Genomic DNA, 72089 nt, shown 5'->3' on the forward strand with positions numbered 1-72089 from the left:
TTGCTGAAGGCCTCTTGTTTGGGTTGAACAGGAAATCATGACTTACTTCTCACTGCTTACTTTGTTCTCTTGTTGACAATATGAGGGTGAATGAGTTCTATCTGTTGAAGCTGAAGTTCAAACTCTAAAAAAGACATTATGTTCTGACTCTGAGTCAAACCTGTCACCCATTCTAGCCCAACAGTCTATCTTTAACATGAAAATGTTCTGGAGTAAAGGCCTAAATGTCCCTTATGATTATACCAAGAATAGTGAGGAATTAAATATTAACCTTTCAGTTGATGTTTGATAATCACAAAATATTAATTTATTATATCCATCAGTAACTGGTGATCTATATAGGACTCAGTATTACTCAGAGGTTAAAGTTATGGGTTTTGGAGCCAAATCACATGAATCTAAATGCTTGCTCTGCCACTCAGTAGCTTTGCACCTTGAGTAGCTTACTTAAATAGCCTCAGTTGTTTACTATGTAAAAAATCCTACTTCACAGGATTAAATGAGATAAGCATATAAGGTATTTGCAATAATTTCTAACACATGCCAAAGATAAAATAAAAGTTAATTTTTAAGTTATGTACCAAAGAATATACTAGTTAGGGTTCAAAAGTTGCTTCAAACATGATATCTACTCTCAAGTATTAAACATTTAAAGAAAAACGATAAACTTACTTGAATCATTATATGTACCATCAGCACGATTGGCAGTCTTAGATTTTTGCCTGAACCCCACCTTTCTCAGTGTCACTGCACCTTTTCCTTCTCCTTCTTCAAGGAATTGTAATTTATGTGGATTTTGTTGGTAGACACAACTTAAACTTCCCATTTAGCTACTGGTCCTGTCTCCAAGTTTCTCCTCTTAGTCACAAACTGTCTTTAATCTCTATTCCTTTCTCCCATGAACAGTCATTCAAACCCCCTCCCTCCGATAGTCTAGACCAGAGCAATTTATAGTTTGTTTTCAGCCTACAGACCAGTTTAGCAATGGAAATCTTTTCAGTTAATAAACTATTTTCTCTTGTTTCACAAGTTTGGCATATAAGAGCCACAGACTTATTTATTTTGTCTAGAGATGATGGTGGAGGGGAACGGGATTCATGGAATACAGTACATTTGTGCTGTAAAGGACTAATTCAGAAGGCTTGGGTTGTTGGACCCTGTACATTCCAAAGGAAAAACTGGTTGCTGAATAGCTTCAGGAAGATAGCCTCTACATGCTTGAATGTCCTGCCTGTTAAGGGTGTCTTTGTTTACCTGGGGCTTTGGGCCATGTGATACCAATCTGACCTTGGGAGAGGCTGGCAACTGAGTAAATAGATCAGCCGCATGGTTACTCATATGTCTATGTCCAGTGACTGACCCACTGAACACCAAGACTTGGTAAATTTCTCTGGTTGGCAATACTCCATGTATGCTGTCACACAACATTGTTGAGAAAATTGAGTGCTGTCCATATGACTCTACTAGAAGAGAACAAGTAGAAACAAATGCCTGGTGTCTCTTCGAATCTGTACAATATGTTTTTTTCCTTTGCTGATTTTAATCTGTACCTTTTCATTGTCATGAACTATAACCATGTCTTAACTACTTTTCTGAGCTCTGTGACTATCTCGTCAATCTCTGAACCTGAGGGTGGTCTTGGGGAACATCAATGGCATTTTATTTGGACATTCAGTTGGACTTTGAAGAATGAATGCAATTTTTAAAATGTGGAAATGAGTGGGCAGAGGTTGGAAACAGAAAGTAATAGGGATAGAGGTTATTGAGATGGAGGAAACAAGAAGAATCTAGAAGAATGTAGAATAGAAGGATCAATGAACAGTTCTGCAAAACATTGCATTAAATATTGCTTTTTACCATTACCTCAAGAAGTTTAGACAATAGTAAAAAAATATAGCATTCAATGAAATTAGCTAAATCAAAAATAATACAAGGCAATGAATTAACACCAAGCAGTCTGGGCTACATGAGCTGAGGGGAAGGCACATTGATCCATTGATCAGTGTGAAGCAGTATAATCTAAATTTCATGAATATCTTGAATGGCCTTGAAGTATACAGATGAACTACAGCAGATTAATTCTGAGAACACTATTCTCAACCAGTATTTTAATGTATAATACAAATGAAATATATTGTTAATTTAAGTGGATGAAGTGTCCCCCAAAAAAGATCTTTAGTCACTGTTATCTCTGATAAAATCATTTGAATTTAAATATATCAATTTGTCTACTGCACAGCAAAAGAAACCATCGACAAAATAAAGAGGCAATCAACCAAATGAGGGACCATTTTTGCAAATAATGCCTCCAATAAAGGGCTAATACCCAAAATATAAAGGAACTCATACAACTCAACAACAACAAAAAACAAACAAACAATTCAATTAAAAACTTGGCAGAGGACCTAAAGAGACATTTCTCCAAAGAGGACATACAAATGGCCAATAGACATACGAAAAAAAATGCTCAACATCATTAATCATCAGAGAAATGCAAATAAAAACCACAATGAGGTAGCACCTCACACCACTTAGAAAGGTTATCATTAACAAGACAAATAGCAACAAGTGTTGGAGAGGCTGTGGAGAAAAAGGAACCCTCAGATACTGTTGGTGGGAATGCAAATTGGTGCAGCCACTATGGAAGGCAGTGTTGAGGTTCCTCTAAAAATTAAGAAAGGAATTACCATGTGACCCAGCAATCCTTCTCCTGGGTATCTACCAAAAAATTCTGAAAACATTTATTCATAAAAACATATATGCTCCAATGTTCATTGCAGCTTTATTTAGGGTGGCCAAGACATGGAAACAACCAAAGTATCCTTTGATAGATGAATGGATAAAGAAGTTGTGGTATATATACACAATGGAATACTATTTGGCCATAAGAACATCTTTTCTTATGTTACTAAATGTTACTAAATAGTACCATTTGCAACAACATGGATGGATCTTGATATTGTAATGCTAAGCGAAATATGTCAGACAGACAAACTAGAGAAACATATGATTTCACTGATATGTGGTATATAAAACTGAAAACAACAAAAGAACAAGATAAGCAAATGAAGAAACAAAAACTCATAGACACAGACAATAGTTTAGTGGTTACCAGAGGGTAAGTGGGGAGGGGGTAGTAAGTATGAGTAAAGGGCATCAAATACATGGTGATGGAAAGAGAACTGACTCTGGGTGGTGAACACATTATGTGATATATATAGATGATGTGTTACAGAATTGTACACCTGAAATCAATTTAAATTTAGTAACAATTGTCACCCCAACAAACTTTAATTAAAAAATGCATTTGTGTGTGCATATATATATATGTAAATTTGTGAAATACAGCTTGTCCTTGTTATCCACAAATTCTGTATTTGTAAAATTGTACTCACTGAAATTTTTATGTAACCCTAAAATCAATACTCATGATACTTTCATGGTTGTTTACAAGCGTATGCCAAGTGGTGAAACATTTAAATCACCCAATGTGCACATTCCCAGGTAAGATAGAGCAAGTCAATACTCTGACTTCCTTTTTTGGCTCTCATTCTATAAACAAGTATCCTTTTCAGCGTCTAGATAATGCCATGTGTTTCACATTTTGTTCTTTTGAGAGGTGACTTCACTGTTTAACATCATCTCCAAATGCAGTGCTGAAGTACTGTCTAATGTTCCCAAGTGCAAGGCTGTGATATTGGTTATGGAGAAAATATGTGAGCTTCATTCAGGTATAAGTGATGTGTGTTGTTGGTAACGAGTTCAATGTTAGTGAATCAATGATATATATCAAATAAGGTGTGTTTAAATAGTAACATAGATAAAGCATGTTTATATATTGATGATTTCACAAAAATGTGATTAGATGATGGCAGGAACCTAACCCTGTATTTCTCCTAGAAACAATGGTGCAGTATTCACTAATTCACTGTTTCCAGTGACTTTATAGAACACAATTACTGTGTATAACCAGAATTGACTGTAGTTAAAAATATTATCTTTTGCAAAAAGAGGTTAAAATAATCACAAGGGGCTAGGTTGCACCTAAACTCATGTTATTAACTATCTTTTACATTCTATATAACTATATAACAGGGATATCAAAAAAAAACAACAACAACACAACAACTGTTACCTGTAAAGTAAAAATTTTACTTTACAATTGACTTAAATTGACTTTGCTTTAAAATGGTACTTAAAGAAAATTTTACGTAGCTTGCAAGCAACAAGAAAGTCAAAATAATTTCTTTGTCCATGAAGCATTTGTCTGAAGTCTACTGGCTAGTTATGGAAAATAAATAAAAATGAATAGATTACACACACTATTTCTAAAATCCAGGCTAACCATTCGCTAGAACTTCCTATCATGATTAGGAACTATTAAAGTACTATGGGAATAGGAATTTTTTAATCATCCTTTTTTTTCCCATTAATGTGAATTATTCTATGTTAGAAGCATATATTTTGGTTTTTTATGGATATTTTTCATCATTTTATACCACAGAATTCAAAGGCAATCATAAAGCACAAATTTAAACACCTGAAGCAGTCATAAAGGTAATCGACAGGAGAACAGAGGACAGCCTCCCAGTGCATCAGTGGAGACTGGCAACGTGAAGTGCACTTACACAAACTAAAGGAAGCGGTATAGCCTGGTGGTCAAGAGGATGAAATCTGCAGTCAGATTTACTCAGTTTAATCCCAGCATTCACTAGCTATATGGCCTTGGGTGACTCATTAATGTGTTCTGTGTTTTAATTTCCCAATCGGTCAAGCGGGGCTATTAATAATGTGCATTTTACATAATTGTAAACATTACATTCTGTGTAAAGTACTCAGAATTGTGGCTGACTCATAGTAAATACTCAACATGTATAAGCAATCTTTACGATCATTCAGCTCCAGCTGACTCTATCTGAATGGGAATGTAAACTTGGTGTGGGAGATCATTAGTTTTCTTAAAAGAATCAAGTAATTTAACTTACAGAGAAAATTTCCCAAAATTTAAAACATTTTGTAATTAAATACAATATATCAATTAGCCAAAAGACTGATAATTAGCAAATAATCTTCATAGACAAGAAGAGGCCTCCTGGTAACTTTATTTAAAGATCTAAAAGTTAATCCATACAATAGATTCAGGGAGATGTTTAATTATATCAATTTTATTTTTTTATTTAATTTAAATAAGAAAATAAATAGGAATTATTAGGTAAATCCATTATCTGAAAAGGCCAAAATATTTTCTTCCTTGTGAACCAATTCTAAAGGCATTCTAGTTCATCAAAGTCACCCAGAAGAATAGCAATAACAACAGTTCTGTACTTCTAGAAATAGAATAACTAGAAAACAAAACAAACCTTTGAAGAAGCAAAGCAAAATTTATTAATCTCATTATTAATCTCATTGCATTACCTTGATAGAGTCTTAGAAGTTTCCCTGAAGGGAACATTAGGGAAGGATATTTTAAAAACTTCAGAACCTGAGCTTGGTGATTTTACAAAAGGTGTTTCAAGACAGAGAATTAGTTAGGATCGCATAATGTATAGCATAATAGCTTTGGATTAGTTGACACAGTGAGCAAGTGTCTTGAAGCAATTCTTGATAAGCAACCAATTAGTCCTGATAAGTCCAAGCTATCTCACTTGGTTCAGTCTTATCTTTTAGGAGCAAGTATTTCCTCGGTCAAATAGCTAAGCTGATTTTGCTTATTCTCAATAATATTTAATTCATATATATGAACATATGCTCAGTCCAAGTCTTGCCCAACAAAGATACAGGAAATTATGTTGACTTCAGTTTTCAAGTTGTACAGTTAGTAAAGGTAAACTTTTATTTTTAGCTTATGTTTGTCTTCCTATACATTCTCTTAAGATTAGGCACTATATTCAGGACTAAACTATTATTTCCATTTACTGAATCTTAGGACATTTTTTGTTAGTGCATTGTTGAATGATTTTTATGGTAAATTATTTATTGAAATAGTGTATTGAACCATCCCCTGAGTGTGAGCAAACAAACCTGGATATAAAGAAAAGACACATTATGGAATAAATATTTCGCCAGGAAGCATGCACTCGGCATTTATAAAATAAAAATTAAAATAAAGTAGGTCATAAAATATGATGAATTACTAAATGCTAGTGAGCAGAAGAAGAAGAATCACTGGCCCCACTTGATATCCTAGTGCTTACCAGATGTTGTTTCCATGTTTATTTGTTTTTTATTCTGGCTGAGGAAGTGGAATTGAACTAAGTAAATGAATATTCACTTCCCCAGTCTTTCTTTTTGGCAAGTGTAAGCCTAGTATTCTGTGATTTCAACCAAGCTATTCATGCTTTGGTGTGTAATGCTCACAGCAAAATATCCTCATACACTCACTGCTTTATAAAAAAGCTTTTGGAGATGCTATTTGGTAAACACTTAATGTTTATGTACAGAATAGTAATTGATGGTCTTATTGTGCCCACAAGCCTATGACTCACTTCACAGTTCTCAGCTGACTTTATAAATAACAAGAACATCTTTTGAGTGTTTTATTGTTGGCTTTAAAACTAAATTTAGAACACTGGAATATTTTCTTCATATGCATGTATTTATTCCCCCAAATGTGAAGATTAGACTGCTGTATAGATACATAAAGATTGCCATTTGAGCATTTTAATATTCGTACTAAAAGAGTAAGAGGAGTTTCTAATGTAAATTTTAGATATCACATTTCTGCGACTTGAAAAGAGGAACTATGAAGGAAATTACCTTTTAAACATTTTAAAATATGTTTGTGGTTGCAAATGATGAAAACTTAATTCCAAAGTGAGGATCATTTACTCATATCACTGGGAAGGATGGTGATATGGCTTGACTTCAGGGACGAGTGAAAACATGAGCTTGATTCTGCCAGGGCTCTCATTCCACTCTCAGCTTTGCACTTATCTTCGTATTAGTTTCCCTTTATTGCACTACTGAGCAGTTTCATCTACATAGTGAGAAATACAGTCCTCAAGAGCTCCTGAGCTTTATACCTCACAGCTTCCACTACCATAAACTTTCTTCTTTATTTCCAGGTAGAAAAAAAAAGAAGACTCAGATGGACTGGCTTTGATCAAGAGCTCTCCCCAGGACCAATTACCTGAAGCCAGAGGTAGGAAAACATAATATATTTGCAGATCCCAGTACGGCAACATGGATATGAGTGGGTGGAGGGCAATTGTGGGTGAAGGGAAAGATGCTGGGTCAACAATACCAGAGACATTGTTTTCATCTCATCTGAAAAACATAATAAGCATTTTTCTCGGAAGCTTATTCTAGTTATATAGTATTGATCGCAATAACAGGAAAGTTGACACAAACTGGATTAAACAATATAGAGATAAAGAGAGCTACAACATATATGAAAAATTCAGAAGTACCTATGGTGTGTTCCAACAATTCAGTAATGTCCCTAACAGCTCAGTGACCCTATGCCCCTCTGCTCTGCCTCTGCAGGGTCAACTTCAGCCACAGGAGGGCTGGCTTGTGATCACAAGATGATTACCAGAAACTCTTGGACACAGATATCTTTGTACTAGTATTTCTACTAAAAGTCCTACGACTCACTCTCACTGGAACAGCGTAGATGAGTATCAACCCTGAAAATGTCACACTTGGCCAGAACACTGGAGTCCTCTTATTGGCATGTCCTCTGCTTTGGACTTTGCAATAGAGCCACATGGATAACTGCCATAAGTTGGTGGCTACTGGGAATCAGGAAGTGGAGGATGCTTGCTAGGAATGTAACCTGGACTACCCGTATTCCTATTTTTTAATTATTTTCTTTCTATTTTATGTTACTTCAATGGAAGATAAAATTTAACCAAAGTCATCATTGTGAGGGTTTAAATATATAACTCGCTCTTTCTTCCTTCCCAGGAAGCTAAACAGTAATGAAATGCAATGGTAATAAAATTGACCAAATGCTTGATATTTCAATAAAAACTCGTAAGGTTGAATTAGAAATCACAGTTTCAATTTGAGACTAAATTATTACTATTCTCTCTTTCCCGTTCTAAACTTCTGGGAAGACATACTTGGGTATGTCTGATAGAGAATGAGAGAAATATGACCAGGTCCCTAGAAAGCATACAGCTCTGTTTATCCCTTTCGCTAGAGGTAGGAAAAGAACCAGCCTGCCTTTGGTGGCTGCAGGAAGTACAAAAGGAGGCAGAAAGAACAAGTTCTCTGAAGGAGTAGTGACTTGCAGCCCAGTGACCTATCCTTTTATGCTGATCAGGAACCAACCAAACAGATTATTTTGTCTCCCTTGAGAAAGACTTCAAAAAGAAATGAGGAGAGGAACAAACTCTCATCGCTCCCCTGAATAAGGGAAAAGGGCAGGCAATTCCTATGTTCAAGATTTCAGCGAGGAAAGAGGTAATAGTTCCATAAATTATAACTTTATCCCCACTTCTTTAAGTAATGAACTTCACATTTGGTGGGAGACCACAATTATATACATATGGATATATATACAATTATATACATATGGATATATATATACATATATACATATATATGTATATATTATATACACATGTGTATATAATTGTGGTCTCCCACCAAATGTGATATATATATATATATATATATATATATATATATATATATATATACACATATATATATTTCTTTTATCCTCTAAGTGATGCATGTATGCATATACTATGAACTTGGATCTATTCGGTAATTTAGAACATGGAAAATGGGAGAGGGAGAGAAAAAACATATCAACGAGCTCATTGAAATAGGACTTGTGCTGGAGTTAGAGTAGGAGAACAGAAAACAGGCAGAAACAAAGTTGTGAATCAGTTTATTTACTGTATTGATTATGTGATGATGAACATGTGTACATTTTCATTATGAACAGTTACTCCTAAGGCTTGGGAGTTTATTGATCCATCTGAGAGGGAAAACTTTAGTTAAGAGACTTTATGTTACTTTCTTTGTTTCTGCCTTTCTTAAAAGTAATCCATCATTAAGATCCATTTATATGTGCAATGGGATTATGGTGCTTGGTCAAGAATGAACAGAATAAAACCTTGATCCAAGTCCTGTAAATACAACTCAACTCCTTTTCACCCATTCTGCCATTGTTCAAGATTGTTTGATAAAGTGGTTGATTTACAAAGAGGCACCACTCATTATCAGGGGCAAGGAATCAAGTCTCTCTCTGGACAGTAAGTAGTCATTGCATATGTTGGGACTAATCCCTGGAGATTTTGTAAAAATAGATTTTTTCATTCTCTCTCCTAATGGAATTTCTTGATCTTACAATGTACTGTACTATTTCATCTTAGTGATCCCTAATGGAAATGAGAAAGCAAGAATCCTCTGTCTTAAGTCCCCAGGACACTGTGTGGCTTTCTTAGATTTTGTCACTTGCCTAGATTAAGAGCTAGGGTAAAAATATTACAAAGACTACAGGATACGTGGTTTCTTTAAGTGTAGCAAAGTTAGTCAAGCATGGAGGGTCAGCCAGCTGGTGATTTGAGCTGCATTATGTCAAGCTTAAAACAGAAGTTCTATTGTTGATGTCAGAACAATTATTGCTGAGACTAGTTCTCACAAAACATTGCCAGACCTCTGTTTTGCCTCCTCACCTCACCATGCTGCTTTCTGGGTTCCAAGTAAAACTCGTCTGACAATATTTCTCTTCCCCTTAGGATTTGGTCAGAAGGTACCACACTGGCCTGTCCAATCAGTCTCTACCTTTATTCTTAGAGGTAAACGTCACAAGATCTGTCATAGAAGCTTGAAGTTTTATAGCCCAGATGATTTATCCTCAGAAAACTGGTGCACATGAATGAACTAAGGCATCAACTATTTCAATGTAGAGTCCACCACATCTAAAACTAGTTGATATTAACAACTTAGTGAGCAACTTATAATTGACCTCTGAAGGAAAGGAATATCAGCGATCTCTATGTTCATATTTTCCAAGTGAAAAGGAAAATAAGAATTGGGGATTTGATTTCTAACACTCTTCCACATCTTGTCATTTCAGTTAAAAAATTTAAAGGATTTCCTGTATAAGGTTTCTATAATTTTATTTATTTTGTTTCATAGATAGATTTGTTAGTCAATTACCATATAGTAATGATTCTAATTATCATGGGTATTCTGAGAATATAAATCTCATTATTTGATCATCACAATAAATCTCCGTACCTTTCTATTAAGAAGAGTGTGTCAGTTCAGCTCCATATAGCTATATTTGGATATTATTAAATATTAAAACTCATATAAAAGTTTAATTTTAAAATAGAATTGCAAATTAACTCAGGCAGAAAAGTTAATATCTGCTAACTTCCCTCTGATCACTTCTCAAGTTCATTAATGGATGATGGCATTGAATAGATATATGTTTGCATAATAGCATTGTGCTCTTTTTATCTCTCACTGGCTATGCTAAAATGGCTGTGTTAAACCAAAATATCTTCAGATGTGGAGTTTCTTTGTGGAACTTGGTATCTAACTAATCAGAAGGTTTGACAGTCTTTTATATTGGCGCTCCCAATAAATCATATCTCTTAGCATTCATGACCTGTTTATCCCCTCCCCTTTAAGCCAGGCTGGGCCTGTGACTTGTTTGAACTTGTAGGATACAGAGACAGCAACAATGTTCAGGTTCTGGGCATAAGATAAAAGAAGGCTTGGAAGCTTCCACATTTTCACTTGGATACCCTACTGGAGATACAATTTATAGAGGGACTCCATGGGGAAGGGAGGCCCTGAGATTATAATGGAAAGAGGAAGAAGTTTAGCATCCAAGAGACCAGCAGAGCTCAGTCTCTAATCCATCTATCGGCTGAATGCAGCTTCATAAAACAAACAAACAAACAAACAAAAAACCACAAACCACTGGTAAGGAGAGGTGAAGAAATAAAGTACAAACAAAATGGTTGTTAGTTGAAAGTCAATGCTGTTTTAAGGGTAGCAGGAAGAATTGTGACTCAACAATAAATAATTAGAACAAACAGAAATGGTAAAAACTGAAAATCCCCCACTCCCACCACTATCCCTATTCCCATCCATGTGGTGTATGGAATTACACCTTTGAGGTTTAGTGTGGGCAACTAGAGAGTCTGGTGCTCATCTACTTAGGGTATAAAATGATAAGACAATGTAATTGGACAAAACAGGATCAGGATTCTCACTGAGTAAAGTGTGAGGATTACATAAGAAATGAGTTTCTCTTAATAAAATCCCCTCTAACAGGCCCCCTCTACATTTCATGAAGTAGCTACTATGTTGGCTTGGGAAGGGCATGCATTATTGGCAGACAGCATATTATAAATGTTTAGTTCTTAAAATCTTTGTGAGAGTCAGTTTCTCTCTTTTTCTCCCCCTGACCAACTTCCCATTTCTCTCTCTGAGTTAATTTTGAAAGGAACATCCTTAAAGATTCTCCTAAAATTCTGTCTCCCAGTTGTCTTTATTTTAATTGCTTTACCTCAGGTCCATACAGGGACAGTGATTTTTTTTTTTTTGGTGTGTGTGTGTGTGTGTGTGTGTGTGTGTAAAATTAGACATAATTTTCAAATTTGTAAATGACTTTAGCATATTACATGTTTTTTGTCCAAAATAATTCAGGCTAATTTCACTATTTTAATTCAAAATGAGTAAATTTTGCTGAGAATATTGAAGGCTCTTGCTATATTAATTTTAATAAACATTATTTATACATACATCAAAAACACTTTGGTTCTCATTAAACAGTATAAAACTAACTTTTTATAAGACTAATGAATAAGATTAATGTCGTGCATGTGATGAGAGCTCATTATTTTAAAAATAACACAGCAAATACTTCAGTTTTTTAAAGTATCAAATGAGAAATAAAACAATAATTCAGGGTTTTCTAAAGTTCAGTATATAAAAATCACCTGGAATAACTCTTGAAAGTGCATAGCACTAGGCTGTATGTACCTCTAGTGTCTGATAAGTAATATGTATCATTATAGAATCTTATCTGAACGCGTTTCAAAGATTTTACTAGTAACTTAGTAAGTTAATTAGTAAGGATAATTAAAATATCATATGAATAAATATTATTTACTGTCAGATTAGAATTCTCGTGGTACTAGCTCAGTAAGAATTCTGGTTGCTATAAAACGTTGTCAGACCTTTACTCATGAGTATATTTGCAACCCCTATACTTTTTGGCTTCAGGGCCTTGTTTTCATTGTACCATGAAAGTTCACTTGAGTTCATTTTAGTTTCAATTGCTATTTTCCTATTTAGAAAAATACAAATAACTGTCATATTATATTTATTTAACACATTTCCATTGTTGTGGGTTCCTGTTTATTACTACAGTGTATAGAGACACATAGTTTCAGCAACAGAATTTTTAAGTTACACGTTGCAACTATATCATCTCTCTACTATTAAAGTAGATATAGACAAAAATGTTTACAAATTCTTAAACAGTGAAATCTCATTAGTGATGTACTACCTATAAATCTGTGATGTCTTGAAAAGTTATACTATAACCTCAAAGCCACAGTATTAAAATCATTTGGGTTTTTTTTTGTTTTTCTTTTTGCTTTACATGGGGCCATTTAGTAATATAAGAGCATATAAGAGCATGTATTAAGTTTATATCCCTTAATAAGTACTTATTAAATAATTAATGTTGGTGCAAAACTGTTACTATTAGTGTTTATATTGTTATGAAATTATTTTATCATAGTATATTGAAGATGTTTAAAGCAGCAATTTTCTGGAAGGAAATAGCGCCCTCAATTTAGGCAGTTGTCATAGAATTCACTAAAAGCCTATTTAGAGAAACCAGATAAAGAGCAGGCCTAGTTCTAGCAATAGTGAAAGCATTTACAATAATTTGAGAAATGGACTAGAGGCAGTTATCAGAATCCAAAGAGGGCACCTCTATGGAAATGGCCTCCTACCAGGAGCAGAGGCTTGGTAGAGAAATAGCAAATCAGCAGGGAGAGACGAAGGAATAAATACCCCAACCTTACTCTCTGACAAGAGTCCATACTCTAAAATTGCTTCTCCGTATGCTAACCCAAGCCAGAAGGCAATGGGGCCCACTCTGCAGTCCAAAGTCAGCATCCTAGGGAATAGAGAATTATAAAGAAAGGTGGAGGTTAGATCTGGAAAAACAAATGAAAATATCCAGCGTACTTGGGTACCTTAAATATTTTGGAGAATCACAGTCCTAATAAATTGCATGTTCATATAACAAATGAAATATTACGCCATTAATGTGTTCATATGTTATATTGGATGTACATCGCAGGGTTGATTGCACTGGAAATTTTAAACATTCATCTCTCTAAAAGCTGGGTATTGGTCCCATAGCTGCTTGGATATCTTCTCACTAAAGAAGTCTACTAAACCTTACTAGTATTTTTAAGCAGTTTCTCTCATTTTTCAAGGCTACTTTATATTGATTTTATATCTTGAAGGAATTAATAACTCTATATAACTAGTAGTTAAATGAAAATTTACCAAGGGGCAGCATTAATCCTTTTTTGATTCAAATATGAAAGAATGACATTTACAAAATCACATCTGTATAAACTTTCCGTAGGTATTCATTTACTCATGATACTAATAAAGCATGGATTTGATATAAAACTGAAAAAACAAAAAACAAAATAATGAGTGTGGTTGGCATACTCTGCCAATTTATTTTACAAAATAATAAATTTTCCTATAGCTATGGGACCACAGTGCATAGGTTATATTTTGTGATCTATATTTGAGCAATATAAATATTGGTCCTGATCATAGTGACAACTGAACTTAAATCAAGTATGTCATAACTGATTTTATAAATAGTTTTAGAAGAGAAAGGTAATAAAAAATAGGAATTTCAAATTTTAGGTAGGTGGATTAAAAAATGTATACAATTAACAGGAGTCTCAGCATTAGTCAATAAACTCAGGTAAAACTACCTCAAATCATAATGGGTTGATAAACCATTTTATAGTCAAGTGAATACTGGAATAAGAGTAAAAAATGAAACTCAAATTTTATTTCTTTGTATAGTCAAGTGATCTGGCCAGGTAACAGTAGATTCCTTTTTTTTCTTTTTTATGTCTCCTTAAAAATTGGATTTCATGATAATATTTCTTCAGCTTTAAAAGTTAAAAATATTAACATTATTATCCCCAATTAAATTCATGTTTCAATGTTGAAAAATAAACATATGCATTTTAAAAAATCCCAAATAGCATGTCTCCTTCTCAATCAATTATGGAAGAAATCATAAATTTAAATAGATTTTAGTGAAACTTGAATTCAGCTTACAGACTTGGTGTACTTTCTTTCCTTTTGGTCCTGTTTTCTATTCCTTGGATTATTTATGGTCTGCCTGTTTACTGTTTTTTTTTTTTTTTCAATATTACATATTCACTGTTAACAACCCTTCCAGCTCAATGCAGTGACAATATTTTCTCCTTGAAACCCATGGTTCTCTCTGACCAGAAACATCAACATCACCTAGGAATGTGTTAGAAATGTAATTCTCAATGAACAATTGAATTAGAAATTCTGGAAACAGCATTCATGCTAGGTTTTTTTTGTTTTTGTTTTTGTTTTTCTTCGTTTGTTTTACTCTTTTAGATATAATTTTCCCCCTCTTGTCCACTTAACAAATTCTTACCCATTTTTTTTTTTTTTTAATAATTTGGTTCAGATACGATCTATTTATTCTGGTAGCTTCTTTGTCTGGAGGAGAATTTTTGTCCTAATGATCTTTTTATCTCCAGTGCCAAGCACATTTCCCCAAGCACAGGACAATTAATCAATAATCAGTAGGACTAAAACTTATGCTTTTGCATTACCTGCAAAGACACAAAAATATGGAAGAATGTAATACATTTGGGTAACTATATATTGTTTTAATCCCCAAAAGCACGTTGTCAATTAGGAAGGTAAACAGGAGGTAGGTCATAAAAAAATGGTAAGCCATGTTAAAGAGTTTGGACTTGGCAGGAAAGCTCTAAGTAAATTTTAGGTAGAGCAGCGTGATGATTGGTTATGTTAGGATCACATCACAGTGGTCCTGAGGTTGGGAAGAAATAATGGCACTTCAGCACTATGATGGTGTCTGTATGTAAATACAGAGGAAAGGAATTTCCTAGGCAAATAAAAGAGTCCCTGGTGAAGGGTATGTTCTAATACTTCAATTTAGGAGAGGAAAATTTACCAAAGGAAGGCAGAAATGGTGAGAGATAATATATTTTTGAGAACATTGAGAATCAATCCAGGAAAACCAGCGTCAGTTAACAAGTCTAAAGAATTAGAAAAGACAGAAATATCAAGACCTCCAATATCAACAGAAACTACAGATCAACAGTAAGGAAGAAGCTGGGACATGACAGTGGTTTGTGAGTAAACTGAGGAGGTTCTAGATGATTTTATTTTTATTGCAGTCACCTCACAATATATGTGAATGGGCCTGGCTGGCTTACTACAGGCACAGTAAATATATAAAAACAGGGTAAATATTTGAACACAGGCTCTGAATTAGAAAAAACAAACAAACAAACAAAAAAACTAAGGTATGCATGGAGAAGAGTAATACTTCAAAAGTAGATGCATTCATGATGAACTATAAATGACAGAAACACATGGAAAACATTCCAAGCTATGCTAAAAAAAAAAAAAAAAAACTCAGAAGATAACACAAAGTACATTCCTTTCAATACGACATATCAGAACAAAAAGGCCAAAATAGCAATTGCCTATTTAATCGCCTCATTTATAAGAGAATGTTAAAATGCAAGCAGTTCTGTAACATTGGTTACATGTTTAATAAAGCATTTAAAGAGATTTGATGATGAAATGTTAACTCAGTTAAATGTGACAACAGAACTGATAGAGAATAATACCAACATATTTATTTTTCATTTTTATTTAACAATAGAATGAAAAAAAAAACTTTTTTGACACTGTATATATCACTAATCAGACCAGTGAGCCAATGTGTAATAGATGATGATGCTTTGCATTTCATAGTCTTTCAAATGATTTTTCCATGGCAGCATCATTACCTTCAATTTATCGATTAGAGGGATCAGAGTGAACAGAAAGATTTTGTGACTGGGTCTGAATAGCGACTGCCTTGGTGTTTGTGAAGCATAAATTCCTTGCAAGTCTATAGCTTATCTTCAAGCTTATTGAGGTTCATTTTCTTGCTCCTGGTAGGTTTCCCATTATTTACATACTGGAAGGGGCCATGAAACTTCCCTAGATCCCTCAGCATCTACATTGGAGTGACTATTGTAAATAAAGTAGAATTTTTTCTTCCCTCTGTACTTTTACTAATCAGTATGAACACCTGTTATTGCTCATATTACTTTGAAATGACCTTTCATTTTAAATTTCTGGTCTTAGAAGTTGGATATAAATCTAGAAAAATAAAAATTTGGAATGATGATGACGGTAATAATTTATATTTATAATGAGTTAGAAGCTTTAAAAATGATTACCTTATTTGGATATTACAGCCACTTTTATGTGTAAGTATGATTTAGGGTTAATATAAGGAGACTCCATTTCAAAAAGATTAAGTAACTCATCTAAGATCAAACAATAAGTGGCAGAGCCAATATTTGAACTAAAGTCAAGTGCTAAAAATCCTCTCCCACTATATCAAAAATTGACTACATAATGTAGTGATTCACTTTACCAAATTTATTTGTCAAATCTTTCACTCAGTGTAATAACTTATGACTTCATTTATTATAGTGTCCATGTCTTATCCAATTGATCTCCTAGTGTTTGGTTGGAATAATCACTTTTTCTTTTCTTGGATATGCTTCACACTATGAGGAATACCTCACTTTATTTAAACTTGATTTTCAAAAAAGAAGAAGGAGGAGGAGGAGAAGGAAGAGGAGGAGGGGGAGGGAGAAGAGGGGGAGAAAAAGAAGAGATTTTCAGAGAAAAGAATCGAGCAAAGAAAAGTGAAATGAGACATCGAGCAGAAGTGAAGAAACATTTCTTCTAAAGCTTTGAGGAGTTAAGTGGAGATTAATGAATTATGGAAAATCAGTCTTCATATATCTAAGGCACCTATTAAAATTTCCAGGGAGCATAAAGGGTATATGTTAAAGGCTATCATCACAGTATTATTATGATGTTGTCATGGCATCTCCATGGAATACCACGATGCACTCTCATCAACCCTTTAAAAATGTATACGTTCTAGTATGTTCCTTAGTATCATTATCTTTGTGTCTATAAAATGCTATACTTTGGCCAATCCTCTGATTTGGATTTTCTGTACCCTGTCTTACTCTCTCTTCCTGAAACATTTTGGTTTTAATTTTTTCCTACTACAATTTTTTTTCCTATTTTTTGATTTCCCTAATTAAAACTTTTTTCTTTCTTTCCTTTCTTTCTCTTATCTATCTATCTATCTATCTATCTATCTATCTATCTATTTATCTATCTATCTGCATCATCTATCTATCTTGCTCTGTCCCACTCTCTCGTTGTTATGAACACAGAGAGGCTATTACAGCTCAGAATGTGATCATTTTTGATAAATAGAATCATAGCAGAATGTATAGATAACATATTCAGTTCAAGAATAAAATAATGTCTTTGCTCAATTGTGTTGAGTTTTGTGTCATGGCATGTGATTAATTTTGGATTTAAATAATACTGAAAGTCAGAGAGAGCTTCTTATCAAGAGGAAGTAGGGTTTTAAGTGGTTGAGAAAACTTGCCCTACTGAATGTCATGATTAAGAGAAACAAGAGAGGGTTTCCCTGTGCAGTCTGAGAACCAGAGAGATGAGTGATATTTCAGCACCGTAGTCTCCTCAGGGTGTCTATCACATTTATTTAATTTTCCTTAAAGTCTTTCTACTGATGGAAAATCAAAACAACTCTAGTGACATTGGATGATGAAAACTGAATTTTCATTTTTCCATCAGATGTTTCAACATTTGTTCTACAATATAAACTTGAAAAGAAGTACAATGAACAAATCATCTTGATTTCCCTCAATAGATTGTAACAGAGTCCTAAGTGATTTATGTTCTCATAGTATTCCCCTCAAGGAAAGGAAACAACTTTTGAAAAGCATCACACATTCGTTTTAATTGCTAAGTGGAATCTTTAAGTATTTTATTATTTTTTTTTTAATTTGAACTGAAGAGATAGCAGTTTGAGATAAAAAATATTGTACCATTATAATTAATGGTGGTTTATTGAATACACACACACACTCACATGCTGTTTTGTCCATTTGAGAATAAATATCTTAAATTTGATCACGTTATCCATATCTCTTATATAGTCAAATTTCATTATATCCAATATCCCACAAGACACAAACATGCTTTGGCCATAGGTCACAAGTCTGAGGATATATCTTTGAATAGGAACAACACATGTGGAGACTTATAGCTAAACTTTCATGACCTTAAAATTTAGTAAGTCTAAGCTTTTATAGAGGAGGCCCTAAAGATCTACTTATGCAAAGCTCATACGAAGCAATTTTTCTTTATAGAAGACAAAATACGTTAGGTAGATCAAATGTTAATGAGTCCACGTAATAAAGAAGCAACAATTTAAAATACAATAGCACGGGCTACATTGATTGTCTTACTACTAAGGAACTTGTACAGAGAGGCCAAAGGAGAAGAAATTATAATCTGAGATGATCTGTATAATTCAAATCTCTAAAATACTTCAAGCATATGGTAGCACATTTTATAACTTAGACATCAGAGTGGAACCTGAAAGATTTTTCTCATTTTAGGAAGGGGGCTTCTGGAGTACACTGACAAGAAAGGACAAGGAGTCATGGGGAAAAAGGACAGTACTGAGCGAGAGGCCAGTCTGACCTAACACAGTGTCCCTGCCATGTCACATGGGTACCCACAGAGGGAACATCAGGAACAGAAGAACACAATAGCAGTCTGAGAGTCAGACTCCTACATCATACGCATGGATGGAGGAGTGGTAGAACATGTCACAGATTAAGAGTAATAAGTAATGACCTCATTGATGTACACATGGAACTGAGGAGACCCCAAGCAGTGTCAGGGGCAGGAAGAGAGAATGAGAATAGACTCACAGTGGTCCTAAACTATAGTGGCCATTCAAGAATTTTACTCTGAAGAGGAGCATAGAAAGTGGGCAGTAGCTGGACTGGCATTCAAGCTACTTTTTCTTATATTTTTTTAAGACGGGAATTTTTTTTTCTTTTTTTTTTTAAGGTGGGAAAATTTTTAACAAATTATGTTAATGGGGAGATTAGTAAAGAGAGGACATACAATGAGGAAGGAGAGAGGCCGAAAAATTGCAAAGTAGCATACAAATTCAGGATTAGCTTTGGGATTAGGCATGATTCATTGATCATAACAGGAAAGAAGACTGAGCATAAGACTCAGGTATGAGAGGACCCTGGGACCCTCTGAAATAAAGTGGGAAGACTCTCATTCATTCAAGGAAGAAAGTGCTAGGCACTGTACTAAGAGTTAGGCATATAGTAGTGAAAAAGTTTGATAAAACCAGCATAGACTGAGAAAAAGATTTCACAGAATATCATGCTGTTTAATCGAAACACTAGTTGTGAAGCTTTTACTAGGAGCTTACATTGTTAAGAAATGAGGCAAATAAGAAAAAGTTTTTAAAAAGTTGTAGATAATTCATAGATAAAGCAGGAGTTTGTCATACTAAATTTTGCCTATATTTTTGTATTATTAAGATTTACTAGTCATCATACCTTAAAAGAGAAACATATTACAGAAACCTTTTTTGTAGGTGTGTAAATGCAAATATCAGGACCCTTTCAGGCAACCAGGCTAACTAAACATGTGGTGGGGACCAGGGTGACAGGGAGAATAAGTGGCCAACTTATGACTAAGAGATGCAATAAAAATTAAATTTAAAAAGTATACATATATATAGTCACGGGATGTGAAGTACAGCATAAGGAAGATAGTCAATGGTATTGTAACAGCTATGTAAGATGTCAGATTGGTGGTAGCTTGGGGGATGCGGTTATCAGTTTGGGAGGGGTGTAAATGTCTAGCTATTATGTTGCTTTGTACACCTAAAACTAATTTAAAAACAAAAGATAAAGTGTGTCCTGTAAAAAAAAAAAAAATGGAAGTAGCACTACCTGCAACTAGACATGTAAGTTTGAAAGGACATCGTGTCTGATACTCTGATCCATACTTCCTTCAACAACATTAACCTCAGGCTCCTGAGTTCTTGAACTTATTTTAAAATGTTTATTCATATTTCTTTCAAAACCTGGATTTAAAAAAAAAAAAAAAAGAAAAAAAAAAAAACTAGGAGAAAAGTTGGAACATTCTAGTTTTTTTATTCCTTATACTAAGAATACTTTCCAGAATATTTAACTATAGTAAGTAGTGTTTTAAAAGTTAAGTGAAGAATAAACTCAAATCTATAAGCTCAATAAAATAGTACTTTTCAGAGCACAAAGCAGAAATACTTTTTTTTTTTTTTAGCAATACTTTTGTTAGATTTTTTTTGTTCTTTCATACCATCTTCTCTCCTGCCATCACAGTGTCACAATAAAGTCAACTAATCAGTCAGGAGAACACATTTGTCTTCCTGTCTCATGTTGGCATAAAGGTGTGCTTCAGATTGGAATCTCTCCAAGAAATGGTCTGAACAGTTCCATTTTCCCCACCACCTGGCATACTGTGTTTCCCCCAAAATAAGACCTAGCTGGACAACCAGCTCTGATGTGTCTTTTGGAGCAAAAATTAATATGACACCGTCTTATTTTACTATAAGACTGGGTAATACAATATAATGTAATATAATATAATACAATACAATACAATACAATACAATATAATATAATATAATATAAACGTGTCTTATATTAATTTTTGCTCCAAAAGACACATTAGAGCTGATTGTCAGGCTAGGTCTTATTTTCGGGGAGACATGGTAATTGATTGAAATGAGAGCCACTTTAAATCCCCTCTCCCTTGCAAAGTACAGAAAGCATAGATTTATTCATAGATCACCGAAGGTATGACAAAGTTTCTTTTGTGCCACCTCATTTGAGCCTTTAAAAAAACCTCTTTAAAACTTCATTTCCATGGGTTTCCTTTCCATAATCATTTGGCTTTTGCTGTAGTAGTACTAATAGTGGTCGAAACAGGTTCCCTTCTAACTTTATCTGATTTTGATCCAAATAAAATAATGTGAGGTTTGCAACCCGTGTTTTGGGTTACCTCGATATGCAGATGCCTTCACTGAACAACTTTACAACAGTCTGCGGTACAAGAACCTTGACCAAGAGAAGAGTTAGATATTCATTAAAGAATATGGAAGGACCATCGCACCTTGACTTTGCTGTACAAATTCACTAGGCAATCATTAAGGATTTACTCTTAAGTTTAATTGTATGCCTTATATATATTTCTTCACACTAGCCTATGTGCCTTGCAAGGTAACAAATTGCATTTTAATATTTAGTCACAGTATCACATGGAAAAGGAGCACAGTACTTAATTGCCTTTCATTTTTGTCTAATTTGAACACTCAAGTAGTTTGAAAACTCCACATCTCGCATCAGAGTCATTTAGAAGAACACATGGTGAGACATGGAGCACAGCACCAGGGCAGCAGCAGGAATTTCTTCTTAGCGGAAATACTCAGAGAAGAACAGATAGCAGTCCTGGGTTGTATTATGGCTCCTCGTGTTACAGTTCAACAGTTAGTGAGAGACTGAGTTGAATGGGATGTGGAGTCAACTTGATTCTAGGAACTCATGTTCCAAATAAGAACTAGGGTTTATTTTTAACAATCTCATGGGAATAACTACTAAGGGATGATTCTAAGGGATTATTCTCTATTACAAGTGTCACTCAGAAAATACTAAGGTATAGTTTCCAACTAGGAATTTGTAGTTCCTTAACAATGCTGCCATTCCAGATGAAATTTACCAATCAGGGGTCATTTTAAAATAGCCTATGTCAGCTGGAAACAAAAGATGGTATTGCACTTTTATCAGATTTCCAGGAAAACAGAGTTATAAAGTTACTAAAAGGTTAAATTTATCAATAAGAAAATAGAAAGGAACTATTAACATTTCTCCCAGAATAAGAGGACTGATGTGTGTTAAGTCATGAATATTTCATTCAAACCTTACAAAAGCTTTTCAGGGTAGTTGTTAACATTCACATTTTGTAGATCAAGAACCTGACATAGAGAATATTAACTGGGAAATTAACTTGGTCTTCTGGACCCCAAATCTGTAGTATACCCATAATACTATATTTGAATAATTTTGCAATTTGGTTCAATAGACTTTTAGCATATGGCCTACTAAGAATTTCATTTCTAGGGTCTTTATTGCAGTGCTGAAGTAGGTTAAGAAATATTTATATAATCTTCACCTTGTGAAAAATAATGTCACAATAATATTAATCATATTAATGATGCTAGGCAATCAATTTGACACTGTGAGAATGCCTTCTCATCACCATGCCCACACTGTCTGACTTAATAACCTTCCCAAGGTTGTATTCTTGGTTCCTGGCTATATATTCTTACTCACTGTAAAAAGTTATTTGTGTCTGTCATCTTGTAATTAGTTGTTTCAGAAAGACCGCTAGCCATGGTTTTAGCAAGAGACTCACTGGTGACATATAAAAGTCACTAGTTTGCAAAAAAATCCCTTCTACTCATTGGTGACATGTACAAAGTCATGACATGAGCAACAAAAATCCCTTCTACTCTCCCCTGCTAAAACATATTGAACTCATCCATGAAGCATGGTGCAACTTAATTGTCCTTCAAAGGGTCAGCCGTGTAGAAAGAAAGCTGGAGAATTGCTATTGCTACCAGGTGTGACTGCTATTGCAAAGAAGTATCAAACAAGAGGAAGGAGTCTCTCATCACAGCTTAATAGAGGGCTATGCTGGTCTGGAAGTAGCTTTTTAAGAGATTGAAAGTAAAAATAATAAAAATGTCTCTCTCCATGCCATGAACCTTAGACTCCAAAATGGTATGGCTCACAGCATTGTAGGCCTGGGGTCCTCATATCACATGTGTTTACTGCAGATACTCAAGCACAACAGAAACAACCTCAGTTTGACCATATAATGCAGTGGAACGGGCCTGACAGTCCAATTATGTAGACCCTGGTGCTGAGCTCTGACTCTTCTTACTTGGAAGTCAAAGATGGTGTTAATATCCTTTCCTGGATACTAATTCAGTGGATCCCATTATGTATCCAGAGATCCAGAGCCTTTTCTTTTTTTCTTTTTTTTTAAGTACAGTGTGTTGCTTGATTCAACACAGTATTATTCGGGGCCCCATATCAGTAGATCATTGAAAGCTTTGGATAGGGAATCTCTACATAGTGCTATTCGTGAGCATTAACATAGGGTTCAAAAGTCTTTACATCGTATAATAACTTCTCTAAGTCCATCAACTTGACTCTTCTTCATTTCTCCTTATCTTTGATGTTCTAATCTTTCTTGATCCATTGACCAAACTGCCAAAGTAATAACCATTCCCATTGAATCAGACTATATTCCTACCTTAGACTATTCTTCTGCCCACATAAAGTAGATGACCTAGTGTCCATTGGGAGGATTTTTTCACAACCTTCCATTCTTTAGGACCATTCCTGTATTTGACTGTAGTGTGGCAGTCATCCTTTATTAGCTTGACCCCATACTGAGTAACTGTCTATTAAGCAAGCTTTGCTTTTTCCTCCCCATTAGTTAGTCACAAGGTAACCCATATGGACATAGGTCTGAGCTGAGAAAGAAGCCACAAGGTGACAGTAGTAGTCAACAAGGAGGTTACCTACTCACGTAGCTTATTTGTATCCTCTGAGCCTGCTTGTGCCTGATCTTGAATGTATCACTTCTACCTTATGATAGGCTTCTGCTGGGCCACCCCTACTTTTGGCTTGTTGGTTCTGACAGAAACTGAATTATGAAGGAGCAGTTCTGATTACATGGCCAGACTCTCTGTCAGATGACACATCTTGATGTGAGACTCTCTGTCTCTACCAGGTTTAGAGCATATCAGAGCTATTTATTGTCTACAAATATGTGCTACAAATGTCAAAAACTGAGTCCATTAGCCTAGTGTTCTAAGCAGTGCATTTCATATTGGGGTGCCATGACCTCCATAAAAGGTATTTTCCAAAAGCATATAGACCTCTAATGCCTGTTGAGCTATACTGTTCAACTGACAGGGCTTCTTGAATGGCCACCTGGACCTCAGAGTGTGTTCATATTTTGAATCCCACTCAAATCTGATAGATTTTTTTTATGTGTGCTTAGTCTGCTCAGGCTGCTCTAAGAACATTCCACAGACTGGGTGGCTAAAACAACAAACATTCATTTCTCATAGTTCTAGAGCCTAGGAAGTACAAGATCAAGGTGCTAACCAATTTAGTTCCTGGTGAGAGCACACTTCCTGGCTTGCAGATGGCCACCATCTCATGTCTCTTCCTGTTCTCCTAAGGGCACTAATCCCGTCATGAATCCTACTCTCAAGACTTCATCTAAACCTAATGATCCCTCAAAAGCCCCATATCCAAATACCATCACATTGGGGATTAGGGCTTCAACATATGAATTTGGAGGGGAGGGGAGACACACAATCCATAGTAATGTCACTTGGAAACGTGGCACATCATCATTTACCAGTTGAAATATCCTGTTGTCTCTAGAACCAGCAGACAACTAGTAGGTATTGTAATATTTTCTTAGTGATATGACATATAAGATGCAATGATTTTCCCTTTATTTTAGAGAGTATGTCCTAGCAGCCCTCAGATACTTGGATTCCCCCTCTTAAAAAAATGTACTGATATAGTAAGGTTTTGAATCTTTTTTTGTTTGTTTTTAATCTCCATATTCTTGAGTGCAGGTGTCTTACCAAGACCTCTAATGCACTTGCCAATTCTTAGTCATCTACTTCAACTAACAAGATGTCACTGACAGAATGACTAATGTGATATTTGATGGATTGTATAGATTTTTCCGGGTCCTTCCAGACTACATTATGAGAGAAGGCAGGAGAGTAACCTAGCCCAGTATCAACAGCATACATATGCACTGTTTTCTGATTCATGATATTGTGAAGCGCGTCTGGTTCCTCTTCTTCAGAAGGATGGGAAATAGAACATTTGTCAGATTCAATGATAAATTACTGTCTAACTGAGGTCATGATTTAATCCCAACTTTATGTTTCATCCCCTTTTGGTTCAACACTCTCAAGTACCTATTTCCATACATAATTATCCTACCTTCTACCATATTAACCACACTACGTAGCTCTTTTATAATACAGTCCCTATGGCTTTCAAACTTCACTTTAAATTTGTGATTATCTTCATCTTTTCACTGTTGTTCACTAATTACCCCAACAATGTCATCTGATTGCTTAGTTCTTATCATTTATATTTCTCAAGTTGGACAAGACACCTACCAATACATTCCCTGCCTCAACTATCTTACCTTAGTTTGATATAAATCAGTTTTAACAATTGTGCAACTGTAGCATTGCAAGTGTTTTCTTTGTTTCCCCTTACCAGCAATGATGTGCTCATTATCAGAGCACATCATGGTGCTCATGGGGGATTCATGCCCAGTGTTTCACATCAGACTTTACTTCCTTAGAGCACTCCTAGTACCAGTAGTTTTATGTTGATTCCTTAGGAAACAGACTCTAAGATGGAGATGTTTGTGTTGGGTCAACACTTGTGGAAAGGAAGTATAATTGGGCACAGGGAGATACTCAACGGGGTTGCAGTGTGACAAATGGCCTCAATCAATCCCACAGGGAGCCCTGCACTCAAGATGGCCCTTCATAATCTTCTTGCTCTGAGAAAGAGAGTCATTCCTTTATACAACGGAATGGACTAATAATTGAATATGGGATAAAAAGGGAGTGACCTGGGGTAAACAGCTCTTCCTGGCTGGTGACAGTTCCTGAAGAGGAACTTGGATGATCGTTGTTAGTTTCCCATATACTCTGAAGCTAGGGGAATAAGTATCTAAAAATGTGTGGCATGACATTCCGCAGGCTCCTGTACAACGGTTTTAAAGCATTCCATGAAAATGAGAAAATGATAAGTCTTCACTATTTATATCATTTTTTTTCATCAAACATGTATATAAATCAGAGACAGAAAGTAACTGAATCACCAGAATCATGAGTCACAAGATTAGTGAGCAATGGATGCTTTCTGCTGAATGGAATACTGCCAGAATCGTTGAGTCATTAGAGCTACTGTCAGACTAGAGCTCTTGAGATATGTTTGTATCTTAAATGACATTTCTATTCTTCTACAGATCTAATTGTGCAGTTGCTGGAATGGTTTCCTGCCCACTTATGTCTCAAAGGATCTGCATTACACATCTCATGTATAATAGTATTTATATGAGTTTCCTGTTTGCAACTAAGGTAACTTGGTTTTTACAAGACATATATACACTGTTTAAGGAGAAATAGGAACACTTTGCAAAAACTAATTTCAGGAATGTTTATTCTTCTTTAATAATTCTCCTTAATTGTATTTTCAGTTGCTTGCGAATGTTATTATGACCAATTTAATGTAATAGATGTATGATGTATAAACTGATCTTAACCCTTATTAAGGAGTTCATTTTTTGTGGTTCAATTTCCATGCTAAATTAAATAAATTTTATCATTCGTAACTTGTATAACTTGTAAGGAAGTAGAATTAGGTCAATTCAATTTCTATCAAGGCCATACGTTGTTTTAAATTATGTATTTGAACACAAAATCAAAAAGGTTTTAGTAAATTTGCATGAGTAATATCATAAGGTTTACCATTCTCTATAAAATCCATATTTCAGCATCTTCTAGACATCAATGAATTATAATCTATTCTGGAAGGCTATATTCTTTTCATTTTCCCCCAGATTTTTGGCACTGAGAAATTTGAGAACACTAATTGGGCTTACTTTGGTAAATCACATATTAAAAGTAATCTTTTTCTAATGAGTAAGTATATGAGAAGTATTATGAAGAATTCTATTCCATTTAATTTAAATGCTTTAGCTTATGTAATTGACATAATCCTGCACTCCACATTTATAGCTAGGATAAAAAGACTCTATTCAGGGACTTTTTTTTTTCAGCAGAATGGATTGCACGTAAACATAAATTTCATTTTATGAAGGTTAGGAATTTTTATTCCCCCACATGTATAAAATTGAAAAGGGGAATGAAATGAACTGATGCGACACTGAACAAGAATAACTGCTCAAATCTTAATCAGTTAAAGAGGGGACATAGTTTCATAAAAGAGCACGGTTATAGTAAATTCAGAAGTAACCTGAATGTGATAAATAAAAATAAAGAAGACAAAATTATGTCATCATTATATTTATGCGAAAGAAAAGTTAACTGACTCTAAATTAATACAGTAAATCAGCTGCTATGTAAATTCTGTGAAGCTCTATTTAGCAACATTGTCCTGTTCTGCACATACCTTTCTGCAGTCTGATATTCCTACAAGCAATTACTTTTCAAGTTTTTCTTATTATTATTAAAAATGATATTGTATTGGTGCTAGAAATGGAGTGCATTATGTGTAATTACCTAAGGAACAGGTGCTATCTTGCTATATGTACTTCGATGAGAGACATCAGAGATAAGGCTTAGCAATATTTGGAAATAGTAAAGTTAAAAAAAATCAAAATAAAATACTTAGTTTACATCTGAATTAAGGATAGGTTCAGCAGGATAGATTCTAAAATTTTTAAAAGCCTTCTATTTTTGCAGTTGTAATTGAACACAGAACTTTGAAAAGCATATTTTATATTTGTAGGTCATATAAATTGTTACTATTTGATTCATTTACCTGTGAAATGAAATAAAATATATTTTTGCCACATTTGTGTGCCAAAGAAAAGAAAGAGGGATCCTAGTGAAACTATTCCATTGTTAGTGTCAACAGTTAGATTTAGATCCTTTGGATTACAATTTCATTTACATAGAATTTAATGTCAGAGTTATGAATGACACACTGCAGGCTTTCAGTTTATGGATACTTACCATTTTTGCATTCTGGTCTAACTTCTTAAAGCTGTAGAAACAGTTTTGTTCAGCAACCCTTTTATTTCTAATGTTTGTTTTCACAAATATTCATCTATAACAGTGTAGAAACTGCCACAAAGGAAGAGTGAGAACAGCAGCACATCTCTAATGTTTTACTGTCCTTACTTGTGATATTGTTAGTTAATATGACAGGTAGTAGAGAAAAGTGTATTTTGAAATATTTGACATGTGAAGTCTAGGGATTGGACAAATGAGTTATCTTGTCTTAAAGTGAGAGCAATCAACTTAAAAGAAAAAACAAAATAGTTTTTTGTTTGTTTGTTTGTTTAAATGCCAAGCAACTAAAAGGCAGCTTCACATTTTCCTTCCTATAGCTAGAAAATTTACCTGTACAATATTTTAGAATCTAAAATGCATACCTTCAAAGCATTTATATTGATAAAGACATCAAGTTATTTTTAAAATGTTTAATTTGCAAACATAATGCACAGAAAGTATCTGAATATACCAAATAAAAAAACTATCCAAAACTCCTGTAAATTTATTCACCGACAATTCAGTTCTACTTTGGGGAGCAATTTATATGGCAGAGATATTAATGTATGCTCTTCCACTTATGAGAAATAAAATTGAAGTCAACAGTGGGTGCTTTATAAGTTCCATCTTCAAGGTAGTGATACAAATGGTACAAGATTTAATCATTGTTTCTGTAACTGAAGTCTTTCCCCTCTACTGAGCTTACTCGTTTTGATATGAAAATACCTCTGTACCTACTATTTGCTAGGAATCCTGGAAAGCCGTACAGAGTAACAAATAGATCCTATTAATAGAGTTCACTGAAAGTATACATCTTGAATTGGTCACATTTTCTCATTTTATTTTGTAACTTAACACTGCCATAACTATAAGGGTGTAAGTAGTTCAAGTGTCTTTCTGAGGCACACTGTTATACTATTAAAACATTAAGCCCCTGAATTTCTTCTTTAATATCACATGTCTTTTCCATGTCAGGATCAGATCTCTGAATAAATATGTTGGATTGAGTAGGTTCTTTTACCTCCATTTCCACCAAATCCCACTAGTGACAGCAACTGACATTTCAAAAGACATAGTCTCTCAAGAAAAAAACCAAGAGATAAAAATAGTTTGGAGACTGGAAAAGAGATGAATGATGAGTGGTGGTTAACCTAGCAGTCCTGAATCCTATGTTAGCCATTGATAAAGCTGAATGATTAGGCTATCACATCTCCAAAAGGCTCGGAAATTAGTGGTGGTATCTAGGATGAACTGATGAGCAAAATTGGAGCTAAAACAGAATATTTACTTTAAGTCATTTTTAAGAGGCTAAACCCCCATATAACTTCTTTACTTTGAGAATCTGGATGACTGTTCCTCTTTCACTCTGACAGAATATTGGAAATGTATTTTGTAGAAAGCACAAAGCAGAATGAGGGACAGATGTTACTGTAAAGCAGAAGCACTGTAATGAATACAAGGGCATTGATTGAAATTTACTTTGTGAATAATAAGCCCCGACCTTCTTCTCCCACTTGGTTCCTGGAAAAATGGCAGCCCAGTAAGAGAATACTGTACTTGGATTTGGGGTGCAAGTTGAATATCACCATCCAAAAGGAAAAAGACTTAAATGTACTAAGATCAGATTTTCCCAATGAACAAAAAATTCAGTGAATCCCGCAGTCAAAAAATTCATCCATGGACATAGAACCTCCAATCAGCATTTAATTAACCCTTCCTTAACTAAAAGCAGACCAAAAAAAATAAAAAGATAAAGATCACCACAGGCTTGATTAAACCACAGGACTAACATCAAAAAATTAAAAAAAAAATAAATAAAAGAAAGTTGAGGAAAGACAAGAAACTTTAAAATATATATTTCAATAATATCTTTTGAGAAAATAATATCCACTAAGTAGGAATGAGCTGCTACTGAAAAAGTCAAGAACCACATAACTTCACTCATATGTGGGATATAAAACTGAAAGCAACAAATGAACAAAACAAACAAAGAAACAAAAACTCATAGACACAGATAAAAGTTTACTGGTTACCAGAGGGTAAGGAGATGGGATGGTAGAAGAGGGCAAAGGGGGTCAAATATATGGTGACGGGAGGAGATTTGACTTTGGATGGTGAGCACAAAATGCAGTATATATAAATGATGTATGATAGAAATATAGACTTGAAACCTATATAATTTTACTATCCAATGTCACCCCTATAAATTTAATACAAAAGGAAAAAGAACGTTCAAAACACATGGTCTTTAAAATAAAAAATTTTTGTGTACAAATTGATAATCAAATGAAAACCTCAATAAGAGTATTGGTGGGTGACACTGAATAGGGATTGAGGAAAGAACAGAGACGTGGAGGGAATAAGTAACCAAAACTTGAATTAACAACAACAACAAAAATCAAGAACTGAAATCATTCAGACGCCATGGAGGAAATGTTGACTGCCCAACTGCCGATACCCTGGCCTGTCATCTAAATGTTGGAAGGACTACTCTCTTTACTAATGAAATTTTCAGACATCATAGAATTGGTGAAGACTGTTTCTGTCAGAGCAACAAATGCTATGCCATCTTGCATCAAATCAGAAGGCTAGTCCTTGCCTGTCTCTTATCAACATTAGAGGAAGTGGGTAACAGGAACTCTCCAGCCTAGCCTACCTTGGAAGAAGCCAATTATAACAGGATGGGTAGGCTGCTCTCTTAGTCTGTGTGGAGCCTTCCACAAAAGGTTTGATAGGAATATACCATTTATACTTGTTATTCTGGAGTAATTATTAATAATACCACCATTTTTCCTTGGGAAAGAAAAAAAAAATAGGTGGCCATCTTACCTGTAGACCTGCCTGTTTAACCTAGGAGTCTCTGAGTGGGGAAAATGTTAGGAGTGACAGAACGGTGGTTCAAGGACCTATTCCTAGAAATAAAATCTCCCTTTACACCTTTCTTTTTTCCCTCTTTCTCTCTTGACTTGCTTATTTGGCTCCTAAATATGTGTCGAGGTTTGGGTGAACACAAACATGGGATTATTATTGACTGGTTGTTGATGGCCTATTATGTTTACCTTGCATTATGCGATATTTATTGAGCCACGTGCCAGCCAGTATAAGGACCAGGTCCTGCAGCATGCTGTGTGTCTAAGCCACCAGCAGCAGGGAGAGATGGAGACAATAAACACATCCCTGCCCTACAGCTGAGGAGGCATTTTTATAGAGTGGGTTTGAGGAAGAAAGTTGTAAGTTGTTTTCAAAGAATTTACATTGGCTATAGATGAGGGGGGCAGGAACAGTTGGGGGCATGCAGTTCTAGGATTGATGCATAGTCTGTAAAGAAGAAGTGTTTCCTAATTCTGATTTGTGGTGGGCAGCGGTCCAGAAAGTTCATGCATAAGCAGGATGTGGTGGCACTTGGTGGCTGGCTATTCTCTTTAGATAATCCCAGATATAGCAACCTGGAAGTTAACTCAATATATCACCATTATTCAGGAACATAGGCAGTCTTTTGTTGGCTTTGGTCCAGGGCTCTATTAACTGATTAACCTATCTTGTCTCATCTTCCCACCCTCCAGCATTTTGTAATTTAATTTTGGACATCTCAGAAATTTTTTTCTTGCCATTAAGCATTAATGTGGCTGTAGATATCAGGTACCGAAGTCAAACTGACACCAGAAAGGAATGCTGATTAAAACAAACTAAATTAAAATATATGGCATAAGCTTTGTGACCAGGTGGTAAGCAAAAAGGGGGAGAAAAGTGTTCTAACAGGTTGGAACATGGCTAGTGACATTATGTAGTGGTGAAATGTTTGTTAAAACTCTCACTTGTGTTAAAGAAAACAATCATACCGGACCAGATGAGCAAACAGACGTCCATTTGATTCTGATATTATTACCAGCAATAGGGGAGAGAGCACAAAGGAAGTGTAGATACTCAGCTCTACTGAAAGGAAAACAGAAGAGTTATTAAAAGCTGGGGTGAAGGATCATGCACCACCTGTGATTGCTAATTGGCTTTACCCGAAAGAAAAACCAACTCTTCCATTTCCCCAAGAACAGGTAGTATTTTCAAAGTTGGAGCAAGGCATCCACTGAAGTTGGGCTTCTACCCCCAACAAAGACTACAGGCCTAGGGGTTCTGTCTTCCTGGAGGATTCAAAGGTATGCCTCCCAGGTCCTAAAGAAAGACATTGTTGGAGGCCTAGCAAGATATAAAAAGATTTATATCTCAAAGGAGAATTGAAAGAATTTACAAATTACACCTTTGAAAAAATGATAGATAAGGGAAATCAGGGGACTAGAGTCAAGGAGAAGGCAGTCTAAAATTTAGAGAAGTGGAGGGGAGCTCTAAGGCCTTATTGGTTACCTTTGGCAACATGAAAGACAGAAAAGCTAACAAACTTTAAGGTAGAAATGCTGAAATAGATTTCTAGATAGAATGCTTAATGTATAAGCTTGTTTTTATTCGATCTTTAAAAGTTTACATAGAACATGATAGCTGAAGAAAAAGAAAAGGCCAGTTTGCAAGCAGAATTTAGAGGGAATAAAGAGATCTTGGGATTCATTAGATTAAAAATTAAAACTGTTTCTCATATCCAGTCTTTCAAAATGGTAGAATGTTTCAAATGCAGATATGGCCTCAGCTAACAATAGATCAAGAGTGTGGATGTGACACTTTTTGCTCAGATCTTTGAAAGAATTACAATGGTGCCAAGTAGACATTTCAGTTGTACAAAAGTGTTTCTGGGAATATTAGGGGTGTTTTCTATAGCAGACTACAAGGCCAAAGTTAGCAGTGATCAAGTCTAGAAAGAGTCCTGAAAAGGACTGTTACTATAACTTTTGGCACATGGACCAGAACAGGATAAAATGTATTAAAAAGCCCAAGAGTTTTTGAGACAGTTGTTCTAGAAGAAGCATTACCAGTTGGTACAAAGACTGAGATGGCTTAAAATTTGTAAAAGCTTCTTGCCTCTCATCTTTTTTATGGGCAGAAAGCAGACTGAGAAAGTTATACAAAAGGCATACTTTGTAATGAACTTCTAAGTCACTATACATTAGTGACTTAGTAGCCATCTTGGTTATCAGATCAACTGGCATGTTATTACAGTGCTTGCCTTCAAGTATCTCTTATTTTACAAAAATTATGGAATATGATCCTCGAAAGGAATGCAGTTGTAAACTCACCCATGTGATCACCAAAGAATGACAACCTCTGTAACAACACTTTGATGAGTTAAAAAGAAAGAGACTACTCTTAGTTACAATGTTCTTCCAAATGGTTTTGGAAAAAAAACAAAACAAAAACAAAACAAAAAAAACCCCACCTTTAACTATAAAGAATGTCTAACCATTGGCATTATTTGCTCCTGATATCCAACCATTGACATTGTCGTGGCCCCATGATCCAAAATCACCCAAAACTAATGATCCTCATTCTGACATATCATGAGGTCAATAGTAGCCTAATGCTGTGTCACAATGCCTATGTCATTCACCTCATTTCATCTCATCATGTGGGCATCTTATCATCTCACATCATCCCAAGAAGGAGGATGAGTGTAGTACAATAAAATATTTTGAAAGAGAGAGCACATTTACATAACTTTTATGACAATATATTGTTATAATTATTCTATTGTATTATTAGTTGTTGTTAATCTCTTACTGTAGCTAATTATAAATTAAATTTTTCGTAGGTATGTATGCATAGAAAAAAAGCAGAGAATATATAGGGTTTGGTATTATCTGAGGTTTGACAAGAAACTGGCAGTCTTGGAACCCCATGAGAAAAGGGGGACTACAATCATTCTTTCATTAGTGTAGTGATTATGCTGGAACCTGTACAACATGTGTGCAATACACAAATCAGGGTGTGTAGTATTTTCAGTACAATTAATTCGGTGATTCCCTTATCTCCATCTTTCGTACTGAGACACTCCTTACCGAGGCTGCCAGGACTTTGGGCTTCTGGTAACTCAAAGCTGAGTCTCTCTAATGAAATTCTTTTTAGCCAAAAGGATTTATTTCTACCAAGCTTATATCCCCTCGTATGTAGCAACTCACATCCAATGACTGGATGATAGGGTACATCAATTCAGCACATATCATCTGACAGGATAAGTATGACATATTGTTTGAAAGATGCTCCCCTGTAAAGTGACTTTGCTACAAATCTCATCACCAAGATGTGGCATCTCTTTTACATCTCACTGAATAAGGGATGGCTTTGTCACAGTGTTTGACTAAGAATATGGCAGAAGTGATATCCTTGTACTTCCAAGAGCCACACATCTAGAGGTCTTGTAACTTATGCTTTCACCCCCTTGGAACACCATACAAAGACTACCATGTTATAAAGAAGCCTGGTATGAAATATCTTCTGGAGAGAGAGCAAGGGACCAAGCGACCCTAGCTTTTCCAATGTATCTATCAGCTAAAAGTAGTTGCATGAATGTGCTCAGACAAAAGCAGCAGAGGAAGCATTCAGGCAACCCATAGAATCAAGAGAAACATTATATCATTTTTATTTATGCAACTATATTTTAAGGTCATTTATTAGATGGCAATAGATAACATAAATGTGTGTTAATAGTACTAAAATATGTGGCTTTGGGACAGGGCAGTGGGAGGAGATTAGAAAGGTGATAAGGAAAAAAACCTATTATTGGAGGCTAAAAAAAGCAATTATATGAAGCTGGAGAAAGGGTAATCCATGTTTACATAAGGTTAGAACAAATAGCAAGATAATTGTCTGCAAGTAACTTGGTAGTTTGAAAATGTGCCTAAAAAATTACAGATCTGACTAAGATTTCTACAGGAAACTTTGAAATAGCTAGGCTTTGTTTGTTTTGGTTTAATTTATTCAGCTCCATATTTATTTAAAAAAAAAGATTCACTTTATAACAACAACAACAAAAATAGAACATACAAAGGAGACAGACTTGTTGGATTGGAAAATAAAATTCTTATCTGCTATTTTTCAGTCACCAAATCATACTTAAACTAAATTAAATGTTGAAAAATCAGGGACAAAGAGGTCTGGGGAAGAGACATGTAGATGGACATGTGATGTGAGAAAATCATTGTTTTCCATGAGTGTTATGGAAAAGGCACTGACAAACAAGTGTGCAGAAGGAATGATTCATGCAAATGACATCTGCCAACACCCAGTGCTGGAACAATGGGTTTCTGAATGGAACAGCCACGGTGGCAGGGATGGAAGCTATGTATAAACTCCACAGCATGGGCTTCTACTCACCACAGCTCCTCCAGTTAATACTTAGGCCAGCTACTGTCACCTAAGCTGTGCCTCTAATATGACAATATCTATTGTGGGAATCAATTATCCACATGGCGGAAAAAGCAACAAGTCCACCTTTATTAGTACTGAGCTTTTCTGTCTAGGGATTTGCTTTTCCTGATTGCAGATCTCAATAAATATCACTATCTGAAGAGACTCAGAGGATTCGCTTCAATAGTCCTAGATTCTACATAATACTGTATCAAACCAGGGTACCCATATTCCCAGCAAAGTATACAGAAAATATGGCTCATAATCATAAAATCCATTTGTCTTATAACATACTGCATGAATCAGAAGCTACTAGCCTGATAGAGCAATGGAACGGCTTTTAAATATCCAGTTGGAATAGCAGATTGCAGATGATACCCTAGAAGGATAAAGTGCCACTCTCCAGCACATCATATACCCTAGAACAATGGCTATCACATGGTGTTCATATCAGCACACAGAATACCTAGCTGAGTCTAGTAATGAAGGGTAGAAGTAGGAGTGGGATGTCTACCATCACTCCCGGTGTTGTACTTAGTGCAATTGTACTTCTTCTACTCAAGACTCAGTGTCTAGATGTCCAGAAGGGACATCATTATAACAAGGGTACAGCAAGTGTCCCATGAAGCTGTAGGCACTTCCATTTAATTACTTTGTGCTCCTTGTGCCAAGAGACCAGCAAGAATATAAGGAAGAGATAAGGCTGTTGATAAATAGTGGGGACATTTGGCTATGTACAGAAGGGTAACTTTTGACAGTACCCTCACTAATTTTGAAGATTAAAAGTTAATGGAGATCAGGAATTTAGGCTCCTTAGGGGTTATGGGATAAGCCATTATACAAGCAGCAGAACTAGCTGAGGATGAAGGGCATCTAGAATGAGTATTAGAGAAAGAAGATGATAAATACCAGTTGCAGCTTCTGGGGCTTTATTTTGACTTACTTTTCACTTATAAGATTTTCCAAGATAAAGACCAATCAGAATTATAGCAAAGCTTTTCCCCATTTGGATGAATTTATTAAATAAAGGAAGTTGATCAAAGCTGAACAAATGGTAGACTAAAGCAGATGCTGTTCCGGGTCATCCATTTCCCCTGCAGAAGGGAGGCATTATTTGTGGGCAACAGCTGTTGTTCCTCACAGTTTAGCCCCTCTCAAAAATTGCTCTGAGAGGAAAGGAGTTACCTTGTTCAAGGTTACCACATACTCTCCATGGTAGTCAACATTCAATGATGATCAATGTGATAGCAGAATGCCTAGATCCCCGTGCCTCAATCCAGGGCATCTCAGAAAGCCATTCAAGTTCAGAACTTCCCCTGAGATCAGCCAAGACATCTACTCCAAATGAATCACAGTAGTTCAACATGCCTTCTGCTCAGTCCTGGTTTCATTGTTCTTTCATCAACTTTTGGTTAAAGATCCATCCCAATAAATTTCCGCATGCAAATCTCTGTTGCAGATCTGTTTCTAGGGAACCCAATTGTTCCTGGAGGGTTTTATACTCCACATTATTCAAGTTTTAACTTCAACAGAGAGGACCTCTTTCTTTGCTTGGGAGTGGTGATAATATAATCTGAACTATGGAGCTGTAAAGAAGTGGCCTGGCACATTATCCCCTTTGTGGGTGAAGCTTCATCTTTCATGCTTTATTTTCTCTTACTAAACTTTTCCTTTCAGTACCCTTATTCAGTGCATCTGCGAGAAAATATGGTCTATTATACAGTCCCTTTGACTGTGGAAATGGGATAAGTCACCTTATCACTGTCTCTAAGTTAGAGATTCACTGTCAAGGGGTCACTTCTGTACCAAGGTCACTGGCTAGAGAACACGTTTTGTAGTTGCTCTTTGGAACAATGTGGGTGATGTGGATAACTGATGAATAGGGAGCCCCAGAAACAATGCATACAAGAGACTGGTCTCACGAGTGTAGCTAAGTAGAGTTATGAACGTTTCTCTTTGAATGAGCAGATGGTAGACTATGGTCAATACAAAAATGTGTGTGTGTGTATATGTACACACACATACACACACACATATATGCAAGCATATAGATGGCATGTACAACTTGTCAAGAGAAATGACTGCCCTTTTTGATGAATCAGGCAAACTGAAAAATAATAATTAATTGGGCTACAGTAATGCACTTATTTCAATTGTACTTGAGAAATAATAAAAAATGTACAGTGACTAAAAATTCACATAAATATTTGAAGAAAATTTGAAAATAAGCTCCTGGGTAAAAACAAACAAACAAACAAACAAACAAACAAACAAAGAAACAAAAACCATTTGTTTTAAATGGCAGACTATAAATGTCATATTTTCCATGAACAAATGCTGTTACTGTTCACCATTTCTTGAATAGCTTAAACTGAAATGGCAACTTCCTATGAGCATCTTAAGGCAGCCAGTGATTCTGTGATTGATAGATATTGCGTGCTATGTGAAAGGAATGAGGTGCGTTTTGAAAGTTTGACAGTGATGGAGACATCTTTAACATATCCCTCAGCTTGACTAAAATTTTACCTAGGCTTCTTTCTCTCAGCTCAGACCTTCCTTTTCTTAGAGAATTTATTTACTTTAGAAAAACTTGGTCAATTCTTTCTCTGCCACTTGAAGTATATATATTTTTTTAAAGTAAAAGTTTATTGGAGTGACAATTATTAGTAAAGTTACATAGGTTTCAGGTGTACAATTCTGTAATACATCATCTAGATATCACATTGTGTGTTCATCACCGATAATCTTATTAAAAGCTTTTTGCCAGTTTTATAACCTAGGAATGTGTCAAGGACCTGAGAGTTATCCTTTTGAAACTTACTCATCAAGGAAGATAGAGCCCTATCTTTCAAGCTCTACGGAAGAGGAGAAGTCTAACTTTGGTGGTCAACTTGCACTAAGTTGTAAAAGTATCTGCTGTCATGAAGATAGGAGAAAGTTTATTTTCCTTAAGGTAAGGCCAATGAGCACACACAGATGATCTATGATCTCCCCACTTCCGTGTTAGAAAACCCTTTGGCACTTGTTTCAGCAAAGTTGAACTGAAACTGAGTTCTTGCCTCACTTCCCTATTGTAAGAGCCTTGAATAAAATCTTTGCTGGTTTAAATTTATCTAGTGCATTTTTGTTTTGTTTTGTTTTGTTTTTACTTTGACAACAGCATCAGATCATACCTGAAAATAGTATGTTGAAATACTGCAATATCAATTCTTATATAAATCAGAAAATTGGCACATGTGTGTTTTACATCAGCTAGTGGCTTAACAATACCTAATTGTACAACATTTCTTGCCTTTACGACTGATTACTTGGTAGCAGATTTGAGACATACCTGAAATTAGAGCTTCATTCAAAGAATCAAAAAGGCTCTCCAAGAGAACATGTATCTCAATAATCACACAGGATCAGTGTTTGAAAATGCAAACAGTGCCAAACACAGTGACTCTCCAAATTGTGGTGAGTACAGATTGTGAACTTCTTGATTAAAATGTCACTAAACATCTAGTGAGATTATTACACATTCCCAACTATTTGCCTAGTTTAAATTGTTATCCATGCTTGTGGTATTAATTATCTTTTACAATCAGAGTGTGCAAGCGGTCAAACTGAGATGTTTCACGACACCATGGGCTGGATCGTAGAATGGTGTATTTCCTTTGTTTTACATTGGTCAGAGAAGTTATTGATAAACTCTAAACATTGTGGATTTTTCATTATGACTCTCTGTATATTGATGCATTTAACTGAATTAGAAAAAAAAAAGCTGAATATTCTTTATATCTGTAGCCTGAAATTTCTTGATAGTTTTGATATGTAAAATGTTCGGAAAGAGATCATGTTGTTGCCCTTAAACTTTAGGAATTCACAGGTCCCTGGAGAGTAAAATCAAGTTGTAGGTGCCCTTCCCCACCATACTACATGCCCACAAAATACGAAGAGATTGAAATTTCTCCTACAACCTCACTTTCAAGCCAGGAAAAGACGCCTCATACAAGCCCCTTGTGAATTGGTATGGATTGTGAGATTGAGCAAAATGAGATAACTTTTTAGATTATAGTAAATCTCAGAATTAGGACTGAGAACCTGGCTCCTGACTCCTAAAATGTGCACTTTCTCATACCTCACCATCAGCAATTAGATTAAATATCAACTTTCTTACTTTAAAGTTCTCACAGAGCCCCAGGATTGATAAGATTTAATTTAAATTGACAGGGTCAGAGCCTTGGAATGAAACTATTTTCAGCATTTGTTTCTCTTGTCCAGAGCCCTAATTGTCCATGGGTTCTCCTCAAATGATGTTTCCTATATTTTCTTGATCATTTTGGTTTTCTACTCTGATCACTACAGTTCCATTTTCCTGGATCTATGTGAGATTTGAGTTAGGTGTCCAATAATGCAAAGAAGATGGATACAAGTTAAAACTATTTTCAACAATCAGCATTATATATTTTGAAATGAAAGATTTAGAAGAAAAAGTAATAAAAAATAATTTAGAGTTTAAGAAGATTCAAGCTGAGGCAGGAGGAGGTGGGAAAGCCTTCTTGGTATTACTTAGATTGCAATATTTGAAAACTATTCTTGCTCTCTTTAAAATATGACTTTTGGAAGTAGCTTTAAATGAATAGCATAGCAGATTTGGTTAGCCTCTCCTCTACTCTTCCAAGAGACAAGTTCTGCTTTGATTTTTTAAGAAGCTGTTGCAAAGCACTAGCCTTTTACTTTCCATGTTTAATTTCAATCCTTCAAATGTTTTATTAATTTGTGGTCATTAGATGTGATCAATAAGAGAATGTAACAGCAAAGAAAAAAAAAGACATATTCTTTATTAATGTCTATTTTCTGTTCTCCCCTTTGAAATGAGTCCAATATGCTAAGGAAGACCATGCATGCACAGCTCCAAGACTTTGATCTGACATTTTTGCAATCAATGTTGAATTAATAAAACAGGTGGGTGAGAACCAGAAGAACAAATGTTCCAACTACATGAATTTGGTCCTTATACTTTTTGACTTAGGATTATAAGCTACTATATTTGAATTGGATTTCAATTTTTTTAAATATTAATAATAGAATTAAAACAACCAAACACTACAATTATGTATTAGAAATTATATCTTCTGAGGAATTCAAGTATATCATACAAGGAAAATTTCATTTATTTCAGCAATTGAAAACAATAGCTACATTTGAAATAAAATGGAATCTTTGATTAACAGCATTTGCCTAAAGTATTATGTAGGGTAAAACTAATGATGCATGTCCACTTGGATATTGTAAATGAAAAAGTAGCACAGCTCCTGAATTCATTTGCATTTTAGAGCCTAATATACATAGAAGTAAGACCTAGGCAAGATGTATAAGCAGGTAGGCCAGTCTTTGATGCTTTTGTGAGTACAGATATTTAATTAGGACTTCTCTAAAATTAACTGTTTATCCAGAGAGGTGCAGGGTCATAGTCTACATTTTGTATCACATAGTCAAGATAACAAATGAAGAAAACTGAATTAGAACTCTAAATTAAGGAGGCTAAACTTGTTTTTTGTTAGGTCAGTGGCCATAAAAACAACATATTTTAAACACTAAATATTCCAGTTACTATGGCTAATAACAAAACACTCCAACTGTTAATATCCTAAAACACCAATAATGTAATTTGCTCATGAATCTGTAGTTTGAGAAGTACTTGGCATGCACAGTTTGCCTGTGTTCTGCAGAAAGTCAGATGGAGTGGCACAAAAGCAGAGGATGAAGTCATCTGAAAGCGTACTTACCACATGTCTGAGAGTTGATGTTGGGATGGTCCAAACAGCTAGGGACTGGAAAAACAGGGGCTTTTTGGACAGCTCCATCTTTATGTGGTATCTCCATCATGGGAGATTCAGGGAACATGACTTCTTACATGTTGGTTGAGGAATCCCAGTGGGCCTATTCTGAGTGAGAGAAAGAGAGAGAGAAGTGAGGTAGCATTAGTTTTGCTGTACTATGTTGGTCAACACAGTTACACAGGTTTGTCTGAGGGTAAAAAACTTAGCTATCCAGGTTTTAACGAAGGAATGCTAATGTCATATTAAAAGAAGACCATTTAGGATGGGATGCATATTGGTACAGCAGTCTTCGAAAAATACAATCTCTCCATAAATGATTAAGCCCACTTGTTTCAGCTTTAAGAAACTCATTTTTACAACTAGGTTTAACATGACAATGTCTGGTTTGGGGGGTTTATGGGAATTAAAAGAAAGAAATGATTACTGATCCTTTAGCAAATACCACGTGCTACAATGAATATATTACGTGGATCATCTGATGCCATCTTCCCACTTTATGAAATAGTTACTAACATTTTTGCTTTTCACATTGGAAAACGATTTAATAAGATAGATAATTTTCCACAGGTATATGGTCGATTCACGCATTGAATTCATATTTGACTGCTGAATAATTACTCTTAATAGCTCTGCTACACCATCCTGGTCCCATTTCAGAGAGACAGATTTCAGAAATAGGTTGATTTACACATGATCACTCAGCTCTGTGGCTGTTGACCTCAGATGAGTGTCTAAAATTCCAGAATCACTGTCCACTCCAGGCTGTTTTTAATAAGTAAAGCAGAAGTAAGAAACCCTGACAGTTCCCTTGCAAGAACTTTTTGGAAGGTGACATAATATTTAAATGGATCAGAGTAGGGCCAGAGTTTACTCTGGATAATAAGCTGGGCAGGCTGCCAGATCCTCAATGATCAATTCTCTTGATGGAAATGCTTACAAAATTGCTCTTATTACAGACACATAGAAACTGTGCCAATATGTGCTAATGCATCCCTGTTACCTCCAGGTGGTGCCCTCAGCCTTCAAGAAAGACCTCAGCTGACACCCCACTGCCCCACCCCCCCACCCCCAGTGCCCCCAACCAGTAAATAAAAACTCAGTGCTGGCTGTACACAAAAACCTTGGCCACTTTCATCCTTTTGACCTTCTTTCTGTCTCACTTCAGCTCTATGCGCCTTTTTGGTCCTTCTATAAAAACTGGATTTCAATAAAACAAAACAAAACCTTTTATTGCAAATGATTATTTCAAAACTCATGTTACATATACTCATGGATGAATATAACATATACATATACTCATGGATGTATATAACATATGAGTTTTCAAATAATCATTTGCAATATAAGATGTAACTCATTTTAAAAAATAAAACACAAATTCTGAGTGCTACATTGATTTGCTAAATATTATATAAGGACAGAGAAGATTTGAACTTGAAATTTTTGAACTAAAAAAAAATGTTTTTATATTTTTGGGGTACGCCAATGTTCATTGCAGCTTTGTTTACGGTGGCCAAGACATGGAAACAACCAAAATGTCCTTCGATAGATGAATGGATAAAGAAGTTGTGGTACATATACACAATGGAATACTATTCGGCGTTAAGGAAAGATGATATAGGAGCATTTGTGACAACATGGATGGATCTCGAGAGAATAATGCTAAGTGAAATAAGTCAGACAGAAAAAGCAGAGAACCCTATGATTTCACTGATATGTGGTATATAAACCAAAAAGAACAAGACAAACAAATGAGAAACAAAAACTCATAGATACAGACAATAATTTAGTGGTTACCAGAGGGTAAGGGGGTGGGGAGTGGGTGATGAGGGTAAAGGGGATCAAATATATGGTGATGGAAGGAGAACTGACTCTGGGTGGTGAACACACAATGGGATTTATAGACGATGTAATACAGAATTGTACACCTGAAATCTATGTAAATTTACTAACAATTGTCACCCCAATATAATTAATTAAAAAAAATGTTTTTACTCTCCAAGTTCACTCCTTTTGTGTAAAACAAATATGTCTTGATTTCCCTGGAATAGATCTGATTCATACCTGTTGTCCTGGTGTCATTATTATTATTGTGCTCTTCATCTCTCTAAGGTGTTTCAGTTTGAATGATAAAGTCATCTTCCCTTGGAGCCTCTGATAAACCAGACTCTAGCCTTTAAGTCTCCCCACCCTATTTCCCACAACAGTATTAATTTGAAACTTTTCTGATTGAGTGGAATTATTTTCTTACTGTAAAGAAATTCAGACATCACTGTGTAGGTGCACATGCATGCATATTTTCCTTCTTTAAGGATTTGTTAATACAGAGGGTGCCAAAAAAAAAGGATACACATTTTAAGAAAGGAAAACTGTATTAAAATTGTAATACTATACACTGATAACAAAAGACAAATGCAAGTCACATTTGACTTCTGCAATTGCAAGAGGTGCTCAAAGTGGTTACCATCAGAATCCAGACACCTCTGATTACGGTGGAACTACTGCTTGAGCAACATTGACTAATGTGTCCACTTGTATACATTTTTTGACACCCCCGGTATTTCCATGATCTTACAATCCAAAAAGGTGGAGACAGACGTACCCTGAGCCCCTCCTAGACCCAGTTTAACCCGTAAACAATCTCTATGTGATCTTGATCTTAAACTTAAAGCAACTGACCCATCTGTTTTAGGTAGAATTTTTATTATTGCAAATCACAAAATTTTGGCTCAGCTTCACTTAAACCAACAAAGGAATTTAACTTATTACATAACTGAGAAGCTCAAAAGAAGTGGTTTGGAGGGGCATCTTAGAAACTAGAGCCTCCAGCAAACTCATTAACACTTTCTCCGTGTCTCTCTCTCTCTCTCTCTCTCTCTCTCTCTCTCTCTCTCTCTCTCTCTCTCTCTCTCTCTCTCTCTCACACACACACACACACACACACATATACGCACACTCTCTGTCTCTCTCTCTCTCCTTCCTCCCCCTTTCTATCTCTAGCTCACTCTACTAGTTGCCTGCTCTTTCTTCAGGATGGCCTTCATTTTTCTAAAGAAGTGTCATTTACTATGGTGACACACTGGTCTCAAGCAACTCCAGGCTTATGTTATACCAGTAAAACTCTCTCTATCAATAATATTACTAGCAAAATGTCTGGAATGATTCTTATTGAGATGATTCGGGTCATGATCATTTCTGAACTAATCACTCTGGTTAGGAGTAGAAAACATTCTAATTTGCTAGGCTTTTCATCATGTCATCCATGGATCTATAAATTGACATTATTTCTAACCCAAAGACCAGAGAGTGGGAGAATGACGTTTCCCTAAAGGAAATAAGGATGGTGAAGGGGAAATGGGTGCTGGAAAATTGAACCTTCAGCTATGCATTATTCTGCTTCTTTACTCAAATTAAAAATAAATATATCTACATGTGTTAAGTGGGGTGGAGTTTGTATAATTAAAAGTGTTATTTTTCCACAAACAAAACAAATTAACATCCATCATAGTCAGTTATAGTTTAGAAAATTAATTAGGTATTTCTACGCATCCTCAGATTAATGGCTATGCCTTTTCTGTCCCACTTGTTCTAAATATCGAGTACACGTTTTTCCAACTTTGGATACACTCGGCATTCTCTTTTGGATGTGATTGTGTCATCACTCTCTGCCTCTAAGCATGGAGACTATGGTTAAGAAATACTACTTCTCTCCTACGTTTTAGGGGATATATCTAGACCAGGCCTGTTTATATAGAACACTGGTAATAAGAGGTCTTCTCCTCATCCTGGTTTCACACAGTACTGTGCTCTACCCAATTCTTGTACAGTGCATTACCCATCATAGGTGAATAACAATCATTATAAGCCTGTTTAATGGTACATATCTACTCTTAGATTTTAGCATGTTCTCTTAATAAAACAAGTTATTGAAAAGAGTATGCATTATCCTAAGAGCAGTGTTTTATGTGACAGGAAAAAAAAAATGGCACTTGGAATTCAGATGTATCTTTTCTGCTAAAGAAATTAAGGAAGAACTCAAATCAGCTTGCTTTATTATGATACAAAAAAAAAAAAAAAATGAGAGCCTCTATCGTGCCAGACCCATAGTATCTATAGTTAATTATAAAGAGTCCTTAGTCTCTGGAGCATAGTCTGCTTACTGAGGTAAATGGACAGAGAGAAGTAATTTATTCATGGCAGATGTTGTTAATCAGGGGTGAACATTAGAATCACATTGGGGACTTTATCAAAATATACATGCCTAGGTGTGCTACCCAAAGATTGGGAAGGTCTGGAGTGAGACCTGAATAGTACAGATTTATACATTTCTTCTCAAGTGATTTTTGGAAGGCATGCCTGGTAAAATCTGGATCTTATATTCAAAGGGTTTCCAGCCAGGATGGCTTCAAGATCCTGTGAGCCCTGTCCAACCCCACATCTTTGAGCAAGTAGTGAGGTGTCCTACTCAAACATGCCCTCCTTGAGTAATGCTTGAACAGAGGTTAGGATGCATCAGAAAACATTTTATTCCATTTTATTTCCATTGTTTGCAGGTTGGTGCAAGCTGTCAGAGTTTCCACAGGATGTATAGAATATTGGCTTTGTGGGGGATAAAATAGAGGAAACTGCAGATAAATAACAGTGGCACTTAACTCTTCTCTATTTTGCTATGTTGAGAGTTAATTTCTGGAAGTAATTTTTGTTACAATTTTAAATTTGAATCTAATATATTTCCCAAATGTTACTGTTATGTTTGTTTACATGTTAGGCAGGAGACTACTGTGAAAAGTCATTAAAATATTACTAATGTCCAGGGAAGTTACAAACACCCGCAATAGGAAATCAGATCTTCTCCTTCTCCTATTTCTCTTTTTTTTAAAGGAAAATTCTAACTCAGACAAATGAGAATTTATTGATTCATATAACTCAGAACAACCAATATTAAGGGAAACAATGTGTTCTTTCTGTTTCCATAACTCTAACTCCTTATCTCTATATGAAGTGGGAGGAGAGGCTAAAATGGCCACAGTGAACTTCAAGTTTGCATTATTATAGTTTAGCAATCGCGGAGAAGAAAAATCTCTTCCTTTCCCAATTCAGTATACATAAACCTGAACAATGGGTTCCAATCAGCCCTACTTGTATCATAAGCCCAGGCTTTGGGAGCGTTCACCATGGTCAATTGGTATGATACTGTGATTAGAAACTCTACCAGAATTATTCGTAATGTAATGTTCCCCTAAAGGAGTATGTGTGTGTGTGTGCGTGTGTGTGTGTGTGTGTGTGTAAGAGTTCATACTAGAGTTGCTCCAGACAGAAGGAGAAAACAGACTCTGAGCATAGTATATCAACCGATGCCCACTGCACTTACTCTGAGTACTAATTACCCAAACAAATAATGTGCCTTTGCAGTGGGCTTAGTCCCAGAAGTTAGGATTCCTCAGCAAAAGCTTTGTTCTCTGGGGCTGTATATTTGAAAGCCTCCAGAATTCACAGAAAAACATTGGCTTAATTTTAATTTTAAGAAGTTTATGGATAATAAATCAAAATACAGAAACCTAACACTCCATTTAGTAGTGGTAAGAGTATATCCAAGGGGTTTGTTTTTATTAGTTTTCCATTTGTCACTAACATAGCCCCAAATGTTGTTAGTGTTATCACTGTTTGTTTTTGATCTGAAATATATGGTGTAATGTTGTTATCACACTGCCCAGCTGTATCACAATAGTCCATTACCAGAATGGAAAGCCCTAGTAATGTAAGATTCCTTCTTTTATTTTTTCTCTTCCTTCTTTTGCTTCATTTTTGACATCTGCCCTTTTCAATATATACAAAAAAATTAATGTTTCTCAAATAGTTAGTAGAACACAGTGTCCGTCACATTTTTCTACTAAGGAACATGACACATAAAAATGAATTGCACCTTTATATTGTCTTATTTTAAAATCACTGAAATCAGGATGAGTTTCACGCTTGATAGCAAAAGAGATCTGCTAGCTTACTTGTTATTTTTTCTAAAAAAACATTATGATATAATGATTCAAATTTTATAATTGGCATCATTGTATTAACAGAGTAATATGGAATTAATTCTCAGTGGATGAAAGTAGCCGAATAAATACATCTTACTTCAGAATAGGATTAGATTGCCTAAATTTAATTCCTGGTTTGGCTTCACATGACATATTTCCTTTGGGGCAAACTATTTTGACCCTTTGTGCCTCAGTTTTGTCATTTGTAAAATAATGACACTCTAATTAATCATGTTACAGAATTGTTGTGAGAATTAAACTAATAATGAATAGCATTAGTGGAGTGCCTAGAATAGTGTCTGGCATGTATAAGTATTATATATGTTGTTCTTATTGTAACTATTATCATTCTCATTCTTGTAGGCTATTGTTAAAATTCTTTCAATCTGCAAAGAACCCATTTATAAGGTAACAAAAGAAATAAATTCTCAATTTCAGAATGGAGATAGTTGTACTATTTAACCCATCTGGATTAAAAATATATGACCCAGTGGGGACTGATCAAGCACCGTACAAAATAGCATATATTTAATTTTTAATTTAAAAAGAATAAAAATCAAAAGTAACTAAGAACCTGATATTAGGAAAAGTGACACTAGCTAACTGAAGATGTGCTACCTTCAGTAGTAAGAAGCTTAATCAGGAAATAAATATAAATTAAAATTTTAAGAGGCCTACAAAATGACACCTCTGCTTATGATTAACCACCAATGTATTGGTACAAAATATTGGTACAGAATATTTTTCTCCTGCATATTAGAGTCAGCTGAAATAATTGTGCACCTGGGAATGTGCTGAAACCACAACAGCAGTATAACTTGATTGCTTCACTGAAACTTGATTGGATTTTCCACTGTTGAGCCCTACTTGATACAAAGAGTTGAAATCATGCAGCTACTAAACAGTAATCTCTCCATAATATGCCATGATACAAATACAAGGGGATTTTTTTTTCAGAGAGAGAGAGAGAGAGAGAGAGAGAGAGAGAGAGAGAGAGAGAGAGAGAGAGAGAGAGAGAGAGAGAGAGAGAGAGAGAGAGAGAGAGAGAGAGAGACAGAGAGAGCGCGCGAAGGAGAGGAGGAGTCATTTTATGAAAGCTAGAAATAAACTTGAGGAAATTATTTAAATATAATACCATTAAAATCACTTTGACTTTATGTAAGACCATTCTCTTAGAAAGTGAACACATTTGTGTCTAAACACCTTAGAGACATCCATTCATTATGTGGAATAGTTTAACTGCTTTGCTGTTTTCATTGATAATTATTGATATTTTTTTCTGCTCTACTCAATGTAGGGTTGTTATTTCAAAACATTCCTTTGATGATATACGATTGATGGTTGGTTGGCATAATTATAGTGCATAATAACATACTTTTAATTAACAGGTGAAAATTAATGAACATTTCTGTAATTCAAGAACTATCAAATACATTGCAATCATATACACATACCGGGGGTGCCAAAAATATGTATATACATATTAAGAAATGTTATCTATGCTCAAGCAGTAGTTCACCATAATCAGAAGTATCTGGACACTGATGGTAACCACTTTGAGCACCTCTTGTAATTGCAGAAGTCAAATATGACTTTGTATTCATCTTGTGTTGTCAGTATATATTGAGTATTACAATTAATGTAGTTTTTTTCCTTCTTAAAATGTGTGTACATTTTTTGGCACCCTGTGTGTGCACATGTATGTGTGTGTGTTTCTACATAATATATACCCACAGAAAAATTGAAAGTGTTTTTGTATGTCATAATACCAACCAATTTTGTATAGTATAAACTTAGCATCAACAAAGGGAAGCATCTACCATATGTAATACTGAAACACAGCCCAGACAGCCTTTAAAAAATAGCAAAGCAGGGAGAATCAAATCTTGTCAAGACAGGATTCCACAAATAGGTTAGTTTATCTAATTTTGCCTTATTTGGACATTAGACTCCACAGTTACTCTCATCTACACAACAGTACTTGAAATAATCTTTATTTGGGGTTTGAAGAATATGTGAAAATAATTTATGGAAAGCATGGTGACAATAACACATCATAAAAAACATGACCTATTTTATACTGACCCATCAATGGTATGTGGTAAATTTTGGCATCAGTCTTCAGTTCCTCCTTACCAAATTGTCATGATAATCCTTAATCTGTATGACTGGGGAAATGGTTCTGATCTGAACTGGATTCACCAGTTCCCTCTTGTGCACTCTGCATTGTTGTACTCAATACTACCTTATCTTACAGAGCTGTTTTTTTTTTTTGTCTAGGTTTTGATTAAAAGCCAAATGTAACTTTTGCATTGCAGAATTTGGCTGGGTATTTGCAGACATTGATAATTTGTCATATTTTAGAAGATAACTATAAAGGTTCCAGTACAGTGCCTCTTAAAATTGAATCCCAAGAAAGAATTCCCTTCTGTTCAATGGAAATTTCAAAATACTGGGAGCTTGCTTCCTTACTGAGCTCAAGAATGTCTGCATGAGGCTTTTGCTCTTTGTCCTTGAGCCATCTCTCTGTTTATTGGCATCTGAGTCTTATTTACTCTGATCAGCATTCTCCAAACACAGGAGCCATGAAAGTCCTGTTTAAAACTTTATTTTGGTGAGACATGTCACATTTTGTTTGAAGAAAATACTAGAAGTGTCTGCTGATAAATATCATCACTCAATGCACTCGTCAATATGGTAGATGATACATGTATTATAGTCTATAAAATAAAGGGAATACTATTATCATTGGATCAATTTCCCTCAAATCTTGACTTTCAAGGTCATTGTAGAACATCAGTTAAGATAACCAAATAAGGAATTTATAATTTTTATAATTTTATCCACATCAAGAAGTTTAGTGGAAAATTAACAACTTTGGTGACGTCAGATTCTTAAGTTGACCAATACAAATTAAAAACTAGAAAAGTTATTTAACTTGCAGGTAGTATTAGGGGACCAGCAGCCCATCTGAAATCGTATAAACACATGTAAAACTGTGATTGTATTTGCATGTGAGGTAGAACTTAGGGTATCCATAACTTTATAACTATTTTTAAAAAGGTCTGTTATCAAGGAATGTTTCAGAACAATTCTGATAGTTCTATGTAGTCAATATAGTAGAGAAAGATGAACACAGCAATAGTCGCTCTGAAACTATAGTCTATGAGTTGAGTAATGAAGCCAAGAAAATAATTTATGCACATGATAAAGAAATTCATATGCTTATATGTGAACAAGTAAAATATCCAGCATCTGCTAAATATGCCATTCACTTTTAAAATCCCAACTTATCAAACACTGAATTTTAACCAGGTCAATTAAAAATGAACTTTTAGGTCCAATAGCAGAAAAGTAATTTTTGCACTTTCTTGGTTCCCCTAAATCCCTTTAAGTTCTGGTAGCAATATTTAGGTTTGGAGAAGTTAACCATTCTAGGCTTCAGTTTCCACTTCTATAAAACTGAGAGAATAATGAATAACTACATAACATACTTAGGAGGATTATATGAATACATTCATATAAAGCTGTGCTTATGATAGTACTTAGATCTTGCTAAAAATCACTATAAATGTTAGCTGTTATTATGAATGAACAGATTATGCTTTCCTCTGAACCTCTTCAGAAAATAGAAAAACTATTTTATAATATAATTTATATTGCATTGTGGTATCTGACTGGGTCTCTGTAAACCTTAATAATTTTTCTGAAATAAAAATATTTCAGAATATAGGTAGCATTTTAAACTTTCTGATCTAATCCAGAATTCCAATAACAACTTAAAGAGAGTCTCTGACAACACCAGGAAATACCCTATGAGGAGCACAAAAAGGCACGTTTCACTCTTCAAGAAATATTTGCAAACCACATATCCAACATAGGACTAATATCTAGAGTATTAAAAAAGAAAAAAATGAAACTCTCAACAGTAAAAAAAGAAAAAAAGAAGAAGAAAGCTATTTCAATTAGAAAATGAGCAAAAGACATGAACATAGCTTCTACTTAGAAGAATATACAGATGGTAAATAGCACATTAAATGATGTTTAGCATCATTAGCCATCAGAGAAACGAAAATTAAAACCACAAGAGGATATCACTGCACACTTATCAGAATGACTAATATAAAAAATTATCACAACACCAAATTCTGGTAAGGATGCAGAGAAACTGAATCACTTATACATTGCGAGTGGGAATATAAAATGGTACAGTCACCCAGGAAAAAAATTAAGTTGTTTCTTATAAAGCAAAACTTGCAACTACCATATGACCTAGCAACTGCTCTCTTGGGCATTTATTTCTGAGAAATAAACAATGTGTGTTCTCATAAAAACCTGTACACAAATGTCTATAGCAGTTTTATTCATAATAGCCTAAAACATTAAAACAGCACAGATGTTCTTCAAATAATGAATGGTTAAATAATACGTGGCACATTCATACCATGAAATACTTCTCAGCAATAAAAGGAAGAAACTACTAATACACTTAACAACTTGGATAAAACTTCAGAGAATTAGGCTGAATGAAAAAACAAAAAGTTAATTCCAAAAGGTTACATCATATATGATTGTAGTTATATAACAGTTTTAAAATGACTCTTTCAGGGGTTGAATTGTGTCCCCTCAAAAATTCATATGTTGAAGCCCGAACACCTAGTTCCTCAAAATGTGACTGTATTTGGAGATAGGACTGTTAAAGAGGTAATTAAGTTAAAATGAAGCCATTAGGGCAGGTCCTAATCAAATATATTGGCATCCTTGTAAGAGGAAATTCAGAAACTCAAAGAGACACCAGGGATGCATGCACTCAGGAAAAAAAAAAAAGATCATGTGAGAACAGAACCACCCAAGAGGCCTCAGAAAAAAATCAAACCTGCCAACTCCTTGATCTGGGACATCTAACCTCCATGTGCTTCAAAACCTCCTTCTGGGGATGGGATTATACCCTATTTTGGCTGTCTGGTGGTGGATACACTAACTAATGTATACATATAATAAAAGCTTATAGAGGTAAACACACACAGACACACAAATGATTACCAGTGAAACTGGGGAAATCGAAAAACAATCAGTAAATTGTATCAAGGTCAATATTTTGGTTGTGATATTATTCTACAGTTTAGCAAAACATTATGAGAAAACTAAGCAAAGGATCCACAGGATTTCTGTATTATTTCTCATAAATGCACATGAATTTATAATCATGCCAATAAAAGTGTGCATTAAAAGTGGGAATTTTTAAATAGGGACCCCACATCTTCCTTGCTAAAATTATTTATAATTACTTTATAATTTGTGTTATTATTGAAATTTTTACCATTGACTTTGACATCTAATTATTCAAAAACAGACAAAGACAAAATGGTCTTTATTTGAGGAAAATAAAAACAATTCACCATCATTGCAGAACTATCAATGCCGTTTATTCTACCTATAGAATATGGAAGAAAAAGCAACTTTCATTATTTTAGTGGGAATCTCAGCCAACAAATTCTAATATGTATGTGAGCTGTAACTTGCCTGGTAATATTGATTTATTCTTTTCTTGTTTGTTTAAAATAATTGCGAGTTATATTTTGAGATGTGCATTCCACTTCCCTGGTAGGAATTTAATCTGAGTCACTCTAACTCTTACAAGTTTTTTGGGGGTGGAAAGTGGGGTATTTGAGGAGTCTATGTGTCATAGTGTCTGCAGGAGAGTAGTATTAGCTGGTCTTTGTTTTCAATTAGCAATAATTGCGCCTCGGATAAACCTCATTGGCTACGATACTGCCACTGCACAAAACTAGCTGGTCTTTGTTATCTGTATTATTTGAATGTGTGTTTTACCATTTTGCACTCAGGGTTTCATCAAAACAACTTACTGGTAAATTGTGCATTTTTACCTACAGCCAGGTCTCTGACGTTTCTAGTTTCTCTTAGTAAATGCCTTTCCACTCTCAAGGGTACAGAAAATATTTGGTTTCTTCCTTGCCTCTTATATCACTCTGGGTCTAAACGAAACGTATACAGCTTTTTAAGACTGTTTTTCCTCAGGGTTATTCACAGGTAAGAGATTTCTTTCTACTATATCTTCACTGGAATGAGTGCAAGTCTCAAATCTACCTGCAGAAACACTTCACATGATGTTATCTATATGAGTTTTCTATTGCTTTGTAAAAATTAAATGGCCTCAAAACTTAGTGGATTACTGCTATAAACATACATCCCATTGGATCAGTAATCCAGGCTTAGCCATTTCTCTGTCTCAGGGTCTCTCACAAGACTGAAAGCAAGATGTCCTCCAAGGCTGAAGTTATCTTAAGCCATCTCACATGGCATGTTGGCAGAGCTCAGGTCCTCACTTGTTACTGGCCAGAGACCCATTCCTTTTCTTCTGGGTTCCTCCCTGGGACCACTCATAACATGGCAGCTTGCTTCCTTCAAAGTGAGAGCTCCAAGAAAGAGGAAGGAGATAGCTGGCAAGATGGAAATGATAGTCTCATCAATTATATCCTAGTAATATTGTCATATTTTATTTAATAGAAGGAAGTTATAGGTCCAGCACACACTCAAGAAGATAGGACTGCTCAAGGGCCTGACCCCCAGTGTTACAGATCTTTGGCGGTCATCTCCGAGACTGCCTCCAACTCTAACCTACTGCTCTGCAGTCTGTGCAAAGGGGAAATCTGCACTTCTGCTGCTTCTTCAGGAAAGACATAGATTTCCTCTGCTCTGGAATAATAAAAACATCAATGTGCTGCTGCCCTTCAGTTTCCTCTGCCTCCTCAAACACAGAAACAAATTGTCCCAAGGAGAAGGAGAAGTCAGGGTATGGAGATACAATTCTGTGTTTCCTCCCAAGTTTATCATTTCCTTTATTCCTATGAGTTTTTATTTAACATGGAAGTGAGGTAGCTTGCCTCTTCACCTATTTTTTCCAAATCTGTTTATAACCTGAATCTTTTAAAGCTTGGATTTTTGAAACCCATATTCTGCTGTGTCCTCGTTTCTTTGAGAAAATGAGAATAGAACATTCTAGAACCTGCTTAAAATAGGCAAATATCATGGAGTAATGTCAACAGTGAATAGGAAAACAAGCATACCCAATGCATCAATTTTTCATCTCATCATATTATGTTTTAAAATAATAATATGAGCTTCCAAAACAGGATTGTTAAGACTTAAAGAATCTAAATAACTTATTTCAATAGAATAAATCAAGGAGAAAACTTACTAAAATATGGTAAAGTCTTTTCACAGAAAATCCTACATAAACTGTATTTAATAATGACTTATTAGACCATTCTCCTTCAAAGCAGAAAGGAGGCTTTGTCACTGTCCTCACTGTCACTCAGAATTGTTTAAAAGGTTCTAGCTAATGCAATAGCAGTAAAATATAAATAATGGGGACAGAAAAATCAAATGTATCTTTACTTTCAGGTGACATGACTGTATTTGGAAAACTGAAGAGATTAGAATACCCAAGAATTTGGTAAAAAGACAATGACAATATTTGGAAATAGCATAGATGTACACATTTAAAGACCACTTTATTATATAGTTATGTATGATTTAAGATAACTATTCTTCCCTAGAGGCCATTCCAAAGTTGATAGCTTGAATATATTTGCATATAAATGTACTCGTAGTTCATTATATTGTGAAACCCTTTAGTGCAGCAACAGAATTCTTTGTAAAGTAAAACAGAAACCAACAAACAAAAATGACTTTTTTGTTTGTTTTTTTGTATACAAATAACTGTATTCAGACCTTTGATAAATTCCTGAACACTCCTAACTCTGTTTTCCTTGTGAATCATATTTGTTTTCTTCTTCTCTTATTCTATTTCTGACCTGTCTACATTTATCCACCTTTTAAATACAGGGATTTTCTAAGTTTCTTGCCTTGTCTTTTTTTTATTTCTGTATTCATCATTGCTGCCATGAAGATCACTTGCAATCTTATTCAGTCTCATACACTCCCACTTCAGAGCTTCCGTTCATGTTAATAGTATTCACATCCTCAACAAGACCTCTCCCGAGAATTCCAACTTTACCCAGATTTGTCCTCAATGTTCTGTATAATATGAAACTCAAAGTATACATGTGTAACACTGAACAAACATCCTCATTCCTCTGGGAACAATTAAAACAAAACTTAATTTATTGTCATGACTTCACTATTTCAGATAAAATCATCATCCTTCTCCCAGTCACACAAGTTTGCATGATTGAAATCATTCTTTAACTTATCTCTATTTCTTTTTCTTTCTTCTGCCTCTTGGATACTGCCATAAATACTCTTTATCTTGCCATTCTCACTGTCATTTTCATATTTCAGATCCTCTTTAACTTTCACATAGACTATTAAGTGTTTTCTTGGCAAGGTTTCTATCACCAGTCATGGCCTCCAACCCATTCTGAATCTCCTTGTCAGACTTGTCTGCCAATGCAGACACATAATACCATCAAATATATTAAAAACAAAACAAATAAATAACATTCCATCGAATGCTTCTCTCCTGTACATTTGGGTCTGAGCATCCTAATCTGGCAATTCGTGTGTTTTTTTACTATATCCCCATTCATGTAATTTCTTCCAACTCTTATTCTTATAGTCTAAGTTCTAGTAAAACTGAATGACTTCCTTGTCTCCCAACATAACCTATCCTTCCCCATCACTGAGAAATGATATATAAGTCCCTTCAATCTGCAGTTCCCTTCATCATCACATGCTATAATTTACCCATTCATTACTACAACTTAAATAGCATCTTTTTAGTGAAATTTTCTATCTAGAAGGAGCCTCATCTTTCTCTGAACCCCACTGGCATTGTAACTGTAGTATTTTTATAGCATTTATCTCATAGATTTTATATTAGAGTTATTTGAATATATTCTATTTCTACCCTATTTGAACCACAACTTCTAGGAGCCAGGAACTAGGACAGTACATTTTAACCTCTTAACTTCAGCAAAGTACTATTCATGGTTACTGTTAAATGGATGGTTTCAATAAAATTAACATATTTTAACTAATTTTGGCTAAATCACTAGAAAATTGACTTTGACGGGTACTTCTTAAGCCTTAAGAACTTTGGATTTAAAGGAAACATTATTTTGCTACTTATTTAATAGTTTTCAGCTGAAAGGTTTATTACTATTCTTATTTTGGATAATTCCATTAGAACTAAAATATACTTTGAAAGCTTTAAAAGTGAGAATTCCCCCCACTCCTACCCCATGGCCTTTCTTAGACTTTATTCTCAAGGTAGTTTAGCATCTAATGTTTTTAGAGCCACATAATAGGGAGATAGATCACTAAAGAAATGTTTAATAAATTTTTCTTTTATCTTGTCTTGGTCACATTCTTAAATGGGGATCCTTCTCCTTGTCACTCTGAGAGTGGAGAACTAAGGGAGAAGGCTCCACCTTATTCTCACATGTGGTGAAAGATAGCCAGGATCTCCAATGAGGAAAGACCATGCAGCAATGATAAATTTAAGGCTAACAATTGATCCAAGATAAGAAAACCAGATTCTTGATACAGACTTAGTAAAAAACAAACAAACAAACAAAAAACTTCTTAAATTATGTGAGTTATAATAACTATTAGCATTTTATAAGCTCTACTCTGGTCAGGGACAAAATGAATCTCATTTAATCTTAATAATAGCCCGTGTTATAGGTAATACTTTCATTATTTTATGTTAGTGAAATTTGGTGCTCAAAGAGGTCAAACTGTTCATAAGATTAAGTGCACCAATTAAGTGTGTTTTAAAATCTTACAACATAGGATCTGTGTAGTGACTGCGCTAATAACCAACTGAATGATTTACTCTCTAATTTTCCTCATGTTTAAAAAAGACATATTAATACCTACATCATACATCTATATGGTAGACAGAATTTAAGGTAGCTCTCATGGTCTCCACCACCTGATTTTCCTGCTCTTGTATAATCTTTTTTTTATTGTGGGAGAGATCTGTGACTTGCTCCTAGTCCACAGAATATGGCAAAAGTGATGGGATGGCACCATAATGACTACATTACCTCTTATAAGTCTCCATTCCTTATTGGCTTCAGGAAGCAAGCAGCTGTAATTGGGGAGCACCACCTGACAAAAAAATAGGGGGTTGACTCTGTAAATTGAGGGTGTCAGTTTTACAACAGCTAGGACTGTAATTCAGGCAACAACCATATAAGCTTGGAAGAGAAACTGTAGTCTCAAATGGAACTGTAGTCCTTGCTGACACCTTGATTGCAGACTTGTAAGATACGGAAGCAGAGAACCCAGTTAAGCTGTGCTCAGACTATAAACCCATAGAAATTGTGACACAATAAAAGCATTTTATTTTAAGCTGTTAAGTTGTGGTAAGTGTTATGCAAGAAGATATAACTAATACGGATTTCAATACCTGGAAGAGGGTGCTTTTGTCACAGACCTAAAAATGTGAGAGCAGCTTTGGAATCAGGCAGTAGACAGAGGCTGAAGTAATTTTGAGGAGCATGATAGAGAAAGCCTAAATCACCTTGAACAACTGTTAGTGGAAATATGGACTCGGAAGATACTCCTGGAGAGGACTCAAAAGGAAAGGAGGAACATATTTTTTAAAACTGGATGAAGGGAGGTCCTTATTATATAGTGACAGATAACTTAGTAGAATGGTCTCCTGAGGTCATATGGGAAGCAGAACTCATGTATTAAAGTTGTTCTACAGCTAAGGAGATTTCTAAGCAAAGTGTTGAAAATTCCACCCTGATAGCTTCTTGCTTATAATAAAATGTTAAAGGAGATTAACTGAAGGAAGAACTATTAAACAAAAAGAAACCAGCTGTGAAGGTTAGAAACTTCTCAGTCTCTCAACATGGCAAAAGCTATTAAAATTAAGAAATAGCTTTTGAAAACGCGGCATAGAGCAAAAGGGTATGCTTATAAAATCTTTTGCTAAAACCACAGAATGATCAACAGGTCACTATTTTAAGTCACACAGAGGCCCTTTCAAGAGATTGAGCATGTGCCTAAAACCCTAACATCTCTAGGAATCTTAAGGGTATTGCCCCTCAGTGTTCTCAAAGGGAGCTAAAGATAAAGAGGGATTATCATGAAATAAAAACACGTGGATGTGGCCTTTGTACAATGAAGTGAAAACTGAAATACAATGCAGACCTGCGAACTTCTTGAGAAAACGATTTCAGTGAGACGTTGCTATATTGGACTGAAAATGACACAGAGTAAAAATGAGTGGGACTCTGTTGAACCCTCAAAATGGTATTAGTGCAAAACAGGTTGATAAAACTATTCAGCTGCAAACACATACAAACCTAGTTTTATAGTTGTTCTATTGTGGACTTTGAGAAAGATGGGAGCAGCTATTCAGAATATTTAACAAAGGTTTAAGAAAATGAAGTGTAATTTTTTCCACTGAAAAAATTCACTGAAAAAATGGTTGATAGGAACTGTGTTATTTACCTTCTTATTTGCAAAGATCTTCATATCTTTCTGATATGTTCAAGAGTGTTCTCAATACCTTCTGAGAAAGATGCTGTCATGTCCCCCACCGATATTGCGACAGAGAGTATAAGAAGTGAAGAAAATGATAACCAGAAGACTTTTGTGACTGACAGTTATTACAGACTTTTCAAAAAGGCTAGTTTTGTAAAATGTTTACTATCAGTATGTTTTTCTGTAGAAACCTCCTCAGGGCAAGAGATTAGTAACAGTGAGCACAACAATGCAATTTACAGATGTAGACAGAAAAAAGAACAAGGCTGGAGGTATCAGACTCCCCAACTTCAATTTATACTACAAAGTGACAATCATCAAAAAAGCATGGTATTGGCAGAAAAACAGACACACAGACCAATAGAATCGAATTCAGAACTTAGAAAGAAACCCACACGTATATGGGCGTGTGATTTTGAAAAAGGAATCAAAAACATACAATGGAGAAAAGAGAGCCTTTTCAATAAGTTGTGCTGGGAAAATGATAAAGCCACATGGAAAAGAATAAAACTAGACTGCTATTTCTCATCATATACCAAAAATAACTCAAACTGGATCAAAGAACTAAACATAGATCTGAAACAATAAATTGCATAGAAGAAAAAGGTTCTAAACTTATGAACCTTGGGTTCAAAGAGGATTTTAGGGATTTGACCTCTAATGCAAGAGAAGTAAAAACAGAAATAAATAAATGGACTATATCAAACTAAACAGCTCCTGCACAGCACTAAAAAAAAAAAAAAAAAAAAAAAAAAAAAAGCTACCAAAACAAAGGGGCAACCTACTGATTGGGAGAAGATATTTGCAAACACCTCCAATAAGCATCTGGTATTCAAAATATACAAAGAACTCATACAACTCAACAAGGAAAAGATTAACAATACAATTGAAAAATCGGCAAAGGATCGAACAGCCACTTATCTCAAGAATGCAATCAACAGATATATGAAAAAAATGCTTAACTTCTCCAGCTATTAGGGAAATACAAATCAAAATCACAATGAGATACCACCTCACACCTGTTAGAATGGCTATCATCAACAAGACAAACAATAACAAGTGTTGGAGGGACTGTGAGAAAAATGAATCCTCATACTCATACACTGCTGATGGGAATGTAAATTGCTCCAGCTGCTATGGAAAACAGTATGGAGGATCCTCAAAAACTTAAGAATAGAGTTATCTAGCAATCCCTCTTCTGGTTATCTACCCCAAAACTTTGAAAACATTTATCTGTAAAGATATATGTAACCCTATGTTAATTGCAGCATTACTCACAGTGGCTAAGACATAGAAATAACCAAAGTGTCCTTTGATAGATGATTAGATAAAGAAGATGTGGTACATATATACAATGGAATATTACTCGACCATAAGAAACAATAAAATATTGCCATTTGCGACAACATATATGGACCTTGGGATTATCAGACTAAGTTAAATAAGCCTGACATGAAAAGTCAAGAACCATATAACTTGACTCATATGTTAAATATAAAACTGAAAGCAACAACAACAACAACAACAACAAAACTCATAGACACAGACAACAGTTTAGTGTTTAATAGCGGGTAAGGGAGGAAGGGGTGGTAGGAGGTAAAGGGGGTCAAATATATGGTGAGGGAAGAACTGATTTTGTGTGGTGAACACGCATTACAATAAATGGACAATTTATTATAGAAATGTACACTTGAATCCTATATAGTTTTACTAATCAATGTCACCCCAATAAATTTGATAAATAAATAAAAATCTAAAAATCTTTCTGGGGTATGATGAGAACAACAACGATAGCTATTACTGAAACTTTGTTTTCTGGGTTAGGGTCAGTGCCTGTTACTGTAAACAGTAGTGTTTTTGAGGTAGTTGTGTAGTTTATTAGATTCTTATTGGTTTGATGAATTACTAAATAATTTATTATTTAATGAGTTCTATGTACTAGTATAATTAATAATTAAATGATCCTTATATAAAAATCATCAATGGTTTCTTATCACATTCAAGAAAAATGTATAGGATTTTGCAAAATACGGTAACAGCCTATATTGTCGTTTTCTTGCTGTGTTCTAAATTGACTTTTGGTTGTGTTTTATTTTTTGTTGTTTGCTTGTTTTTTTGTTTCTTTAAATGGTTGTATTCTCACCTCAGGATTTTATGCAATACAATTTTCTCTGGCTGATTTATCCCCGATCCTGAAATACACACACACACACACACATACACACACACACACACACACACACACACACACATATTCATAAGATATTTTAAAAGCAATTCCTAGGCATAATTTAGGAAACTTCTTTTAACTCTCAACATAAATTTGGTAAACCTGTTAAAATTTATCAGAACAAATATTTATTTCCCTTCATTGCACTTATTATATTTCACCATTGTTTACTTGCAAGAATATTTTTCTTTTCTGTCAGTCCTATTAAGCTGTAATTTCCATAATCATAAGGATTTTGTCTGTTCTCTTTATCATGGTTAACCTGTGTAGGGCACAGTAAAAGGAATGTATAAAGTAGTAAATCAATATTTGAGGATGAATTAAAATTGAATTGTTAATAGATATTTTGTAATCAAGAGTGACAAAAAATGTATACAAGTGGACACTTTGGTCAACATTGCTCAAGCCATAGTTCATCAAATTCAGAAGTGTCTGGACGCTGATGGTAACCACTTTGAGCACCTCTTGTAAGTGCAGAAGTCAAATGTGACTTGTATTCATCTTTTGTTATTGGTATATATTGAATATTACAATTTTAATAATTCTTTACTTTCTTAAAATGTGTATACATTTCTTGGCACCCTCTGTATATATGCACTTGTATACAGATATATTCATATTTAATATAATATCTCCATTAGCCCTCTTTCTTCCTTTTTTAGGATACCTGATATCTTTGCAATTTAGTAGAAATTTAAAATTTTTGTTTATGTGATTATATTTTGCCAGTTTCCAGTTAGCCGTTTCCTCTTTCAGTCATATCCTCAGATTCCTGACATAGGAAACCTTAATATCCCAGTCGAAGAAAGCAATAATGTGGCAAAATCGGCATACACCTGTAAATAGAAATCATTAATTCTTGCATAATATTAGAATCAATAAGATAATTTTGATTAAAACTCTGAAACAGAGATGTTTCTTTATATGTATTCCAATATTATTTAAGTATCATTCTTGCTCAGCTTTCTCATCCCATTTCAATTAGATTCTCTTCATCATCAGCTTGGCCATAATTGGGAGCCCAGAGAAAACAATAGTTTGCTGTTACTCCTATGTTATCAATTTAAGTTCTTATCTGTTATCTTCCTGGCATAAATGACCTCTACATAGCTGCCTATTATTTGTATGGTCCCTAGGAGAAATACCAATAATCCTCACTGAATATGTTTCATATACAAAGTGCACTGCTGAGAGAGAGGGGAGGATTTGAATCATTTAAGATTTTATCTACATACTCTACCTGCAGACAAAATGTATCCAATATTATCAGTCTTTACTTTTCTGGCATTGTCTCGTCTAAATACAAAAAGATCTGCCAGCATAATGTGGGAGAAGCCAGGAAGGATGGGATCAGAGTCCCCCAGCGTACATATTAATTTACTTAAATCAAAACATTTCCTCTCTTTGTCAAACCTTTAATTTTCTCATCTGCAAAATAAGTATAATACATATTTGCCTAAAGTCATACAACTAGACCAGGCCATTTCATATGGAGTCTGTCAGTCTAGGGTCTCTCATCCAAGCCTAGGAAAAGATACTGCATCAACTACTTAAATCGTAGAGCACAAGTCTTGACTACTTTTAGGACCATAAAATTAAGTTCAAATTGAAACTATAACAGATACTCTCTTCATTGGAAGAAATTTAAATTAAAAATCATTATAGATGTCTCCTCTTTAAAAATGTCCACCTTTCAGAGAGATAATGGATGGGCGGGAGGGGGGTCCACAGTGTGAGGGATATAAATGATAAACGTCTAAGTATCACTTTGTTTTGTGCACCTGAAACTAACAAAAAAAATATGTATATATATAAAAAAGTCCACCTTTTCTTCAGCCTGTCAGTTCCTTATATTCATGTTTCTCTATTTAATATTGGTAATTATACACACACACACATACACACACACACACACACATAATGAAAAATAGTATTTAAAACTTTTTTAAAGACTTGAATATTTAATTATCAGGCTTTTAATTCACTTTATCTTTCACAGTATGCACTCTCATGCATAAATAAATAATACATTAAAAACAAGTGACTTTTCAATCATTTTACACTCTACTCTTAGCAGGGTTTCAAAAGTCTGTGAAATACAGTCCCTGAAGCCAGAGAAAAGACCCTAGAGCCTTTTCACCTCTGGATGAATGGATTTGATTCAAGTAGGCAGCGATTCTAAGAGTTATTGTCTGAGGTCTGGTAGCCGCTTAAAATGCTCTGACTTGATGACTTTATTCATCCTCCAACAAGGAGTAAATGCAGACAGTAAAAAGAAAGGAGCCAGATTTTAAAGGATCTCTAAGAGATCATGAGCATGGGGGTCTTTGGGTTTAGCAACAGCATACCGGGCAGCTAGATGAGTGCTAGAAGTCATTCTACCAGTTCTACCAGGGTTCTTGTTCTCTATGAGAAGCTGCGCAGCTCTGGGTCTTATTTTATATTTCATACAAAATAGGCATTTCTAATAGATGACATCTAAAGCCCATGCCAGCAATGCTGTTCAACGATAGAGACATTAAGTGTCTGCCTTTTTTACTTAGACGTGGCTTCCCATATATGGTTGATCTCCAGAATCTTATGGAGTTTCCGCTAAATTGTTAGCTACCAGTAAAAATGGGCCTGTGGCAGGGCCCTGGAATCTGCATTTTTTAAAAATCCTCTTTAGAAGCGAACACAGATTAAAAATAAGCTCAATGTACTTGGCAGAGACCCAAAACACCTGGTCTATCCTGTGCCTCAGAGATACTTATTGTTTATTTCCTTCAATTTTCAATTCTAAAATTGATACATAAAATTATAGAAAAACTTGGAAGATACAATAAGGAAAAAATCCCAAATCATTCACAACATCACAGTTTAATAAAACTACTATTCATATTTTTATTGATTTTAAAATTTCTACTAATATATGCCCTATTACATAAAGAATATAGTATCTATATAGTATTATGAAAATAAAATCATATATCATTGTATGCCATTATTTTAAAATATAATGAACATTTTCTCGTGCCATTAAATTTTTAAAAAATAAAATAAAATGCAATGATTACATCTCTCATTATATTGGATTTATGCAATGGCTACAATCTGTCCCTAATTTTTATAACTGTAGAAATGACTGTGATAAATATTTTTGTTTATTAATGTTAGTCCACATCTTTTTTATTTTATTTTCCAAAGTAAATAGAATTGCTCTGCATTGTGGACCCTATATGGACCACAAAGCCTGCACTAAGTTGGACATTGCACTGAGAATTTTAAAGGTAGGAAAGAAATGAGCAAAATTTGTTAGGAAACAATTTAAGTACAACTAATAGATCTTAAAATTATCCTTTATAAATAAAGAACAACTACAGAACTATCAATCCTCAGCAAGGCTATATTTCATAAATTAAAAATATCATGGCTGGGTAACTGCATATAACCTCACATTTCCTTGCTCCTTTTCCTTTACTGGTTTTTTGTGGCACCTACAGGCATGTTCAAAAAATTTGTCAAAAGCCGTATCAAGGATAGCTAATGTTTGGCAAATACTAGTTTGAAGTGTATTTGATTGCTTTTCTGAGGCATTACTTCAATAACTCCAGTAATATATTTGAAAAAATCTGGATACAGAACTGAAAACAACATATATATATATGCTGAAAATATTTTTTTAAGACCAGATGTTTACTTTGACTGGGAACAATGCAAAATATCTTTTCATGGCTTTCTTTTTTCTTATTTCTTTTTAATATTATTTGTATGTGCTATAGTCTCTCAATGGATTATTTTCTAAAGACCTTTCCAAACAGTTTCAGTGCTTCTCCTTGATGGGATTTACAATTGAATTGGTGACTATTCACAATGAGAAAAAGGTATTCCAGTCTACCTCTAGCACTAACATCCTAGAGTATACTAAAAAGTTAAAGAAGTCATTCTGGAAGAATTAATTTTAATGGTTAATTTTTAATGAGAACTTCTAGGCAGTGAAGTAGGCTTACCTGGAAAATAGAGCCAGCAGAATAGTAAGAGAGCATAAGTAAAATGGGAATAAACATTTAATTAGCACCAATCTCTTGTGAAAGACAGGCTGGCAGACTAAAGATGGTCTCACTGTATTTCCTGGGAAGGGCTTCAGGCTCCAACTGGGCTTGAGCCTTTGTCTACACCCCAGTGTTTGGCTGATAAGCAGAGCAGGATGGGCATCCATTTGTAGCCTTTTTGAATTATATATGTGAGCTTGGCTCAAGTGATGGAATGCTGAAAACACCAGCTTTTTGATGACGAGAGAACATTTTAAAACCAGAGGGCTTCATCAGTCTTCCCCTAGGATTTGTCAAGTAACACAGGTTATAATTAAATCTTTCTCACTGAGTCAGCATGTTGCTCCAAAATGTGTGGTTCTCTCATTGTTCCTTCCTCCACAATCTACTTAACAGAGAAGGGCCTCAATACGCGTTGTAAAAAGAATATCTTGGGATTGTAACTAATTTCTTGGCCCTACTAATTGTACTTACATTATGTCAACAAATAAATACAATCTGCAATCATTTTTTTTCTTTTCAATTTTATACTTAAAAATGTACAAACTTACTAATTTCACAGTTAAGAAAAGTGTAGATAATCTGTGAGGCCAAACAACTCATTTGCAGCAGAACTGTCACTAGAATGTGTCTCCTTACCCCAAGTCCATTTAATTTCATTAAACAGTACTGCCATATGTCTAGAGTATTTGGTGAAAACAGAATGTAAGCTGCTGCAGCAGTTCACAAGATCTGGAACAACCATATTGTTTTCCAATGACTGTTGGCCAGTGTGAATCCAAACCAGTGACCCTATGCTATAATGTCATGGAACACTTATATCACAATACCAAAGGTCATCAAAAATAAGTGGCTTCTCTATTAGCAGCAGTCTACATCTCATAAACACATCATTAAGACACTTTCTATTTCACTCTGAATATATATGGCAAAGTACTTTTTATTACTTATTGTCTCTTTCAAAGCATTTTTAATCTAAAACATCTCACACTTGTCTCACTCATGTTAGTATCTTTCTTCACCAAGCACAGACCCAGGACTGCTGCTCATGAGCCTTCTTATTTATGTGATTTTGGTTCCTAGGACTGTATGTGCTCTCACTGAAGACTAAGACAGAGATTTTTGTTTGTTTTGTTTCTAATTTTCCAAGATGTCAAATCCTTTGGAGCATCATTCTTATCCTCCTGAATCCACATCTATTTTTTTTCATCAATTGCTCTCATTTTACAGAAAGCCACTGTTTCCTCTTTTGTGAAGTAATGAATAAAAGAGCAGTTATGTGATATAAATTTAGAGCTTAAACTCAGAGCAAGAGTTTAGCATTTTCTCAATTTCCCACTACAATTAATCCAATTTCTCAATCTAGTTCAAAATTCTCAGTGTATTTGCATATTTTTAAATATATTCCCAAGGATACTTTATAACCTATGGCTTTAAATAATTTAAATTCTGTTTTTATTAATGCAAGTTGTATTTAGGTATATTTTTTGCAAATTAGATAGTCTCTTATCACAAGGCCCCGAATTTGTCTCTCCTAGTAGATTAAGTACTTAGAAAAATACATTAAGTATATCAGGGATCATGAAGTTACCATTTAAATTAGCAAAATGGCAATACATTCTAGTTTTCTTTTTCTTTTTGTTTTTATAAAAGAAAATGCCTAAATATACTCCTTACTAATATAACGCAGATCCAGCTCAACATGGTCCTATCCTGTTTAACAAGCGATTGTTCAGAAAAATTAAACCAAATCTGCATGTCATACAGCGAAAGCATGCTCAGAGGAGAGAAATTTGATCTCCAGCTGCATCCAACATCAGAGTCTGTCCTCATTCCACCCAAAGCATGAGGACATAACTGGAACTTGAACATCAAAACCCTTTCAGAACCAAAGGTCCATTTGCCAGGATGGTCAGTATTGCTACACCTTATCATAAGTGGCCAAACCCCAAGGTTATCCAATTAAACTTGCCCCACCCTTGCTTCCTAATACCTGTTCTACCTGTACTCTTAAAAACTCGCCTGAACCATGGATCAAGGAATTTGGGCTTTTGAGCATCAGTTTCCTGTTCTCCTGGGTTCAAATTTCAAAATTTCTGGGATGCAATAATTTCCCCCAGAAATGGAAACAGGCACACAGAGGTTATGTTACAAGTGAAGGAGGTATGCATTGGTGGGGAGAGAAGAGAATTAAAACATGAACTCAGAATAATAATCACAGTATGCTAACATGACACCTAATATCCCACAGGGAAAAAACATTAAATGCTTTCATAACATTACAGTGCACGTGATTAACAGCTTTGAATGTAAGTGTTCTCCTCTATCAAGTAATGCAATTTAAATCCAGAGTAATTTCAGAAGATCTCAGTGGGAAGCTTTGGCAAAGTCCCAAGAGTGCTTTATATCACAATGCATGGCAAAAGACTTCAGAGAAAAATTTAATATTCTCAAGGTTGGAACTAAAGAATTTTAATGTTTAAAAATTTTAAAGCAAAATAATGTGTGAATAAACATTCTAGGTAAATAACCTCTTCTAAAACTGTCAATTCTATTAGCATTATATATTGCATGTTAGAATAATCAACACTGGATTCATTTTTTTATAATAAGACAGATGAGAATTATTTACTCATTATGAAAGCATTTATTCTTTAGCTAATATGGGCAAGTTGTGTTTTTTTTTTTTTGTTGTTGTTGTTTTTTTGTCTGAAGAGGTGAATATAAAAATATCATGAAGAACATTTTGTGCTGTCAGGAGCTCATAGTCTATTATATTGGTTTACAATTTTGTAATCGTTAGGGCCATTCACGAATATTCCAGACAAATAGTAGGACAGAACTTTTGAGCTGCCTTGCAGTTAGGCATAGGCATGTGCCTTGCTTTCCAATGAAATATAAGCTGTAGTGTCTTGTGTTACTTCTGTGCGATGATTGTTCCCTTACTCTACACATGGCAAGAGATAAAGTTCCAAATGTCGGTACTTCATCAGCCTGGATCCCTGATTAAAAACAATGTCAAGCAGAGCCCTCTCCTATCCAAGATGACTATGAAATCTGAACAAAAAAATAAATTAACATTTGCTGCTTTAAGCTTTGGATTTTACTGTTGTTGTTACAGCATAATTGAAAATACTTTTTTTTTCCTTTTGTGATACTTGCTATTTGCATCTCAAGGATCCTCTTCTCTATACTAGATGGTTCTATCTGTGAACTTATCTGCACTCTGGATTCCTAACTATCCAGGATCATACCCACATCCATACAAAGTGTGGAAAGAGAAAGAATAGGCTATTCCTGATAAAGAGGGATTGGGGCTACATGGATAGTTGCTCACCTGGGGACAATTTGCAACTAGAGAGGAAACTAAATATGTAAATGAGACATGAGATGAATAGGTGTAAAAGAGAGTCCAAGTCAGCAAAAAAAAAAAAAAAATAGGGAACAAAAGTATTAAAATGATGGGAGAGATTCAAGACTCCCAGTGGATGAGGAGTGAGAGGAAGTGGGTCCAGAGGAAATGAGGAGGAGTCTTCTGCAAAATTTATACAATGGAATTATTACTAGCAAATGCCAGATAACACTTACTGAGCATTTTCTAGGTGCCAGGTATTTTGCAAAGTACTTTTCATATTTAACCTCATTTGACAACCTACAGAGGAGGTACCATTATTTCTGTCACTTTTAAAATGAGTGAACTATAGGTCATCAAATTTCAATAATTTTCCTAAAACCAGAGAATTATTAAGAGAAGCTAAAATTCAAATCCATTCAAAGCAAGTCCAGAGTCAGTACTTGTAACTGCTGGTGTATATTTTCTACATTAAAATGGCAAGAGGAAAAATTCAATGATCTTTCTTTTACTAGGAACTGTGGAGAAATTTCATTCTGTTTGCATTTTTGAAAATTTGAGATTTCAGGAAGAGTCTCATTCCCTTTTCATATTTATCTTTCTAATTTATTTCCTACCAGCTACTTATATCAATGCTAACTCTACTTGTTCTTATGTAAGATAAAGCACTCAACTCATACTTGCTCAGCCTGAACCACAGAATCCTTATTCTAATAGAGTCAGACAGGGGCCATGATATTCCAGGGGTTTTCATAATTCAGACAATTAGAAAGAAAAGAAAAAGAATTGCTTAAAAGGAAGAACTGATAGAGAGATCCAAGATGGTCAAGTAGATAAACACTGTGTCTGGTCCTTCTATGAACATACTAAAATTACAACTAAATTATAAAACAATCAACCTGGAGAACCATCTGAAGTCTAGCTGAACAGAAGTCCTATTCTGTTAAAGAAGAAGACACATCAAGACTGGTAGGTTGCGTGGAGATGCAGAATGAGCCCCAAACCTCCATGAGGTGGTTGAGAATCAGGAGGGATATTTGGACCTTGGAGGTTCCCCCAGGATGAGTAAAGGACTCCAGCTCCACAGCAGCCTCCCCAGCCTGGAGTACTGGCGCTGGGAAGAGGAGCCCCCCCCCAATATCTGGTTGTGAAAAACAGTGGGTATTCTGACTATACGGGTAGGACAGAAGGCTGTGGGAAACCAACATCCTCTTAAACAACCCATGCACAGACTGAATAGCTCACAGGGACTCACCCTGACCTCTGGTGGAGGGATGGTCCCTCGGAGGGTGTTGGAGGCATACGGGGGGTGGGGGCAGACTGAGGTATGTGGCTTTGGTGCAAGGGCTTAAGGACAATCACCATTTTCCTTGTGAGGGATTGTGAGCTCCCATGCAGCTGGCAGGCAGGCACCATCTGCCCTGTATTGAGCCCTCTCCCACAGGGCAAAATCTGAATCTGTGTTGGTCTGATGAATTCTGCTGGGACCCTAACTCACCCAACTCCACCAATGCCAGAGGCACTTTCTCAGTGATCAGCCAGCCCTGTCTGCATTGTGCTCTTTCTTGGAAAACTATTGGAGTCTGGCAGACCCCAGGTGGGAGGCAACTGGCCTCATTGTGCTCTGAGACTTTTGATGAGTAGCTCCAGGCTCAGTGGAACCAAACTAGAATTTACATTAACATGGTGACCACAAATCTTCCCACTCTAGTGACTCCCTTCCTAGTGACCCTGCCTAACTCAACTTGCATACTACATGAGGTTCTATAAGCGGCTGAAACTCAATGTAGCCAGCAGGTAGTAGCAGGCCTCTGGATGTCCTGTTTTTTTTGTAGAGCTACCTCAGGCCCAGTACTGGTGGCAGACATCCTTGGTTCACTGTGTGGTCCCTCTCTCACACCTCCATGTTTCACACAGACAGTGAACAACTGCGGATCACTTTGTAGCTGCTACCAGGTAGACCCCAGCAAGTCACAGACAGTGGATGACCCGGGGCTGCACTGGTGCCCCTCCCAAGTGGACTCAGAAACAACATATTTGAAAGTTGGCTTCAGACCACAGCAGGGCACCACCCAATTAGCCCAACAAGTGGCATACACAAAAGGCAGTCTCAACAGGTGCTAGACCCCACTGGGACAAATCCCACTCTTGGGGGAAGCCCCCCACACAGCAGCCAATAAGCTGTGGCCAAACACCACAGACAAATAGAGTCAATCCCACCTACTGATGTGCCAACAACAATCAAGGCTCAACTAAAACAGGAGGGCACACACAAACCACATAAGAGACACTCCTGGAACACCCACTACAGGTGACCAGGGAGACTGTGCCAAAGCCCTCCAGGGTACCTACTACATAAGGCCACCCAGCAAGACTGGGACACATAGCAGCCCTACCCACCACACAGAAACAAACACAGAGAGGCAGCCAAAATGAAGAATCAAAGAAATGCATCCCAAATGAGAGAACAGGAAGAAATTCCAGAAAAAGAGCTAAATGAAATGGAGGTAAACAACCTACCAGGAAGAGTTCAAAAATATGGTTGTAAGGATGCTGAAGGAACTTAGTGAGAACTTCAAGAGAGATAGCAAGCATGAAACAGGACATAGAAACCATAAAAAAAGGACCAATCACAAGTGAAAAATACAATAACTAAAATGAAGAATGCACTAAAATGAATCACCAGCAGACTGGACAAAACAGAGGATTGAATCAGCGATTAGGATGACAAGGCAGCAGAAAATATCCAATCAGAGTAGCCAAAGAAGGAAAAAAAAAAGACTCCAAGAAAACGAGTCTAGTTAAGAGACTTTTGGGACAACATCAAGTGTAACACTTGCATCATAGGAGTACAAGGAGAAGAGAGAAATCAAGGGACTGAGAAAATATTTGAAGAAATAATGACTGAAAACTTTCCTAACCTGGCAAAGGAAATAGACATACATGTCCAGGAAGCACAAAGTCCCAAACAGGATGAACCCAAACAGGCCCACACCTAGACACATTATAATTAAAATGGCAAAAGTTAAAGACAAAGAGAGAATCCTAAAAGCAGCAAGAAAAAGGCAACTAGTAACTTATAAAGGAGTTCCCTTAAGACTGTCAGCTGATTTCTCAATAGAAACTTTGCAGGACAGAAGGGATTGGCACTAAACATTCAATGTGATGAAAAGCCAGGACCTACAACCAAGCTTACTTTACCCAGCAAAGGCTATCATTTAAAATTGAAGGACAGATAAAGAGCTTCCCAGACAAAAACATCACCATCAACATAATACTACAAGGAATGTTAGAGGTACTTCTTTAAGACAATAACAATAATAATAATAATAATAATAACAATAATAATAATAATAAAAAAATGGCAATAGCTATATATCCTTCAATAATTAGTTTCAACGTAAATGGCTTAAATGTTCCAATCTAGACATAGGAAGCCTAAATGGATAAGAAAACAAAAGCCTTACATATGCTGTCTACGTGAGACTCACTTCAAATCAAAAGACACACACGTAGACTGAAAGTAAAGGGATGGAAAAAGATATATCATGAAGATGAAAACAAAATAAACAAATAAACAAACAAAAACAAACAACAACAACAAAAAAGCTGAGGTAGTTATACTTATACCAGACAAAATAGACTTTAAAACAAAGGTTATAACAAGAGACAAAGGAGAACTGGATAATCCCACTTCTGTGTATTTGTGTGAAGACAATCAAAACCCTACTTTGAGG

Source organism: Rhinolophus hipposideros, assembly GCF_964194185.1.
Source record: "Rhinolophus hipposideros genome assembly, chromosome: 15".
Classification (NCBI taxonomy): Eukaryota; Metazoa; Chordata; class Mammalia; order Chiroptera; family Rhinolophidae; genus Rhinolophus; species Rhinolophus hipposideros.